The sequence below is a fragment of the Apium graveolens genome, chromosome 7, assembly GCF_009905375.1.
Source record: "Apium graveolens cultivar Ventura chromosome 7, ASM990537v1, whole genome shotgun sequence".
In the NCBI taxonomy this organism is placed as follows: domain Eukaryota; kingdom Viridiplantae; phylum Streptophyta; class Magnoliopsida; order Apiales; family Apiaceae; genus Apium; species Apium graveolens.
This window is the reverse complement of record NC_133653.1, coordinates 250,561,091-250,633,179: the sequence shown is the minus strand read 5'-3', so window position 1 is coordinate 250,633,179 and position 72,089 is coordinate 250,561,091. Positions and strand designations below refer to the sequence as shown.

General features: G+C 35.6%; 4 protein-coding genes and 1 non-coding gene across 5 annotated transcripts; 2 read left to right on the top strand and 3 right to left on the bottom strand.

Moving 5' to 3' along the window:
* Nucleotides 1-26,549: 26,549 nt before the first annotated feature.
* LOC141671930 (uncharacterized) lies at nucleotides 26,550-36,440 on the bottom strand. The gene is made up of 12 exons (XM_074478379.1): nucleotides 36,241-36,440; nucleotides 36,062-36,149; nucleotides 35,380-35,479; nucleotides 35,217-35,290; nucleotides 34,997-35,068; nucleotides 33,999-34,076; nucleotides 32,576-32,697; nucleotides 29,831-29,903; nucleotides 29,250-29,311; nucleotides 28,792-29,172; nucleotides 27,827-27,929; nucleotides 26,550-27,242 (listed from the first exon to the last, which is right to left on the bottom strand). The coding sequence occupies exons 1-12, from the start codon at nucleotides 36,327-36,329 to the stop codon at nucleotides 27,036-27,038; spliced, it is 1,449 nt and encodes a 482-aa protein (XP_074334480.1). The 5' UTR covers nucleotides 36,330-36,440; the 3' UTR covers nucleotides 26,550-27,035.
* A 1,643-nt stretch (nucleotides 36,441-38,083) lies between these two features.
* On the top strand, nucleotides 38,084-39,067 carry LOC141674639 (uncharacterized). Its single transcript, XM_074481350.1, has 2 exons — nucleotides 38,084-38,471; nucleotides 38,634-39,067. The coding sequence occupies exons 1-2, from the start codon at nucleotides 38,084-38,086 to the stop codon at nucleotides 39,065-39,067; spliced, it is 822 nt and encodes a 273-aa protein (XP_074337451.1).
* A 2,812-nt stretch (nucleotides 39,068-41,879) lies between these two features.
* Nucleotides 41,880-42,811, top strand: LOC141674638 (secreted RxLR effector protein 161-like). Its single transcript, XM_074481349.1, has 2 exons — nucleotides 41,880-42,240; nucleotides 42,753-42,811. The coding sequence occupies exons 1-2, from the start codon at nucleotides 41,880-41,882 to the stop codon at nucleotides 42,809-42,811; spliced, it is 420 nt and encodes a 139-aa protein (XP_074337450.1).
* A 651-nt stretch (nucleotides 42,812-43,462) lies between these two features.
* Nucleotides 43,463-46,332, bottom strand: LOC141670438 (acetyltransferase At1g77540-like). The gene is made up of 2 exons (XM_074476278.1): nucleotides 46,001-46,332; nucleotides 43,463-43,775 (listed from the first exon to the last, which is right to left on the bottom strand). The coding sequence occupies exons 1-2, from the start codon at nucleotides 46,229-46,231 to the stop codon at nucleotides 43,704-43,706; spliced, it is 303 nt and encodes a 100-aa protein (XP_074332379.1). The 5' UTR covers nucleotides 46,232-46,332; the 3' UTR covers nucleotides 43,463-43,703.
* A 3,709-nt stretch (nucleotides 46,333-50,041) lies between these two features.
* LOC141676294 (small nucleolar RNA R71) lies at nucleotides 50,042-50,148 on the bottom strand. The gene has a single exon (XR_012556892.1). It is a non-coding gene; the product is annotated as a small nucleolar RNA R71 (small nucleolar RNA).
* Nucleotides 50,149-72,089: the final 21,941 nt, after the last annotated feature.

Below are 72,089 nucleotides of genomic sequence, written 5' to 3'. Positions count from 1 at the left end.
TCTATCAGAATTTTAGAACATGGAATAAAATCTGATTCATTCCACTTCTTGGTCCCCTCGACACCTCTGTGAGTATCCTCCCAAGGAATAGGTGCTTCCTTTCAACAAATTTCTTCACCAATTCTTCCTTTCCCAGAGTAGGTACTGGAGTCTCAACAGAAACACTGTCATCAGAACTTGAGGAAGATTCATTCTGTTCTGATAGCTCAACAGTGTGTGAAGCAACTGAAGATTCAGGAATAACATCATCTAATTCTGATTAGCAAAATTTATCTCCAGAGCTGGTGTCTTTGATGTAGATGGAGCTTCCAGATACAGAACTTTAGGTATATTCAAATTGTGAATATCTATTTCAGAATTATCAGTTTGTTCTTTAGCATCATCTGTAGCTTTAATAGGAGAGACATGAGGAGTAACAACTGTGTCATTAGCAGTGTCTTTGGCTTGAGCTGGAAGGGCTTCAATGATAATTGGTTCTTGTGAGATCAGAGATTCCTGATCCCCTTCCTCAGCTTCTTCAGTATCTTCTGATATAGCCTTAGCCAAATACCTCATAGCCTTCATTTTCTTCAATCTCCTTGCCAATGAAGGAGTTGCTTCAGCAGCATCAGAATTTACAGATGTCATTTCCAAAGTATTAGAACTTTGAGCTGCTTTATCTTTCTGAGAAGTAACTTTCTCAGCTTCTACTATCACAGGTTCAGATGCATGAACTCGTGCTTCAATAATTTCCTCTTCACTCTCAGACTCATCTCTGAGAATCATCTTCCTTCTCTTTTGTGGAGGTTGAGGAACAGACTTTGTCCTCTTAGAAGGTTTAAAAGATGAAGGTCTGGTTGTGTGTGCTGTTGGTTGAGAAGTCTGAGGTGTTTGTGTAGAGGAGGTAGGTGCTGATGGTTGAGGTTCTGATGGTTGGACATCAGGATATAGTGCAGTGTATTTAACTGGATCATAGATTATTAAGGCTTGTTTAACAGATAAAGGAACTCGGAGGGGTCTTAACACATCCTTCTTATTATCAGTAGATAATAAGTCATTAAAAGCTCTTTTAGCTAGTCTGAATGATGGAATTAATTCAGTAGCTGATTGAGGCTTATCATCACAACAAAAACTGAATATAAGCTGACAGAATCTAGCAAAATAAACAGTATTTCTGTCTTCTGTCATCCTATCCCCAATGAAACCTAAGACAGCATGTGCATAATCAAAATCAGTTTGATTAATGAGAGCATACCCGATTTGTTGCCTGAATATGGGGATTTCGTCGAAGTTAGAACATTTGTTAGCAAAAGCCTTGGTAATGCGGTCAAAGAAGAAACTCCATTCCCTCCTTATGTAAGGTCTCTTCAATTGACCCAGCTTTGCCAATGTCTTTTCATACCCTAGACTGACCATCATATTTTGAAGAACTGGCTCCTCAACAGTAGAGTAAATGCAGTTCTCAGGCAGCTGCAGTGCTTGTCGAACCGTGGTCAATATCACGACATGCTCATCCTCCCTTGATGAAAAGATAATACTTGGGGACCGTTGAGCACCCCCATCATCATATACTCTACTTCTCCAGAACTCCAGCACTTGAGTTCTAGAGACTGCATGTAACACCCCCAAATCCGGGGTCGGGGATCCAGGTTATCACGAGTTCCATTTCCCTTATCAATACTTAATCTTAACAGTCAACCAACTACTGCGTACTGTGAGCCCACAATATACACACACACCACAAGTTATAGTCTCAGAGATGAATACCAAAAAATAACATAAGTCATTTTATTCCACAATTATAAACCATTTCACCTTAAAAGGGTTTCTGAATGAATTTACATATTCTTTGCCATTATTACGATTCATAAATATACATAAGTCTGGTATAACAAAAGTTGAAAGCCTAGCCTATTGGTAGTTCCTACCTCAGCTACAACGGCATCAACGCCTACAGGAAACTGCAGAATGTTTCCTAACCGCTCACGAATTGGGAGCTTGATCATGTTCATCTTGTCTATCTGTTGTTGTGTGATGAAAGAAGAAAGCAAGGGTTAGCAACAAGCCCACCGAAATAATATGTATTATTTTTTAATAATATATGAGCATTCTCATAGTACTCATGAAAGTCTGGTCAAGAAGAAATGAACCAAGTTGATATCTTAACGCTACAAGTCACAAAATATTTAGTATATATATACATATATACTACTCAAAATCTTTGAAATCCTCTGACATGTATAATGTACACAGAGTTCCAGTTTATAACTGTATAAAAATATCGTTGCAAGGTGATCTCATATATCTAACCTTGTCTCAACGTTTTTGTGAAAATCTTTGTCATGCATAAGATAATCATTGAACAGATATAAGTCGAAAAGATGAAGTTACAAGATACTCCAATATACTTATATCTTTTCCGAATACCACTTGAACTACCACCGTTCAAGTTATAATTAGTTTCAAAATTTCATCACATAGATGAGAATACAAGATAAGACTTGAATAGATTCAATCTTTGAAATATCATTGAATGAAATGAAGTTACGAGATACTTCATTAAGTCCCAATATATATATATATATTCATATATATCTCCCATACATTTCCTGAAAACCTCTGTCATGTAAAGTATGAACAGAGTTGCAATAGCCAATGAATTTGGAAAGAAAAGAATTTTGGCATAAACCCGATATCTTGCTGATCAGGCAAAGATACCAATAAGTAACCTTTTCTACTGTAGATGGATGAATTCCTCGCCGGTCATCACCCTGGCCGCATTCGGACCTCGCGCTAGACCGTTACCCGGCCACTCACGCGTGGATGGACTGTCACCCAGCCTCTTACACCTTCATAGACCGTACCCCGGCCTGTCGCTTATGCGTACTCAATTAGATGGACTTACTTCTCGAACATTGGGCAAGTAATCAATTTGTTTTCTCAAAACAGCAACCATGTTGCGAATATAAAACACACCACAGAGCCGGATCCCTCAGCTGTTGAGCGAGTATTTAAATCCCCTTTGAAAGGAAGATCTTAAATATATAAAAAAATGAGTTTTGGGATTCGCTCTAACTTTTAAAATCATTTTGAAGACTCGAAAACATTTTTAAGAATGTTTGGAAAAATGCTGATTTAATGAAATAAATCAGTCCCGATATATTAGAAAATATCTGAATATTATTATTTAAATAATATTCCCATAAAGAATAATCTTTAAAAATAATTGAAGTAAAAATTTTAAAACTCATACTTGAAATGAATATTAATAACCAAAGATATACTTATACGAAAGTATGATCTTTATTTGAATAATCGAAAATAAGTTTGATTATCGAAACATTATTCTTTAATAAAATAAAGAATATTATTTAATAAATAAGCGGATTCATAAGTTCTCAAATGAATATTCAAAATAATATTCATTAAATAAAATAAACCAAGTCATAAGTTCTCGAATGAATATTCAAAGTAATATTCATTAATAAAATAAAGTTATCGAATAAACCTTATTCGATTAATAGTTTTGAAAACTATATCTATATATATATATAAATATATATATATTATACTCGGGAACATCGACTCCAGATTTAGAAAATGTTCACCTTCGGGTCCCCTATACTAAGGGTATACGCAATTACTGCTTATCTCTAGCATAGGTATTATGCAACTGAATCAACAGATATATGTATCAAGATTATGAAACAGGTATGCATATATACCATATCACATGCTCCAATATATCGCAAGAATTTGCTAATTAACCATCATGCATCTATCACAAGATAATGCATATACATATGTATACATCACAACAACAGTATAACGAGTAGAAAACTTGTCTGAGTGCTCCCGGATAGACTTAAGCTTAGAGTGGGTCCGATAACCTATGAACAACAACATAAGTCGTAATTAAACCCCGGTCGCTTAAAAAACTAGACTTTAACCAATTGAACCCTAACGTTTGCTTTAGCGCTTAACGATTCACTTAAGTCACTCGTGTACCCTCGGCTCCACCATTTTTAATAAATTAACCATTAAGAGTTTAAGGAGATTCTTTCGCGAGCAACTTACCAACTGCCTAATCCACTTTACATAAATGTTTCATACCCCAATTAGTCATTTAAAGTCCTTAACCAAGGTTTCAAAGTAAGGCGAGGGGTAATGGTTCGGTCGCGAAATGTCGTTACTTAAAACGGTCGTTTCTCCTAAACCGTACATCGGATTCATACGAACCACATATCAAAACGAAGCTGGTAACATGAACTATCTAATCATGGCAATGGTCAAAACCTAACAGTGAGTTCTCGGGTCCTGATGTTAAGAACAAAATAGTCTAAAGTAAATCGGACATTACGACGGCTATGTTTACGCGATTACCAAAGTTTATACCACTTCAATCAATCCACAATTCAACCCAAAATCAAAATTACAACCAAAATCCCTCCAAACCTCACCACATCAGTCCATTACTTCATGTTTTATCCAACTTATTCAATCACAACAAAAGCTACTAACCATACTAAGGTTCATTAACTAATAACCAAGATTCAACCATCAAAATCTCTACAAACTCAACCAAACTTTAAACAAACAAGCATCATGCTTCTCATATACTATATCAATCATAAACATTCCTAATTACTCAAAACTAAAGTTAGGGTTTGGAGTTTATACCATCTTGAAGCTTCTTAACACAACACAAGAGCTTTGAATGCCTAAAAGAACCTTGATCCTTGCTTGTATAACCTTAAACTTTCATAAAAATTCAAGAAAACTAAAGTTATTTTTGTGAAAGTTACTATTCACCATCTTCTTCCTTGAATTATTGGAAGAGATTGTGAAGGAAATTGAAGCTTAGATTCATGGGATAGTTATATCTATGTATAAGGAACCTTGGATAATTACCTCATGATTTAACAATGCTTGGATCTAGGATTTTGATTTTTTTTCTCCTTGAAAATGAAGGAAAGCCGAGAGCTTGATGTTCTTGAAAGTGAAAGTCAACTTGTGTTTTGTGTTTTTGGTTTGTTTTGTCTTGGTTGCTTTATTTTTGTGGTTAATTAACCTTTTACCATGGTAAAATTTGTGTGGCTTGAAATCAAGCAACAATACCTTCTCATTTGGTCATGCTTATATCATCCACTTATGTCATCTTCCCACACTTATCTTCTTCTTATTGGTGTGATGACATCATCATCATTAACCTCTTTGATTAAATCCTAATTACTTGGCTAATGATCGCTGATCTGTTATACGGTTCGCTTAACTTTCGTTCTCGTTTATCGTTTGAGGGATCATACCCGGGATCTTATTACTTGGGTTCCCTTAACCTTTCTCAATACATTATATTCCTTTTTATGATCCCCTCTTATAATCCTTGAATTTAAATCCCTTTTATCCTGTTACCTTATACTCAATTCTTTCGGTATCTGGTGGATTTTCGGTAAAAATCAAAGTGTTCGAATTTGGATTCTGACGATCTTTACATACATTTATATCCCATATAAAGTACTAATAAGATCTCAGAATATCAATAGAAGAACCCCTACATAGTGTGGCATGAAAAGTTTTCTTATTCAGCATAATCAGCAAAATCACTATTTATAAGGGTTTCAAAAAAATTCCAAAAATTGGGGTTATTACAGTCTCCCCTTCTTAAAAGGATTCCATCCCGGAATCAGATAGAAAATGAGTAGGGATACTTTCTTAGCATTGCACTTTCTAACTCTCGAGTAAATTTTCTCACATTGTGGTCCTACCACCAAACTCTTCCTAGTTTGATAACCCTTCTCCTAAGCACTTGTTCCTTTTCAATCTATAACCCTTCCTGGTTGCTCCATGTAGGTTACGTCGTGTTGCATGTCTATGCACTCATATGCCCCTATTTGTCTGGCATCCGAATTATACTTCCTTAATATTGATACATGGAACACGTTATGAACTTGCTACATGTTCGGGGGAAGGGCTAGCTCATATGCTAACTTCCCAATACGTCTTAATACCTCAAAGGGTCTAACAATTCCTGGGCTTAGCTTTCCTTTCTTTCCGAACCTCATCCATCCTTTCCAAGGGAATACCTATAACAGCACTAGGTTCCCTACTTCCTATTCCTTGTCCTTTCGTGTCAAATCAACATACTTTTATGTCCATCTTGGGCTACTACCAGCCGCCCTCTGATTAGATCTATTATATCCTTGGTCCTTTGGACCACTACTGGTCTGAGCATCTTGCGCTCTGTAACATCATCCTATCATAAGGGAGATCGACATTGCCTTCCCTCAAGGATCTCATAAGGCGATATCTCAATACTGACATATGATCTATTGTCGTAAGAAAACTCAATCCATGTTAAGTGACCATTTCAAATTCTTTCAAGTCTATTGCACAGACTCTCATCATAGCTTCTAGCATTATAGCTTTTGCTTCTCAGTACCCATTCTTTTCCAGTTCGTAGTCATTACTATCTTCCGTACATAATACTATACTGGTTATACTTTTGCTCGTTAGCATTCTATAACCTTTTGTTGGGTCCCAATGTGTTTGTAGAAGGGGGGGTTGAATACAAACAGCACCGAATAATCGAATTAAATGCGGAATAAAAAATGTGAAACAAAATTCAAGTTAAATAAAAATATTATTAAACTTGAAAGGTGTTACAACAACTGTATCGATTACAAGGTATTAATCTCAAATCAATTATCACAAATCTAGAATAAATTCGACATGAACTTTTTCTATTTTTGCAATAATTAGAATCAAATGCTAAACGCGATTTGAGATTAAGTTCTAGGGATTTTGATCCGCTAGATTGTTAAACAAGAACAAGAGAATGATTTCTAGTTGATTGGATTTAACTTTACAAGCTAGAAATTTGATCTTTGAATTAGCAGATAAGATGAAATATTTGGCTGCTTTTTTCTCTCTGTATGTTCTTGACTTCTTTTCTCTGGATGGATAATTGAACTGCTACTTGTCTGCTTCTTTTTAATCAACATAATAGAATTGAACTGGCAAGACAATCCTAAGCTCAGCAAGACAATCGGTAGGACAATGGATTGAACTAGCAAGACAATCTGAATGAACTAGCATGACAATCTGAATGAACTAGCATGACAATCAGAATGAACTAGCATGACAATCAGAATGAACTAGCAAGACAATCCTTCTCCTAGTGTAACTTTCGGTGAGACTATTGAAAATGGCCTAGCATGACAATCGGTATGACAATCCTGATTGTCATGCTAGTTCATTTTCAATTGTCTTGTTGATTTAATGCAGATTTTAATCCAATTTAAATTCTGAAAATTCCTAAAATTAATTCAGAATTAATTAATCAATTAATTCAATTAATAAATAAATTATTCTTCGCAGATATAATTTATTTTCTTAATTAAATTAGATGACTTAATTAATTAATAGAGAATTAATTCTAGTCTTCAACAGCACCCATCCTTCTGCAGATCTTCTGAAAATCACTGAAAATTATGAATCAATTCCACCACTTCAATGTTGACACTCGATGTACTGTCTGGTTCATGAGTGACTAACTTCCGTGACGTTTCTTCATGTCTTGACTTTGACACTTTGATTTTCTTCAGATTAAATCCTTGTAATTAATGATACTCTGACGAGATCTCTGTCACTTGATTAAATCCACGATCTTGATTTATATCACTGAGGCATGATCAACTTCTTGAACTTCTTCCAGTAAATTAACTCCTCAAGTCTGTAGATGAACCTTGTTCTGAATCCTTTGACAGATATTACTTTGCGAGATCTCTCTGACGGTCGATCCACTATTTACTTATTACATTCTTATTTGAGTTGAGTTGAATCCTCGAATATACAAATAGGCTATGACATATGACTTACACCTTTTAATAACCACGTCAACCTTAGTATCACGAATGTGTTAGATTCGGAATACCACCGCACTGATACTACTCATTTCTAGCTGCTTCTATCTTTGAAAGCTTGATCCATCATATAGAAGTAAAAAGAATTTATTGAGAGATCACTATGATCATGAACACTTGTTATATCGCATAGTTAGTACAGAAGGTGGCCAGCCTTTAGTACTTGACAAGCAATTAAACAACATGTGGTATCCTACTAGGCTTCTATCACACAGATAGATAGTCATTCGGCAATACCTCCCCTTCTGGAAGGGTTGTTCTTCTCAGCTTACATGAAATGAAAAGAAGATAAAAGAACGAATTGAAGAGAATTGTATATGAAAAAAATACTGCCACAAATATCTGGCTTGGAATCTACCTCTGAACTATAGAGGTTTGTCATAGGAGAATAAAACATATATGTATTTATATCAACATCAAGAATTATAGCATCGTATTTCACATGCCTAAATATTTTTGCTATTCCGTCCATCATTCTATGGACCCATGCTCTTCCTCGAGCTTATACACAATCACCTTTGAAACTCCCTTGACATCAAAAATCGAATCTGGGATCTCATTCTAGACATCATCATTACTAGAATTCTATGCTTGCACCGCAACCTTCCTCATATAGTAATATGACTCTCTTTTCATAAGAGGGAATAAATATTCAATAGGTAGATACTCTACTTAATTAGTCTATCAATGATAACTTATACACTACCACGACCCGATTAGTGGTACTCAATCTCAACATCCATTCCAATACAACTCTCACGGTTGTAATCAGCTCATTACTCGCAGAATCATTGCTGCATTACTATGGTCCACCACTGACATACTGTTGTCATTCACTTTCCATGAAATCTTAATATCTAACCATACAGAGTCCATACATGTCGTATAGAATTCTTCTAAGGAGTTAACATAATCACCGTTCATAATTCATGAAGAACACTCCAAATTCTGACGTACTTTCATGACATGAAGCAGATAAAATTGCAGAAGAGTTTCGATCAAAGCAACGATAGCAGGTTAATACCATTCTTAATCATATGCCTTAAATAGAAGACTTAACTCAAAGGTTCGTCTAGTCCTTTTTGAAACATGGTCCTGGCTTATCTCAAGATAGTACCTTCTGAGATAGATAGCCCGCTCATGGCGATTACACGAATTAAACCTTTTCCAACTACTATTACGGTTGGGTATTGCACAGTCATCAGAAGGAATGTCAATCTTCTAAACCATAATACAACCTTCACAACTTTAACCATCATCACTGTATTCCTTAGGCACAAGCGCCTATAATTATTCTCTTACCTTTAAAGTGTCGGCCACCTCTTTGGCCTTTCCTGATAGTAAAATTTCCTTACAGTCAATGTCATTTTAACCACATCCAAATAAATTTTCTACCTCATTTCAATCACTGCTTATGTGAAGATGTTTTCCTTAAAATCTGATGAGTAAAAAAAATATCACCATTTTTCCATAAGTTATTGCCTCAGTCTTTAAAGGTTAATCACTGTCACGACTGACTCTCAATCATACTTAGAACATCTTTTATCTTAGGTCCTAATTGCCCTGAACAATTTCGACCTTTACTGGTTCGATCCATAATTTCTCGTGGTTTAACACGTGCCCCACTTGGCATCATTATAATTACGTCATATTTCCTTTATCAACATTTCTATTCTTGAGAATTTTAAATATTACCTTTCTCCTTGTAAAACCTCTAAGGTTATCCTTGAATCGTTCCTCCTGTATTCCCTAGATAAAGGGCATATCAAGATACCATTTATTAATACCAGAATCATTGTCTATATACTTCTGAAAAATTTCTCCACTGATTCTTAAAGGTTGTTATTACCTTAATCCTTTCCAATTCATACTGTCAAAACTCATACTATCCCTATTAAGGGTGAAATGCCAACCTTTATGCATTCCCCTAGGATTCATTTTAAGTTACCGATGTTATACCCTTAATTCCACCTTTAAAAAGGTACATGCATCCTTCCATGGATAAATCAAGTCATATATCCCTGATAAGGGTGTCTAATTCCATCATTCCCACCTCGATAGTATATGCCTAATTTCACAATAACATCTGTATTCAAAATGAGGTCAATCAATATGGCCTCCAAAAGATAACAATGGTTATCCGCTTTTCTTGCCTAATTTGGTAACGATAACAAGGATGTTCCGGAAGATATTGGTCGTGTTCAATGTGAACTTCTTCTTAATAATTCCTTATTTACTTTTGTTGTTTATCTCAACAGTCATCTCAATATTGGGATATCTTTCATACCTGGTGTCTCCCTTTCTGGGTATCAAGCCACCGGTCTTACACTTCACATTCTTGAAGGTCACTTCCTTCATCCAATTTTCCTAATTTCTTACTTCCTTGTCTCCTCAATCTATCCGCGTCTCATTATTTATCCTTCGAACTATCTCAAGGTTTCCTCGAATCCTCCCAACTTATAGGGGATAAAATATATGTATCTCTTATTCCTTCAATCCATCAGCTTTAACTCATGGTGAATCACTCTTATCCTGATGATTACATACTTTTCTACTTCTATTGCTACGAGTCTTTAGGGATTCCTCATACCCAACTCCCTTATCATTCCTCGAACTCTATTGCCTTTATAATCCTTTCTATTACAATCATTTCATGAACCCACTAATCATTGACTTCAAACATCACGTCGTTCTGGGATTCTAGTCCTCAGAACAAATCTTGACAACTTTTACAACTTAGCTTCATAATTCATCATACATGTCCGCCTTTGCTCTGGCTCTAAAGCTTTTACACTATCTCCATAACCTTGGGAATTACTTTCTCGAAAACAATTGACTGAACTTTAATCAGTTTATCATAACCTCTGGCTCCGTGCCTTCCTTGGCCTTTTACCAGCGGGCGGCCTCTCTCTTAGGAGGGTAAGTGACAAAAACAGACTTTTGTGATTCGTCCATCATTTAGAATCTCAAATGATTCCTATATTTCCTTTAGCCAGGCTCTCTCCTCTACTGGGTTTGCTTGTTCCTTGGAACTCTGAGAGCTTAGCGACTTAAAGGTCCTGAAAGAATTTCCCACCGCACTGTCTCCTCAGGGTGGTGGTTGGGGATAATAGTCTAAGTTCTTTTTAGACAGGTCCATGAATTACCGTATAGGAGTACCGTCTCGGGTCTCCTTTCCTTACTCGACTTCCGTTTCCTTAGTCCGAACGTTCCCTCCTTCTCCCCATAATCGGGGTCCTCCTACATGTTTTAAATCCTCATTTTCCACTCCATTATGTTATGGGTTCCTTCTATCTTGATGGCGACCTCCCTGACTATCACGTTCAGGGTTTGCTCTAAATCTTATTCCTCAAACTAGCTTTCATCTAAGATCTCATCTTTAAGCTCTTGAACATTTGGAACCCAAATTCTGTAGGAATACCTCATTATTCCCTTATCATCTTTCTCAGGTATTAATCTCTTATCTATTTGTTGGCTCTCTGCCTTCATTCATCACTTTTCTGGCACAATATGTTCTTTTCCAATAATTCGGGATGTATTGCAATCTCAACAGCTTTTTGGTACCGGCTCCGGTTACCTTCACTTCTATTTCCATTTTCTCAAAATCTCTTATCAACTCTCCCAAAGATAGTTTCATCTTGAGTCTCTCTTTTATACTAAGGGCATTAGCCACCATTTTCGCTTTCCCTGGATGATAAAGAATCTCATAATCGCTATCCTCGATTAGCTCTATCCACCTCCTCTGGCGCATGTTAAGCTCTTTCTGCGTAAAAATGCACTAGAGCACTTATGGCTTGTGTAAATCTCGCACTTCTCTCCATACAAGTAGTGCCTCCAATCTTTAGGGCAAAATCGGTGCCCCGAGCCCAAGCTCATGGGTGGGGACATCGAATTTTATATCCCTTAATTGTCTTGACGCGTACACGATTACCTTGCTATGCTGTATAAGAAGCACCCTAATTCTTTATGCGAAGCATCATTACACATCACAAAATCTCCTTTTCCATCCGGCAACGCCAACATAGTAGCCGTCACCAACCTTTGCTTTAGTTCTTAAAAGTTGTTCTCGCATTTCCCAGTCCATTCGAACTTCTAAGTCTTACGAGTAAGTCGTGTTAAAGGGGCTACTATCTTTACAAACTTGAACGAACCTCCGGTAGTGACCAGCCAATCCTACCTCTGGTAATTCCCCTAACCATGGTCATCAATTCCTCAGTGGTCCTTTATTCATTCTTGTCAGGATCCTCCACGGGATTCTTCTCAGCAACAATCCCTTCTAGGACAATATCCTCAACAGTTACATCCTCCATATGAACATCATCCGGTCCCGCATTAGGACGCTCTATCGGATCCATAATCTGATCTCCAATAAGTAATAAAACATCATCGCGTTGTTGTTCCTCAACCTCAGGGTTCGGAGTCCCGCTACCATATACGATAACGAACTACGCTTCTATCACGATATTTATAAGGGTTCCCATAAGGGTTTTAACTGTCGGTACTACGTTAGGTAGTCCGACTATGAACTTGGCAAGAGTTCTTATTATCTTAGTGAACTTATTATTTTAACGTCATATCATCTCTGAGGTTTATAACGCTTAGCTCTGATACCACTTCTATAACACCCCCAAATCCGGGGTCGGGGATCCAGGTTGTCACGAGTTCCATTTCCCTTATCAATACTTAATCTTAACAGTCAACCAACTACTGCGTACTGTGACCCCACAATATACACACACACACCACAAGTTATAGTCTCAGAGATGAATTCCAAAAAATAACACAAGTCATTTTATTCCACAATTATAAACCATTTCACCTTAAAAGGGTTTCTGAATAAATTTACATATTCTTTGCCATTATTACAATTCATAAATATACATAAGTCTGGTACAACAAAAGTTGAAAGCCTAGCATATTGGTAGTTCCTACCTCAGCTACAACGGCATCAACGCCTACAGGAAACTGCGGAATATTTCCTAACCGCTCACGAATTGGGAGCTTGATCCTGTTCATCTTGTCTATCTGTTGTGTGATGAAAGAAGAAAGCAAGGGTGAGCAACAAGCCCACCGAAATAATATGTATTATAATTAACAATATATGAGCATTCTCATAGTACTCATGAAAGTCTTGGTCAAGAAGAAATGAACCAAGTTGATATCTTAACGCGACAAGTCGCAAAATATTTAGTATATATATACATATATACTGCTCAAAATCTTTGAAATCCTCTGACATGTATAATGTACACAGAGTTCCAGTTTATAACTGTATAAAAATATCGTTGCAAGGTGATCTCATATATCTAACCTTGTCTCAACATTTTTGTGAAAATCTTTGTCATGCATAAGATAATCATTAAACAGATATAAGTCGAAAAGATGAAGTTACAAGATACTCCAATATACTTATATCTTTTCCAAATACCACTTGAACTACCACCGTTCAAGTTATAATTAGTTTCAAAATTTCATCACATAGATGAGAATACAAGATAAGACTTGAATAGATTCAATCTTTGAAATATCATTGAATGAAATGAAGTTACGAGATACTTCATTAAGTCCCGATATATATATATATATATATATATATATATATATATATATATTCATATATATCTCCCATACATTTCCTGAAAACCTCTGTCATGTAAAATATGAACAGAGTTGCAATATCCAATGAATTTGGAAAGAAAAGAATTTTGGCATAAACCCGATATCTTGCTGATCAGGCAAAGATACCAATAAGTAACCTTTTCTACTTTAGATGGATGAATTCCTCGTCGGTCATCACCCTGGCCGCATTCGGACCTCGCGCTAGACCGTTACCCGGCCACTCACGCGTGGATGGACTTTCACCCAGCCTCTTACACCTTCATAGACCGTACCCCGGCCTGTCGCTTATGCCGACTCAATTAGATGGACTTACTTCCCGAACATTGGGCAAGTAATCAAATTGTTTTCTCAAAACAGCAACCACGTTGCGAATATAAAATACACCACAGAGCCGGATCCCTCAGGTGTTGAGCGAGTACTTAAATCCCCTTTGAAAGGAAGATCTTAACTATATATAAAAAAATGAGTTTTGGGATCCGCTCTAACTTTTAAAATCATTTTGAAGACTCGAAAACATTTTTAAGAATGTTTGGAGAAATGCTGATTTAATGAAATAAATCAGTCCCGATATATTAGAAAAAATCTGAATATTATTATTTAAATAATATTCCCATAAAGAATAATCTTTAAAAATAATTGAAGTAAAAGTTTTAAAACTCATACTTGAAATGAATATTAATAACCAAAGATATACTTATACGAAAGTATGATCTTTATTTGAATAATCGAAAATAAGTTCGATTATCGAAACATTATTCTTTAATAAAATAAAGAATATTATTTAATAAATAAGTGGAGTCATAAGTCCTCAAATGAATATTCAAAATAATATTCATTAAATAAAATAAACCGAGTCATAAGTCCTCGAATGAATATTCAAAGTAATATTCATTAATAAAATAAAGTTATCGAATAAACCTTATTCGATTAATAGTTTTGAAAACTATATCTATATCTATATATATATATAAATATATATATATATATATATTATACTCGGGAACATCGACTCCCGGTTTAGAAAATGTTCACCTTCGGGTCCCTTATACTAAGGGTATACGCAATTACTGCTTATCTCTAACATAGGTATTATGCAACTGAATCAACAGATATATGTATCAAGATTACAAAACAGGCATGCATATATACCATATCACATGCTCCAATATATCGCAAGAATTTGCTAATTAACCATCATGCATCTATCACAAGATAATGCATATACATATGTATACATCACAACAACAGTATAACGGGTAGAAAACTTGCCTGAGTGCTCCCGAATAGACTTAAGCTTAGAATTGGTCCGATAACCTATGAACAACAACATAAGTCGGAATTAAACCCCGGTCGTTTAAGAAACTAGACTTTAACCAATTGAACCCTGACGTTTGCTTTAGCGCTTAACGATTCACTTAAGTCGCTCGTGTACCCTCGACTCCACCATTTTTAATAAATTAACCATTAAGAGTTTTAAGGCGATTCTTTCGTGAGAAATTTACCAACTGCCTAATACACTTTACATAAATGTTTCATACCCCAATTAGTCATTTAAAGTCCTTAACCAAGGTTTCAAAGTAAGGCGAGGGGTAATGGTTCGGTCGCGAAACGCCATTACTTAAAACGGTCGTTTCTCCTAAGTCGTACATCGGATTCATACGAACCACATATCAAAACGAAGCTCGTAACATGAACTATCTAATCATGGAAATGGTCAAAACCTAACAGTGAGTTCTCGGGTCCTGATGTTAAGAACAAAACAGTCTAAAGTAAATCGGACATTACGACGGCTATGTTTACGCGATTACCAAAGTTTATACCACTTCAATCAATCCACAATTCAACCCACAATCAACATTACAACCAAAATCCCTCCAAACCTCACCACATCAGTCCATTACTTCATGTTTTATCCAACTTATTCAATCACAACAAAAGCTACTAACCATACTAAGGTTCATTAACTAATAACCAAGATTCAACCATCAAAATCTCTACAAACTCAACCAAACTTTAAACAAACAAGCATCATGCTTCTCATATACTATATCAATCATAACCATTCCTAATTACTTAACACTAAAGCTAGGGTTTGGAGTTTATACCTTCTTGAAGCTTCTTAACATAACACAAGAGCTTTGAATGCCTAAAAGAACCTTGATCCTTGCTTGTATAACCTTAAACTTTCATAAAAATTCAAGAAAACTAAAGTTATTTTTTTGAAAGTTACTATTCACCATCTTTTTCCTTGAAATATTGGAAGAGATTGTGAAGGAAATTGAAGCTTAGATTCATGGGATAGCTATATCTATGTATAAGGAACCTTGGATAATTACCTAATGATTTAACAATGCTTGGATCTTGGATTTTGATTTTTTTCTCCTTGAAAATGAAGGAAAGCCGAGAGCTTGATGTTCTTGAAAGTGAAAGTCAACTTGTGTTTTGTGTTTTTGGTTTGTTTTGTCTTGGTTGCTTTATTTTTGTTGTTAATTAACCTTTTACCATGGTAAAATTTGTGTGGCTTGAAATCAACCAACAATACCTTCTCATTTGGTCATGCTTATATCATCCACTTATGCCATCTTCCCATACTTATCTTCTTCTTGTTGGTGTGATGACATCATCATCATTAACCTCTTTGATTAACTCCTAATTACTTGGCTAATGATCGCTGATCTGTTATACGGTTCGCTTAACTTTCGTTCTCGTTTATCGTTTGAGGGATCATACCCGGGATCTTATTACTTGGGTTCCCTTAACCTTTCTCAATACATTATATTCCTTTTTATGATCCCCTCTTATAATCCTTGAATTTAAATCCCTTTTATCCTGTTACCTTATACTCAATTCTTTCGGTATCTGGTGGATTTTCGGTAAATATCAAAGTGTTTGAATTTAGATTTTGACGATCTTTACAGACACTTATATCCCATCTAAAGTACTAATAAGATCTCAGAATATCAATAGAAGAACCCCTACATAGTGTGGCATGAAAAGTTTTCTTATTCAGCATAATCAGCAAAATCACTATTCATAAGGGTTTCAAAAAAATTCCAAAAATTGGGGTTATTACACTGCATCAGGTCGGGTCAGAGCGTACCTAATATCAGAATTAGCGAGAAAATCCTGAATGAAGTGAAGTTCCGATGGAGCTTCAGCCTTGCTACGAATGGCGGAGTAGTTGTTAGGAACAAACTTAGCTCCATTGAAAATTACGTCTTTTGCTGCAATCTCTATAAGAAATTAAGTAAAAAAGAGAGTGTTTGCAAAGTGTTTGTGAAAAGTCCTGAAAGAAAACACTTCAGAGAATATGAGAGTGAGAGAGAATAAGAGAGATGAAAAATAGAAAAGTAAGTAAAAGATTATAAAATCTGTTAACTCCTATATATATACTCTCTCCACTCAACAGTTATATTTTTGAAGCATAATTTACACTTTACACCTGGCACCGTATGAACAGTCAATAAACGGCTAGAGAGGAGTTAATGGGAACGTAAAATAAGCAATAATTACCGTGCACATGCAGTTTTTCAGGACATACAAGTTAACGACTAACCCATAATGATTATGACTGTTTTTATCTCACCCAAATTTATTCTAATTTAAATATGACTCTTTCAGATTTTACCACAAATAAGTCAAGTAAAGAAAAAACACCACGTAAGCATCAAAGATTCCATCAGGATTTATTATCAGAACTTAACTTATATCAGATTTTAACAGTCATCAGAACATGGCTTCTGATCTAGCAACTGGTGCAAATGTTTCATCATAATCAATATCCTCCTGTTGAGAGTAGCCTTTAGCAACCAGTCTTGCTTTATTCCTTGTAATTATGTCATCACTGTCAGTTTTGTTTTTGAACACCCATTTTATACCAACAATTGTTCTGTTCTTTGGTCTTGGCACTAGGGTCCAGACTTTATTTCTTTCAAATTCATTTAACTCTTCCTACATTACTTGCACCCAATCAACATCTTGAAGAGCTTCTTCCACTTTTTTTGGTTCAGTCTGAGATAGAAAAGAATGATAAAGACATTCATTTGAAGTTGCAGTTCTAGTTCTTACACCTGCTTCAGGATCTCCAATGATTAAATCAGGTGTATGTGCTTTAGTCCACTTCCTTGCAGATGAAAGTTGATATCTAGAACTGGATCCTCCCACATGATCCATGCTGTCTCCATCAGCATTTTCTGATGCCCCCCCTGTAGTTATGCTCTCTGAGACTTCAGAATTTGAATTTGATTTTTCAGGAGTTGAAGAATCAGAGCTTCCAGAATCATCAGAATTTGGCTCATCATAACTAAATGAGTCAGAACTTGAAGAGCCAGTGACAGGTTCTGATGCTTCTCGAGAGTCTTGAGATGTGGTAGGTTCTTCAGCTTGCTCCCCCTGGACAGGTGCATTTTCCTTTGGAGTTGTTACCACAGTTTCAATGACATCAGAACTTAATCCATCAGAACTTACAGGATCAGGATTTAAGTCATCAGAATTTAAATATTCATTCTCAAATCTCAGCTGATCATGATCATCGAAATCTTCAAGTCCATTAATCTTCTTATCATCAAAAGAGACATTGATAGATTCCATGACAACTCTTGTTCTTAAATTGTAGACTCTGAAGAGACATTGATCTTGGTAGAGGGGTTGTATTTATATTATATAATTGAAATGGATTATATTATGTTTGTTATTATTGTTATTGGTGACGTCAACTCCTGACCTCGGGGTTGAGGCCGACCCATCACGACTCGAATGATTTTGTATGGGCCTTCCCAAGGCGGGGAGAGTTTTGATATTTTAGAAAGCATTGAGATCGCAGCCTTATGAAGGATAAGGTCTCCAATGTTTAAGTTTTTTGCTTTGACTTTGGAGTTGAAATACTGGGTTGTCTTCTCTTGGTATTTGATGACCTTGAGGTGTGCCATGTCTCGAAGCTCTTCTATGAGATTGATGTTTAAATGTAGACCCTCCGCTGAGTGTTGGAGTGTTAGGGAGCCTATGCTTATCTCTATGGGGAGAATAGCTTCGAAACCATAAGCCATTTTGAAGGGTGTTTGTCCTGTCGAGGTTCTCGGGGTTATTCTGCAGCTCCAAAGAACGTTGGGGAGTTCAACGACCCAAATTCCGTCAGCCTTCGCTAGCCTTTTTTTAATTCCTTGTAAAATTGTCTTGTTTGTTATTTCCACATGTCCATTACACTGTGGGTAAGCCACTGATGTCGTAATGTGTTTGATTTTGAGTTGATCAAAAGTTGTTTCTATCTCGCTTCCTACAAATTGTGTTCCATTGTCTATGACGACGATGCGTGGAACTCCCAATCGACACATAATGTTTTCCATGAAGAAGTTGATGATATCGGTTTCTCTGATTCTGGCCAGGGGTTTGGCTTCAACCCATTTGGTGTGATAGTCGATGGCCACAATGATGAACTTCTTTTGGCCTACACTTTGACACATGGGACCCACGAGGTCTATACCCCACATGAAGAAGGGACAAGGCGAGGAGACTGAGGAGAGTTTGGAGGATGGCCTTCGACCCACGGGGCCATATAGCTGGCATGGGTTGCATCTTTTGGTGAAGTTTTCGCAATCTTGACGCATGGAGGGCCAGTAGAAGCCATATCTCATTATTTTTAAGGCTAAGTTTGTCCGTCCAAGTGTTCTCCAAGGAATACATGTGTGGATCTCTATCATTGCAAGTTCTGCTTCATTTTTTCCTACACACTGGAGCAAAGGTTATGTCAAAGACCTTCAATAGAGCTGATTGTTTTCAAGGCAATAGTTTCGTACTTTATAGGTTATCTTTCACTTGTCATTCTCATTCATTTATGGTAGATTCCCTTGTATATACTGAATTAATGGGGTCCGCAATCTTGCGGTGGTGTGATGCAGTTGACATTTGTTGGAGATATTGTGATTGATGAGTTTTCGAGGACTTTGGTGTAGACGGGATTGGGAGGTGCATTAGTATTTGAGGTTGCGAGCTTAGATAAGGCATCAACTCAATGATTCACCGACCTGTCGATGCAATTTAGAGTCCATGAGAAGAAGGAATGTAGTAGGCCTTTAACAATTATTGCATAAGCTGCCATTCTATCATTGATGATCTTGTATTCTCCCAAAATTTGTTTAATGACAAGCTGATAGTGCCCGTAGATCTCGATGATGCGAACCTCGAGGTGTTGAGCCAATTGGATACCTGCTATGAGCGCTTCATACTCTGCTTCATTATTGGTGATGTTGAAATAGAACTTAATAGCCTATTAAATTTTGAAGCCTTCGGGGTTTGTTAGAATGACTCATGCTCCTCCTACATTCACCACTGAAGACCCGTCTGTAAAAAGGGACCATGATTTCTTGCCTTGTTCTAGGCAAACCTCGCCTTCTTCGAGGTCTGTGAAGTTACATTTGACGATGAAGTCGGAAAGAGCTTGCGACCTTGTCGACGTCCTTGAGACGAACTCGATATTAAACTGGCTTAACTCAATAGTCCACGCAGCGAGTCTATCGGACATATCTGGTCGATGTAATATTTTTCGAAGGGGCTGGTTAGTCATAAAACTAATCATGCGACCTTCAAAGTAGTATTGAAGTTTTCTTCTTACAATGATGAGAGTGAAGATAATTTTTTCGATTTTTGAGTACCTTGTCTCGTCATCCTTTAACGCATGGCTTACGTAGTAGACTGGTCATTGCTCAGAAGAATTTTCTTTGATTAAAACAGAGGCTACCGTGGCGTTTGAGGCTGACAAGTAAATCTTGAGTGGTTCACAATGTGTGGCTTTGGCCAAGATAGGTGGTGATGTTTGATGTCTTGGAGACTTTTTTCACATTCGTTAACCCAAACGAACTTGCTTGCCTTCGAGGCTTTTTTGATAGTCTCGAACATAGGTAAGCATCTTTTAGAGAATTAGGGAATGAAACATCGAAGCGCGGTGATCAACCCGGTGAGGCTTTGGAGATCCCTTAGTGATTTTGGAGATGGTAAGTTTTTTATGGCTTTTATCTGCACTGGGTCTGCCTCAATTCCTCGCTTTGTTAATAGATATCCTAAAAAATTTCCCCCTGTTAGTCCAAAGGAGCATTTTGCGGGATTAAGACGCATCTTGTGGTCTCTGATTCTGGTGAATGTCTCTATGAGGTCATCGACGTGGTTTGAAGTTTCCATGGATTTGACAATCATGTCATCGACGTAGATTTTAATGTTACGGCCAATCTGCGGGGCGAAGATGGTGTCCATTGTCTTCTGAAATGTTGCACCCGTGTTGAAGAGACCAAATGGTACAACTTTATACCCAAAGACTCCCCGATGAGTGATGAAGGCCGTGTTATCTTGATCTTCTCGAGCTAATTTAATTTGATTGTAGCCCGCAAAAGTGTCCATAAAGAACAACATTTCGTGACCTGGTGTTGAGTCAATAAGTTGATCGATGTTTGGCAGAGGGTAAAAATCTTTCGGACAAGCTCTATTTAGATCTGAGTAGTCAATGCACATTCGCCATTTGCCGTTACCCTTTTTGACAAGTATAGTGTTAGCTATCCACTTCGAAAATTGTACCTATTTGATGAAATCTGCCGCGAGGAGCCTGTCAATTTCGATGTCTATGGCTTTTTGCTCTTCCGGAGAAAAGACCCTCTTTTTCTATTTGATGGCATGAGACCCTGAGGATATATTAAGTTGATGTAGCGTGATCTCCTCGGGGATCACTAGCATGTCCTTGGGGTCCCATGCAAAGATGTCTGTGAAGCCACATAGTGTGGATACCAATTGTTCCTTAACAAGAGGATGTAATTTTGCTCCTATTTAAACGGTTTTCCCTTTGGAATCCTCGTAGAGCTCGATCTCTTCCACATCCTCGTTTGGCTTGCAGTTTTTTGGTTTTGGGACCTCTATTATTTCTCTTGGATCGATTTGTATTATTTGGTTTACCCCTGTGTTTTGCAGATTACGTTTTTTTGGAATTGAATTGCCAATATAACATTATCGAGAAGCTCGTGATCACCACATACCTCACCTACTCCAAACTCAGTTGGGAATTTCATTTTAAGATGAGAAATGGAGGTGATCACTCTGAGTGGACCAATGGTGGTTCTGGCAATGATAGCGTTGAAACTTGATAGTGCATTTGTTGGGGTATATACTGAACTATTCGTTTGAAGTACATAATAATATTTTGAGAATGTTGATTGCATGTTTTCATAATATTTGTATATTATATATAGTAGACAATCTAGTATCAAATGGGATAACAGAAGGTTAGATTGTCAGACTCCTTATATAATGTAGTAAAAGGTTCACAGTCTAAGTGGTGTTAGACAAACCACTGGAAGGACTGAAGTATTATTTGGAAATAGTTTATCTTGACTATTAAATAACAATTTATGCATATTGAACAGGATCGAAATAGTAGAATAGTTCTTTTATTCTGACAATAAAGAAGAATTAAGATTCTATTATATTATTATTGCTTAGGTTCTTAATCCGGATATAGTGATCGACACATGTGTTTAATGCACATTCCTTGATTCATACATTAAGTGATTAATTTTAAATCATGAATTTATGTATTGGGCAATGACATTATATATAGATTGGGATATTGACTATAAAAGGAAACCAAGTCCGAAGAACAGTTTCGGGTGATGATGTCCTTTTAAAAGCTCATAAAGATACTTGTGCTTTTAGTCCTGTAGGCAGATTTGTTCTTGCACAATTATAAGGTTGAGTGGATTATCAAGGATAAAAGATATTGATTAAATTGATTGTCAGAAATTAATTTAATCAATGGATATGCGATATCTTAAACCTGGGGAATTTAATAAGCAAATAATATGAGAGATGAATTAAATATTTAATTTACGGAATTAGGAAAGGTAGTGCAAATATTATTTCTTTAGTGGATTGAATTAATATTTAATAACATAGGGCTTGGCCCAGAATGTCATTGGGAGGCCCGACCTAATTATCTATGATCCCTACTATAGCCTATAAATATTCTAATTCTCCTGAAGCTGAAAATAATACGGACGTGTGCGTGCATGTATGTGCGATAACACAAAAAATAACATCCAAGGGTTTGAGAGAGGCAAATATTTTTCTCAAGGAGCCAGCTAGGGTTTTGGATTTTCGGAGCTATCAGGAAAGGTAAACCTTAGGAGATCGAAGCCCACACTTCGTCCAAGAAGAATCGAGGAATACAGTAGAAGACGTGGATTTGAATCGCTTGCGCCGTAGCGATTAAGGTTAACGTTCTGTTCGAACTCTCTATAGAAAAATTCATATCATAAAACGCAAGGTCGAGATCCTGTTGTCCCAACAACATTGACTACATGAAACTTGACTACTCTCCAAACTTGGCATGATGGAGAACCGAAGAGGACAGGGAGATTAATGATGCCCACGAGCTTGACCTCGTTTCCTGTGAATCCATATAGAGGTGTTCATTTTATTGTGTCGAGTTTCCTATCCCCCAAGTCCATTCTAGAAAATGCACTGTAGTACAAAATATCTATTGAGCTTTCATTGTCCACTAAGATCTTTTTTACTGTGTTTGTTCTGATTTTAGTTTTGATGACGAAGGTATCTTGATGATCTTCAATGATGTCATCTGTGTAATCCTCATCTAAGAAAAAGATTATTGGGGTTGGATTCTTTCGTGGCCTCTTGGACTCAATCCTGCAAATATCTCGAGTATATAGTTTCTTAGAATTATTTGAGAATCCTCCAGCCGAATAACCTCCTGATATGACATCAATCACCCTGTCCGAGTCGTGACGCTGGGGTCTATGGTGTTGGATACCATCTACTTAATGGGCTAACTTTCCATCACGTACCTTCTATTCTATGAGGTTTGTCAATTGAAAGAATCTTTATGTTTCGTGACCAGTATCTTCATGATAGTCACAATATTTGCTGCTCGGCGGTCTATTCGGGTTCATTGGCCTGGGGGCATGTAAGAGGGATCCGTTTTGAGAATAACCAAGCTTTATCGGTGTTCAACTTTATAGATTCTTGATAATAATTACTCTTTGAAGTTGGTTGTTTGGCTCCATGGTGTGCCGACTCTTCCGTAAAGCGGGATCTGTGATAGTCACGAGGCGTTGGTGAGGATTGAGATTGTCGTGAGCCACGGGGTCTCTCTTGCTGCTGTTGCCTCGTGTTATCTCTTTTTTCATAGTCACGGGGTCTCTTTTGTATGGTATTCTAATGATTCGTAGTCTTCTGACACTTCAGAGAGCTCTTTGTGAGACGCAGAATCTCCTTTTTACGTCTAATCTTTTATGTTATCAACTTACGTTCTCTTTCGAGTAGCAGTAGCTCCTCGTCATCCTCATCCGAAATTGTTGTTTCATCATCCTCGACGTCTTTACTTTTGTCTCGCTATTTCTTATCAAGATGTAGATGCATATCACTGGACAATACTTTCTGTCTGGTAGAAGCTTCGACGAGAGTTCTGTCACAGCCTTTTGGTCATTTTTTCGATCAACTGGATTTGATTGGGTTGGCCTCTCGCCAGAGACCTCATCTTCAGGATTAAACAACAAAGTTTTGGGTTGAAGCATAACTTTTGGCTTTAGATCTGCCTTTTGTAGTATGCTCTTAACCTCCCTCATAGCCGGGGCTTGAGCTTTAGCTTGTTTTAATAGAGTTTCTCGGTGATGTGAGCTATCATCTTCCATTGAACCAGAGAGTGTTCCCCTCCTTCTAGCGCTACTGTTGGACCCAAGCCCCAATATTATAAATAGCCAACCCTCTTCAATGAATAGATTCTCTCCTATATATAGCCAAATATCTGGGCCTAATAATACAATAGTGGGCCTCATTATACGAATGGCCTAACAATACTTATCTGTAATGTCAAAATTTAATTAGATATGAATTAAAAATTTGTTAACCGGAAATTTGACCGAAAATTATTTGAAATACTAGTTCTAGGCGGAAATTGATTAAAATCAAAAAATAAATTATTTGAATCAAATATGACTGAAATATGATATTTGATATATATTTGAATTTAAAAATTAATAAATTAAGTTTTAATTTAGTCGTTATATTTTTAACGAATCATAAGCATATATATTAAACTACTTTTAAGTTAATAAATTCTCATATTTTTAAGCACAATTTATATTTAGGATAATGTGTTGTTAATACTAACTTAAGTAATTAATCAAATTTTATACATTTTTATTTTCAAGTTGCTATATTTAATATAAGACATTTTTTAAATTCTCATAAATTTAGAAAATAATTGAGTAATGAACGGAAAAGATTCGAATCGATTTAAATCGAACAAAAATTAATCCGATCTTAATTCAAATTTCATCTAATTTTTGATCTTGAATTAAAATCGAAACGAACCAAATATGATCTGGTCTGAACTGTATCCAATTATATGATAACCAAATGTTGATCTGAGTCTAAGATTTATTCATAGAAATTAATTTTATTTAAAAAGTAGTTATTTCAATTATACATGCACAAATATATATATATATAATTAAAATAAATATAACTTAAAATTTGCCTGGAATTTTTTTAAAAAGTTCATGATTTAAGTATCTAAATCAAAAATATAAATTATGTATACGAGAATAATTTTTTCTTGGTTTTTATTCTTATTTCTCTCTCTCTCTCATTTTCAATCATATTCCTAATATATTGATAATTTTTTCATAAATTTTTTATTGATTTATCCAATTTCCAAGTGACTAAATTGATTTATACCTAGAATAAACTTCTTTTGTTAAAAACTAACTTCTTGACTCGATTTCAATATAATTGGTAAACCAGATCCAATCAACCAACCAAATAAATACAGCAAATACTGCATAATACAATGTTTGGAAAGTATAAAATATAAGCTGTCTTATCCTTACTAAAAAAATGAACAAAAATATAAAGAAAATTGTTAAAGTTAAATCCAGAGCACAAAGTTTAGTTCCAAAGCAAAACTATTCTAAAATCATTAAAGTTGCTTTGAAATTAAAAATGTTGCTATGAATTTAACAAATTCCAACCTAAATGATCGAATTTTAAAACATTGCAATAAACAAACACATAACATGTCTCACATGTCTAGAGATCTGTCTCAGTTGGGGAGAAATGCCAAAAATATCAATTGACGTGCGCCCAAAATATCCACGGAACACGCATTTGAGAAATGTGTATTAAAAAATTAATAAAGGAGACGCATGTTGAACATGCGTATTTATTTTTAGTTTTTTGTGTACACGCATGTTAAATATGTGTATTTTTTATAAAAGCAAAAGTGAATACGTATATATAAAATGCGTATTTTTATTAAATTTTGAAAGATTAAATACGCATTCCTAAAATACGTATTTCATGGGTATTTTGGATAGTCCGTGCGTATTTGAGTATTTTGGGTAGTTGAAGGCCAAAAATGGTATACTTTGGACATTCTTTCGTCTCAATTCACACATTCCAAATTATATTGTTACCGGAATTATTATTCTTTTCTTCTTTATAGTATTTCAATTTTGATAAAAGTATAAAATTGTGTAGAACACTTTAAAATCAGGTATATATTATATTCTATTGCAATAATAATAATGAAAATAATAATCATCTCGATGCTAAGACCTACATAATTTAAAGGGTCAATTGTTTCATTTTGGCCCATTTACTCTGCTCTAATGACATTGGTATTGTTCATTTAGGAAGATAGATAGCCCACCGTGAAAGAAGATTAAAATCTTCGGCATCTCTTCCACAACTTGACACTGAGTACATCGATTTGTAGTGTCAGCCTTAACAAATTTTTTATCCTCACAAATGAGGAATCAGTGATTCACGTTATAAATGTAGCAAAAGATCTAAGAATATACAAGCTTAATATAGTTCTTTTCTATAGGTACATACACACTTTTTTTTTGCTGAAATATAATGCTTCAGTTTCCATTCTCACAAATATCAAAACACATAGATAAATGTTGCAACTAAATATATGGATTTAGTTTTGAAAATTCCGACCAAAAATTACACATAGCAAAAGACAGCATATGAGAAAAAAGACAGTGTCATTGTTATGATGATTAGCTCTGACAACAGTCTGCTTCTTTGCTTTAAAAAATATATACATAAACTAGTAGGTAAACAACATTTACACACTATTAAAAATAATTACATACATATAATCTGTTAAATAGTTGCATGTTGAAATATGTTACATCGGGTTCATATTTACAAAGTATACCCGAGCATAATTTGATTCCCCTCTTTGCATATTGACTAAGAGCCCCTTGATCATTATCTGTCAGTGTTGAACGTAAGGGTTTCATAGAAGGAAAGGTTGACACATTAATCCACAAAGGAGAACCCCTCTATCATCGGTTGACTACGATCTAAATTAAATCTTGTTATTTGGTTTGCATCTCATCAAGATTATTATTCTGTCTGTTGCAAAATAACATATGGACAATAGGTTTCACTATTAAGGACGGTGCACTATAGATATATACTTGCGGAATACAATGCTAAAGCACGGAGTTACTTTTTGTACTTTGTTGCATCAATAATCATGGCTCGAGTCCAGTGCTCAACATCCTCTATTTCTGATGGAGGAGGAGGAAAAGTTGGATGCTCCACGAGATCCCATCCTTCAATGAGGTTCTCGCCCTTTCCACTGTCAGACAGAGCGGCAGAATAAAGGAAACTGTTGGCAGAACTGGGGGGAGTTTTGTCAAACATGTTTTTCTGCAAAGTAGAATATCAAGAAACTGAGATTATTTCTTCTTTACGAAATATTCAGAAATCGGTCATCTAAATTTTATAAGTAATGCACATTTAAGTCTGTAGATTTCATTTTATCAAGCAATGGTCAGAGGATGGGGCTTTGATTAACTTGTACAAACATAGAACTGTCTGCGGAAAGTGAACCAGTGGTCAGTATAGGATATTAAAATTAACTCACACGTAGACGGATTTATATAATTATGAAGCACAAACCAATAAAAAAAATTAAAATGTTCTTCAAACATGTAAATGGATAAAATAGTACAGGTGAGTCAAATGAATCCACATTTAAAAATGTTGATGCATAGATCAAATGTAACAAGATTACAATGTTCTTCAAACTTTTAACTGGAAACAATTGTCAAGGCAGGTCCAATGGATTCGGAAATATAATTGCATTTAACCAGTTGAGTACACAGAAAATAGAACAGATAGATAATAAAGGCAACTTTAACATAATTTTTATCCATATCAGCAGTGGCCATTAAGGTACACAAATGTGTAAAGCAGTAATATATGGAGGAAGCTAGTAAATAATCACATACAGATCTGGGAAGAATATATGTGCTGTCCAATAAAGTGCTTGATGAAACAGGGGTATTAACATTCCATACAGATTTATTCAGTTGCTGGACTTGCTTGTGAGACCTGCAAGTGTCAACACCAAATGTAACGTGCAGTTAGTATAACTGCGAGTCCATTTGATGACAAATATGCAAGTAGAAGTGAAAATAACCATAAGCCACAACGGTATTCAGATATTTCTAAAGTGAGGGGGGCAAAAGCAGGTTGAGAAGGAGATTGATGAAGTAGGAGACGGGGTTCAAACTACAAACATACAAAGCAAAGAACACCACATACAGGCTTTAACTAAAAAGAAATCCATATCATGTGTTAAATGTACCATTATAGAACTACTCCTGCCTATCAGCCACGGGCATATATTTAAGACTTCTATTAAAGACACCTGGCTCAGTGTATATCTATCCATGTTATTAAGACTTTTATTAAAGACACCTGGCTCAGTGTATAACTATCCTTGTTACCCCCACTCTTCTATTTTTCTTAAGTATCCGTGTCGGATACTCAACACATGGACATGGGTATGGAGTATGGACACTCGGACACCTACTTTAGGCCAAAATTATGTAAAATTTTCCAAAATATTGCCGAGTCCGACGCTTGGACGTATCCATGTTGGACACTTTTAGCTGTGTCTGGGTAATATAGATAACTATTTATCACAGCAATCTTCTTAACTATTCCTCACTTTTTAATTTCATACATGAACAATGCAATAACTCATTATAAAACCTGTTGAATAATACTGTTACTTAAATTAAGGAAGATGTCGCAGGTACATGTCAGAATTTTAAATTTACTGAAGATAATCAGGAATCCTTTTCTTACATCTTTTTACAATGTATTCATTACAAATCATCAATACATTGTCTTTAAAGTTTAAAGTGTAAACTAAGCTAAAAATGAGGGAATGAAAATAAACAAATACCTTGAGCCAGCCATCTTCATGGAAAAGGCTGATCGGACTTCCTTAGAAGAAGAAAGTGTGGCTAACAACTTCGCAAATGCTTCAAAAGTTGATGCATCTGCAGGAACTTCCAGAGATAATGTATTATAACAATATGCTGTCACGCATGCCACACTCTTCTTGAGTAGTGAAATTCCTTTCTGTAAATCCATGTGGGATTCGACTGAATGTGGTGAAGCAGAAGAATAATTGAAGCTATTTCTACCCGGAGAATCTAGACTATGCTTCTGCTCAGACTCCATTGAAGCTACACCAAAGTTACTCGAGCTTCTGTCTGACCATGAAGTTTCCCCACCAGTAGAACAAAAATTCTGGCGCGGTATAAATAATGGATATTCATTGCTGTAAAAGATGATTAAATTAATATTCAATAAACCAATATATATCAAATATCCAGTCATGAATCAAAAAAGCAATACCTTCTGGACGATGGACGAGCATTCCAATATGAATCGCGTTGCCATATCCTAGAACTTGAACCCTGCAGCAAGATCGTATAATGGTAAACAAAAAAATAATGAACTTATGAGGTGATACGAGCTTTCTGCATAATGCAGGAAGGTCATTCAACGACGAAAAGCCCTCAAGAGTAAAGAGAATGTGTAGCCCCTTCTAAAGCAGTGCAGGTTAGCCAGCTTCTGGACTGAAATAAGTAAATTAAAGAGATCCAAGTCCCTAGATATTGCAGTTTTAAGATTGTAACTGTACTACATACTTTCAATCCCAGTTTTTCAATTTTGATTTACATGTTTCAAACCTCATCTTTACTTCTAGTTCATGTCAAAAATATTTAGTGTGATATACTGTGATAATCTTCAGGTGAAACCCTAAATTCAACATTATTACCCTTTATCAAGACTAGAACAGAAGGTAATATACTTGATAAGAATCCCTAACATATCAAGATCTATTAATAAATATAGATCCCCGGTGGACTATAGCTAGGTTCGAAAACAGATTATATAACAATTAACAAGTACATTACAAGGAGACCACTTACTGCGAAACCCGAGTTGTGAAGCGCTGGAGCCCCAACATTGTGAATGACAAGATTAAGAAGTTGCACCATGTATCTGCTTTTCAGGAAATTAAATATTACAGTTTATACTGAAATATATGCATCTATAGTTCTATACATATATAAACACATACCAGACCATCAAATATAAATTAAATGCAAAGAAATATATGTTAAACAGTGTTAAAATGTATGAACCATCTTTTACGAATTTGTTGTAAGAATCAAACTTCACAGAGAGCAAACTAGAAAATTCTGAAGTAATGTTGAGCAGAAAGTAGGATATATATAGAACACCTCGATTAGGGAGTGTCGGAAGAGTGTCACTGTTTTATGGTGTAGCTCTCTTGGGTTTCCTACGGGAGCTAAAGGGATGCTCAAAGAACCAACAAAAGTTGCCACCTTTGGCAGCCTTCCAAAATGATTCAAACATGTATAGTGATTGGAAGTCATGCATCACCATTTTATTACAGAGTATAATCTAATAATAGTTACATAGGAAGTAATATGTGGGACCATATAGACAAGTTTTAGAGTTGCTAACTATTGATGCATTCTCTTAGTAAGCCAAAATTGATATATAGAGAGCACAATATCCATGCAGATTCGGCAATTTTTAGCACCCACAGTGAGTGCTTCCACTTCTGAAACTTATCCTAATTCTCTGAAGATTCACCTAAGAAACTTCTGAAATTTAAGTAACTTAGGAGGCTATACAGTAATCATTGACAAACAGAAAAGTGCAGGATTTTTACCAAATTTTAGTAATCCACATTCTTTCTTTTTTTTTGCTAAGTTAAGTATTTGGGAGTATTTCAGTTTTAAAGCCTTACCCTTGGTATTTGTATTTAGTACTTTAATGATAGCTATTTGCGATCATGGAGGTTGAAGGAAAATCAGGCTGCTCCCCAGTTTGAAAAATGACTGTCTCAACATTTTGACAGACTAAAAAGTTATAAAAGTTTAACTTGGTGCAGATCCTATTTAGAGGATACCTGTACTTCATCTAGCCGCTCTGCCACTACTACATGTTGCTGCTTCAACAGACAAACATTCTCACAGACTGAAGTATATTATCTCCCTTTAATATTTGCTTCAGTGTATAGTGTCTGGTTTAGCATTGAGGTCAGAGTGTGTTGGTTAAAGAGTATATTGCTTCCCAAGTTTTAAGGCTGGCCTCTGAGGATAGAAAATACTCGGAAATAAGCAAAGTAATAAAATAGACACCAGAAGAAGGATGAGATAAGATGAATTAGAAATGGGCCTTAAATGACTGATGTAGGACAAGAAATTAAAAAAAACTATAAAAAAAATGTTCTTGGGTGGATTGTGTGGGAAAATTTACTAACCAAGGCCAAGAACTAGGATGATTCAACTATAGTCGCTACCCTAAGGATTTGTTTGGATGGGGGGTTGGGCTGGGAACACAATTAGGAGGAAGGGTTGAATTTTGATGGGTTGGCGGGGGTTGTCATCTAACTAAGAAGGGAGGGTTTTCTAACACCTCAATTCCGGTTGTTGTGGAAGGTTGATTGTCTGTCCGTCTCGTTACTGCAGTTACCATTCTAATTAGTGCACAGTCGCTATTGCATTTTAATTAAAGAGCCTTTGGGACAAACATGACCAGCTTTTTTTATCTAAATTTTCATTTTAAGCACATTTGTAAGATTAACTAATTATAGTGGTAACTGATATAACTAATTTTTAAGTGCATATATACAAAAAATAAATTATACACTCTTTTGCTTGTACAGTATTAATTGGTAATAATAAATCACACTCATATAACTGTACATTTTGTACTTATTTTATTTCAGAAAAACTAAAAATAATAATAATAAACTTAGATACCCAACCTTCCATCCTAACCCTTTATCTAAACAAGAATTGAGCCCCTCCTTACTCAACCCTTTCATCGAAACAAGGTAAAGGTTCAAACTCCCAAGTCCCAATCCAACCCTTTACCTCTGTAACCCCCAATCCAAACACACCCTAGGGTTCTCCAAATGTGGAAGGGACTAAGGAGAAAATATGATGGATCACAACAAGAAAGAAGAGAGATATTATTTCTCAAATCAACCAATCATTAAACTCTAGAAATAAAATAACATACATATCCTTCTATAGGAGGATAGCCCTGAAACAAATCCTAAAAAAATTGAACTACTCATAATCAATATCAAAGACTTTTGTTAATCCAATACCATAATCTAGAAAATTTCTAATATTATACTCATCTACTACACTTTACAATACGTATACTAAATTGAAATGACCTTTTATTTTTCTAATAAGTTAATAACACAAAAAATATAATTTATTCAAATTAAACTTTAAATTTCTTACTCCAAATCAAGGATTGCGACATGCTATAAGATGAAGTGCTTCTGGTAAATCCTTTGGGGGAAAGGTAATATTGGTCCTTTAGGCCTTTAACATGAAAGAATGAGGAAGGGATGTCACCTGCTTAAGTTTCTCATCTTCTTCTCTCTAAAGATACAAGTCCATCTCTACTACTTCCCACTTAATTTACGAACAATCCTCAAATTATTACGAACAATCTTCAAATTGTTAATCATGTTAACATGTAACACCAGAAAAATATAAGAAAATTGTACTCCAAATATATATAGGGGTGTGTGTGTGTGTGGAACTGGATAAATCATTATCATCAATAGCACAAGCACAATGATATGTTAGGAGAAAAGCATGTAAAAAGAAAATTACCCTAAAGAGGCAGCAAGGTCATCAGATCGGACTGAATGGGGGTCAAGACCCCTTGGCAAGAGTGCACTGCAAATTTGATCACACTGCCCAGTAGCCCCATCTTTTCTCTCTCCTTCTAGCACCTGCAAAGGAACAACAATAACAATCGTACATCCAATTAGGGAAAAGCCACTTGCCTAAATTAATGCAAGACAACACAAGTATCTTCAAAATAATACTGTTACGATGCAAGGAAATGTCAGGGTTATTTTTACGTTACTAATAAGAGAAATTCTCTATCAACAAATAGTAGATGGGGAAAAAAATTAAAAGGAATGAAATTCCATTGTTAATTAATGGAATGCCAATAATTTATTGAAATTCAAACAGAAAACACTATAGATATATTAATTTTTGCACTCATCTGTCTCAAATGAAAAACAACTTCAGCACATTCCTAGCAGGGACCTGCTATTCTGGATTTAAAAAGAAAGTCAATATATCTCTAATATAGCAAGCCAAGGAGTTTGATCCTTAAAAAATGTTCTCAAAGAAACTCTATTTGAATGCTAACAAGAAGAGCACGTAACTTTGTTGCTTATTAGAAATATCAAAATTAAGTATCCTTCTTGAAGATTAATGTTAGTACACAACAACTTTGACGTAATTATGCCCGCAGAAAAAGTAGTTTAAGCCTTTAAGGAACACATCAAAATGTCTTTAGTCAAACTCAGCAAAAAAAAACATGCCTTTAACAAGGAGAAACAGATAGCATTTTATAGAAAAGCACAAGACAAAAAATGAGGAATAAATTATATAATTGGCATGGCATGGGTTATATATGTCAAACCTGCAATTAAATGTAAATTAATAATGATGAAAACTTCATATGTAGGAATATAAAATGATCTGCAAATAACAATTTTTGATAACATCATCTTGTTGCTAATGCATTTCATAATGAACATGATATTCACAAATAAAATAAGGAAAAAAAATTCAATGGTTGACTCCTTCAGTAAGTCAAAAGCATAAAATAACATCACAAATTACACGAATTATGTAATGTATCTGTTACTATAAGTTCCGAGACAATTTTGAATTTTTCCAATTAAAAAAAATATATATTGTGCCTCCAGTGCAGTAGACACGTGACATAGCAAAAACAAGATGTGCATTTAAATCTTACTTTGTTCCAAATATATAAGCACATACCTAAATGTCAGGTTAAGATTGTAAGAATAGAACAAGTAATATGGAATTCTGGAAATAATGATATTCTCATGCCACCATTGACACGTGTAGTTTAGGGTTATATTTCAAATTTATTATTTAGCCTACACGTCATTAATTAAAATCGTATTTCTACTTGTTTAAGTAAGGAGCGCTAAAAGATGAAGAGAAGGTAGTTTGGAAGGGTGATAATTAAAATCTTAAAGCTTACCCTTCGTTGAGGAAACAGCTTGCAAATCTGTTTTACAACCACTGACTGCTTATGAAGACGCTCAGAAGAAATTGCCATCTGCAGTTCAAGTTTATTATCCACAGTAAGAAAAACTGAGAACATTTTTAGAAATAAATGACATAAATGCAGTGTATCATAGTGCAGTCTTGGAAGAAAAGAGATTGATGATGACTGGACATTACAAATGCAGGACAACTTTCTTGATTTCTACTCATAAAAAACAATTTTTAACAATATTTTAAAATGTGATTGTGGTACTTCTTCAAAATATAAAAAGTTATTTATCTTAGAAACAGCTAGACATTCCATTTTAGATAACAGGAAAGACTTGGGGAGAGAAATCACATATGAGCGACAAGGAGAGAGGAAGAGAACATGTAAAATCGTAATGTAATAAGAAAGAGAACACGTGTAAAGGGGAGAACAAGATAAGATATACAATTGCCTGGTAAAGAGTGTGGTATGTAGTGATTTTCTTAGCAATAATAATGTTATTTTCAATAGCTTAAGTGAAAAATCACCCAGTATGTCATGTAGGAAATGTTTTCCATGTATCTACATAGTGCAAAATAGGTGTGTAAATGAGCTGAGCCAAATATTGTCAGGCTCACGCTTGAGTTCAGCTCGAAAGCTCGAATTAACTCGAATATGATAAGGCCAATTCCAGATCGACAAGATTAGATTTGTAAAATACAAGTTAATTTTAAATATTCATAAAAACTAAAAAAAGGGTAAACTCCAGATCGGTTGATTAAATTCGCAAACTACGTTTAGGCTTGCGAGCCATACGAGTCAAGTAATTTGAAACCTCAAGCTTGGTCAGTAAAGTATAGCTCGAGCTTGGCTCAAATAGCGACTCATTTACACCCCTAGTAGGATATGGGAATATATACAATTGTGCCCGGTAAATGGCAATTGTTACTAAGATGTGGTGAAATGTGCACTTTGCTAAGAAGATTCAACGCTAGCATACTTACAAGGCCCAAACTCTGAGTGCATATAAGATTGGGAAAATACTTCTCCAATTGTTCCTTGCGATTTTTTTCCAACTGTGACAAGTAAAGACAATTTATTAACAAAGCTAGTATAGAAATTTGATAACTAGGCAGGGCATATAATGATTAAATGAAGGACTTGACAAGTAATTACCGCTAATAAAGGGAAAGAGATTTATTAAGCTGAAGGAATGGAAATTACCGTACTCATGGCTAATTCGAGCACCTCGTATTTCACTTTTAAATCATATGTCATCTTCTTAACATCGGTCTTCCCTATCAAAATTGTTTGGACATTTAAAAAGCTATCCAAGTATCACAAATTTGACCAACAAAAACAAAGTGGCTGCCATGTACCAACTAACCCTTCAGAAGTTTTTCTTTACGGTGATGAAGCTTCTGTCTGAGTGTTGCAAGCTTTTCATGTTGATGGACTCTCCAGCTAAGCTGATCATCTGCCTTTCCCTGGTAAATAATTAACACTTTAAAACTTAGAATACTAAATTAACTAATGCTTTTCAAAAATCAACTAACTAGTTGAAGAGATACATAGTTTCAAGGCTAAAACATAGCTACAAAAAATAACAAACATATACAAGAGGAAGAACGCATAACGCATAACGCATAACGCATAACGAGAGTCTACAACAAACAATTTTGGCCAAAAAATTCTAAATCCTCCACTATTCACTAAATAAACATCTAGATATACACAATATGTTTACCATATTATCTAAACATAAAAGTTGATTGCAAGTATTACAATTCACCAAAATATAAATAGAATCCATAACAACCGACACACAAAATAACCTACTAAAATGCAAAAAAATACGTATATGATTCAAAGTTGCACACTTTGTATCCCAAAATGTTTCCTTTTGAACACAAGTCTATACATACATTTGCACACGTATTTCTTCCAAATGATCTCAAACTAACAATACATAAGAATTTACACAAACGAAGCAATAAAACATAGTCTTTCCAAAAAAAGCAATTAAACACGCAAATTCCACATAAACACAAATTACAAACGAATAAAACCTTGGCGACAAGCAATTGAGTCAATCTGGAATACAACTGATCGCGGCGAGCCTTCAAAGCTTTCAAACTAGTGTAATTCTCATTCAATCTGAAACAATCAAACACAATAAAAACAAAATCACACTATAAAATAACGCAATTAAACAACACAATTACATAATATTGATTAAAATTAATACCTGTAGTTAACGCAAGTAGAGCAAATAGAAGGAACGTTAGAGTTGTCACATAGCGCGCAGCAATAAGACGAGTTTTTTCTGTTCATCATCAAATTTAATAATTTAAAATTGAATTGAATGATTAAGAATTTCCCCCAATTCAATGTGTATTGTATTTGTATGTATATATGCAGGGGAAGGAGATGAAAGTTGTGTAGTATACTAGTATTGTGTTGATCGGACCTAAATTAAAATTAAAAATGGGAGAAAACGGAGTCATAATAAAAAAATTAGTCGATTTTTTTAAAAATTTAATAAAAATATTATTCTGAAAAAAAATTTCAATTTTATCAGTTGTCAGTTGAATAACAAAACAATTTGTATAAAATATTCCACGTTGGATATTTCATATATAGGATAGTTCAGGATATCTCATATAAATAAAGTGAATACTTTATTGTACGGATTATTTTTTATTTTTTTTAAAAAAATAGGCTAAACTTGTACTTTAATCTCATTTTTCCCAAGTCATAATAATATTTATTTTTTATTTTCTATTTTCAATAACTAATTACAAATAATACTAATTCATTATATATTAACTTTTCTATTTTTATTAAGTTAGGGTGAATTTTGATTTTAGTTTGGTAATTGTATTGGTGAAACAAGTTAAAAAAAAAGTGATTTATAGTGAAAATATTTGTTTTCATTAAAACAAAAAGTCAATTTTTTATTAACAAATTAAAATTAATTTTATCATTCTTATGTAAATTTGAAAAATAACTCATACCTTACCTTTAGGCTTTTAACAATAAATTAAAATGATGACTAGTTCCTTTTTAATCTCTCTACTTGTAAGTTGCATGCTGACAAACCAATAATTCGGATACAGATAGGCATATCCGTATTCGCATTCGTAGTTATCGAATCCAAATATAGATAGTATTCGTTTTATTTTGATTATCTGTTTTTTCTCGTATAGGATTGCAGATATTTTGGACGGAAATCGGATTTTTTAAATTTTTTGATGGTTCAATCGTATTGACGATGATTTTAGAATATTTTTTTAGAATTAAATTTTAAATGATTGTTGTGAATTGATTTGCCATGTGGTCAAATATTGTAATAGTAGGGCTAAACTTTAGGAGTAGAAATTTTGATAATACATTGATTGCTTTTGTTCTTCACCTTGGCTATAAATACATGGCCTTGGTGAATGTAAAACTTGCACCAAACATCCTAATACATGCTTTATATCTCTCTCTGATTCATTCTTTCCCTCTTAAATTTAGTAACCCCTTCTAATATTATTAAAACTAGTATATTACAACACGTTATCAGCACGAAGTCCTGCCGAAACCGAGAAGGTATAATTTTAATTTAAATATACATATATATAAGTAGACGTGGTTACACCGTCTACATATAATTCAAATATATATAACCGGAGTAGACGTGATTACACCCTCTACTAATAATTTAAATATATATGGCCGGAGCACCGCCTATTAAAATTATTTTACGGTACCATTTAATTTTGGTAATACCGAAGTATAGTGGGAACCTTAATTTATAAATTGCATACGTATCGGATAATAATTTTTTTTGCCCCTAACTAACTTATGCAGGATTGTCCACTTTAATTTATTATTGGTCGGAGATAACCTGCATACGCAGACGTCCGTATGGCGGGTGAAAATCCATTTATTATTTTATATATAGATCTGTTTATAATATCAATGATAATAATGATATATACATTGATTATTGCGTACTTGTTAACGCACCCGATTAACTAGGATTTTATGTAAATTTACATTGATGAATTAAAATTTAATAATTTTCATGTTAATTCAGATTTAGTATGACAAATATTACAAGCTTGTCGTTTGTTGCCTTGGACATTTCTGGCGATAATTATTTATCATGGGTACAAGATGTAAAGTTGCACTTGGGTTCAAAGAAATTAAGCGATACAATAAAGGCAGAAAATAAATCCACAGCCGAAGAAAACTTTACCTCTATAATTTTTCTCCGACACCACATGCATGAAGATTTAAAATCTGAGTACTTAGAAGTCGAGGATCCCTTTATTTTATGGGAAAATCTAAAGGATAGGTACGATCACCAGAAAATAGTTTATCTACCTGCAGCTGAAAATGATTGGGCTAATTTAAGACTTCAGGATTTTAAGAGTGTCCGAGCATATAGCTCTGCTTTGTTCAAAATAAGTTATAGGCTTATTATGTGTGGTGAGAAAGTTACGGAAAAAAGAAAAATCGATAAAACACTATCAACTTTTCAACCCAATAATATCAACTTAGCAGAGATGTAAAGGGAGCGCAAATTTACTAAATTCGGGGATCTTCTATCAACTCTCCTCGTTGCTGAATAACATCAATCCCGTCCAACAGGATCTGCCCCATTACCTGAAATAAATAACATGTCATTCCAGCAGAATGTACGTGGAAAAGGGAATAGAGGTGGACGGAGCCAAGGGCGGTACCGTGGACGAGGTCGGAGCCACGGGCATTTTCGTCCGTATAACAACTCTAGTCACCGGAAGTGGCAATCTGAATCACAGAGTAAAAGAAAGGCACCACGAGGAGGAAAAATTGAAAATGTTTGCTATAGGTGCGGCATGGATGGGCACTGGACACGTAATTGTCATGCCCCAGATCATCTTGTTAAGCTATACCAATCTTCACAAAAATTAAAAGAGAAAATGGTAGAAACAAATTTCGCCAACAATAACATAGATGATTTCCCGAGAATCACAACTAGAGGAATAAGCATTAATGGTCCGAATGAACCTAACGAAACTCCCATATGGGAGGCTGAAGATTAGTTTCATATAATTACTATAGTAGTGTGTATTGTGTGCTTTATTTTGTTTGAACTATGTAGTGTGTTATGTTCTTATCAAATAAATTTTGTTTCTTAATTATATACAGAATGGATTTTGAAGATATATGCATTGCTGATTGTGGTACAACTCATACGATTCTACAGAACCGAAAATATTTTACCCAAATATCCAAAACCGAAGCTCAAGTCGGAACGATTTTCGGCGTATCTAATATAATCGAAGGTTTTGGAAAAGTTAGTTTTATCCTCCCTAATGGTACTCACATACACATTCCAGATGCATTATATTCTAGTAAGTCTACAAGATATCTTCTTAGTTTTAAAGATATCCGACTCAATGATTTTCACATCGAAACTACCTCTAAGGCTGATAGAGAATATCTTCTTATTACTTCCGCTAATTCTACAAACAAGAAAATCTTAGAAAAGTTTCACTCACTTTCCTCAGGATTATATATGATGAAATTTAGAACTATTGAGTCACACAATGTCATTGCTTCCAACTCATATATCCAAAATCTTTTACACTTTGGCATGATAGATTAGGTCATCCTGGTGTCTCTATGATGCGTCGTATTATAGAGAATTCTACTGGTCATCCTCTTAAAGATTTTAAAGTTCTTTCCAACAATGACATTCCATGTTCAGCATGTTATTTAGGAAAATTGATTACTCGACCATCCCCTACTAAAGTTCAGCTTGAAAACTCAACTTTTCTAGAAAGGATCCAAGGCGACATATGTGGACCTATACACCCATCATCTGGCCCATTTAGGTACTTCATGGTATTAATCGATGCCTCAACTAGATGGTCTCATATTTGTTTTCTCTCAACTCGCAATGATGCTTTTGCAAAATTACTTGCCCAAATAATCAAATTACGAGCTCAATTCCCAGATCATTGCATTAAGTCAATTCGTTTAGATAATGCCGGCGAATTCACATCTACAACTTTTGTCGACTATTGCATGTCTGTAGGAATCTCAGTTGAACACCCAGTTCCTCATGTACATACACAAAATGGGTTAGCCGAGTCCTTTATCAAAAGACTCCAACTTATTGCAAGACCGCTGTTGATGAAAGCAAAATTACCTAAATTTATTTGAGGTCATGCAATACTTCATGCTGCTAATATTATTAGGATTAGACCAACTTCCTACAACCAACATTCTTCGCTATAACTGGTACTTGGTCAAGTTCCTAATATTTCTCACTTCAAAATTTTCGGAAGTGCTGTATATGTACCAATTTCTCCACCACAAAGATCGAAGATGGGAGCTCAAAGAAGAGTGGGTATCTACGTTGGTTTTGATTCCACATCTATAATTAGATATCTGGAGCCTCTAACCGGAGACTTATTTACCGCAAGATATGCAGATTGTCATTTTGACGAGTCTATGTTTCCCCCCTTAGGGGGAGATAAACATTCAAATAAAGTTAATCCTGACATAACATGTAATGCATCAGGATTATATTTTCTAGATCCACATACCGGTCAATGCAAACTTGAAGTTAAAAGAATTATTCATATGCAAAATATCGCAAATCAAATGCCTGATGCATTTAACGATTCTATAAATATAACTAAATCTCATATACCTGCAGTAAATACTCTAGCTAGAATAGATATACTAATTCAAAAATCAGTTACAAAAGAATTGGTTACAGAATTAAAGCCATGCCTGAAGCGTGGTAGACCGGTCGGTGCAAAAGATGTTGCACCACGAAAAAGAAAAATAAAGAAAACTGCCCCTGAAGTGGCACATACTCCAGAAGAAGCAAATACCCCTGAAGTGGTATTATCTCCTGAAGAGATTCCAGTCCCTGAAGATACGGGGTTAAACAATCACGAAATTTCAATAAATTATGTGCATGATATGAAATTATGGGATCGAAGTAAAGCCATAATCGATGATGTATTTGTGTATTCCGCAGCATTGGATGTAGACATAAATTCTGATCCTGAACCACAAAGTGTGGATGAATGTCGTCGAAGAAAAGACTGGCCAAAATGGAAAGACGCAATCCAAATAGAATTAAATTCATTGCATAAAATAGAAGTATTTGGGCCTGTTGTCCAAACACCAATCGGTGTGAACCCTGTTGGGAATAAATGGGTATTCATAAGAAAACGAAATGAAAAGAATGAAATTATGAGATATAAAGCCCGACTTGTAGCACAGGGGTTTTCTCAAAGGCCTGGAATTGATTATCAAGAGACATACTCGCCAGTGATGGATGGAATTACTTTTCGTTTTATATTAGGTATGGCATCTAAAGAAAAATTGGAAACACGTCTTATGGACGTCGTTACTGCATACCTATATGGTTCACTTGATAGTGAAATTTTTATGAAAATCCCAGAAGGGTTAAAAATGGATGAGTTCAAGAAACCTCGTCATATATACTCCATTAAACTTCAACGATCATTGTATGGGCTGAAACAATCTGGTCGTATGTGGTATAACAGACTAAGTCGTTATTTACAAAAGAATGGGTATATTAGTAACCAAATTTCTCCATGTGTTTTTATCAAAAAATCACAATCTGGTTTTGTGATTATTGTTGTATATGTGGATGATTTAAATCTTGTAGGAACAGCTACGGAGGTTAATAATGCTGTCATATACTTAAAAACAGAGTTTGAAATGAAAGATCTTGGAAGGATAAAATATTGTCTTGGGATACAAGTCGAGCACTTGTCAACAGGAATTTTCCTCCACCAATCCACATATACAGAAAAGGTTTTGAACAGATTTTACATGGATAAATCTCATCCATTAATTACTCCAATGGTGGTTAGATCTTTAGAGCCTGATAAAGATCCATTTCGACCACGAGAAGACGATGAAGAGGTTCTTGGTCCTGAAATCCCATATCTAGGTGCAATTGGTGTACTTATGTATCTTGCAAATAATACAAGGCCAGATATTGCATTTGCTGTGAATTTATTGGCTAGATTTAGCTCTGCTCCGATGTACAGACATTGGAATGAGATCAAACATATATTTCGTTATCTTCGTGGAACAACAGACTTTGGATTATTCTTCCCGAAAAAATCAACATCTCAGTTGATTGGATATGCAGACGCTGGATATTTGTCAGATCCTCATTTTGGTAAATCACAAATTGGATATGTATTTACATATTGCGGTACAGCCATTTCCTGGAAATCCACGAAGCAAACTACGGTGGCAACCTCAACAAATCACTCAGAACTCATTGCAATTCATGAAGCCAGTAGAGAATATGTTTGTTTGCGATCTATCATCAAGAATATTCGGGAATCATGTGGATTACCAGACATCACTAGAAGTCCTACCATTATGTTTGAGGATAACACTGCATGCATTGATCAACTCAAGGAAGGATATATCAAAGGAGACAGGACGAAGCACATTTCACCAAAATTCTTCTACACTCATGAGCTTCAAAAGAATGGTGAAATTGATGTACAACAAATTCGGTCATGTGACAACCTTGCTGATTTATTCACGAAATCATTACCGAATTCAACCTTTGAGAAATTACGACAGAACATTGGAATGCGTCGACTCAAAAATTTGTTTCAACAAAATTCAGAGAATGATTAGTTTTTCCAAGGGGATATTGTACTCTTTTTCCTTCATCAAAGTTTTTATCCCACTGAGTTTTTCTTTGACAAGATTTTAACGAGGCAGTCTATGATCCATACCACAATGACAATCAAAGGGGAGTGTTGTGAATTGATTTGCCATGTGGTCAAATATTGTAATAGTAGGGTTAAACTTTAGGAGTAGAAATTTTGATAATACATTGATTGCTTTTGTTCTTCACCTTGGCTATAAATACATGGCCTTGGTGAATGTAAAACTTGCACCAAGCATCCTAATACATGCTTTATATCTCTCTCCGATTCATTCTTTCCCTCTTAGATTTAGTAGCCCTTCTAATATTATTAAAGCTAGTATATTACAACAACGATATATTTATATATGTATAAAGTATGTGTACAATCATGTAAAATTTGTATATATTTAATGCATATACACACACTATAAACTAATAGAATAAATCTTAAATTATATATAATTATATATTTCTATAATTTAAATATTATATATATACTTGATTTCGGAATCGGTTATTTTATTTAGAATACGAATAATATTCATTTTTTTCTCAAATACGAATGCGGATTTTTCGAACGTATATCGGATTCTTCAAATTTATTTAACAGCCCTGTGTTTTGGCATCTCCAGTATTATAATTTGAGAAACACGTACACCAATATTTGTATTTGTGATAGCATCAGGTATGGCAAAATTTTGGCAGTGGAATTTTTGTTTTTTATCAGAAATTGAGAAACTTTTAGAATTTACAAATAGAAAAAAAATGAAAAGGTACCATTAAATTCATTCAACTATATCATTAACGTAAAACAAACCAAGCAACTTAATTTTAATCCCAACATTTTAAATACTACAGCAATATCCACAAAAGATACAGACATCTGCAAAGGGATCTTGCCATATGCATATTTTTAAAATTACAAAGAACTCATAAGAGAGTTTACTCATGTTTGAAACTGCAAAGACAATTGTGAAAGAACAATGAATGCCCTCAGCTTTTCAGCTTCACATGTTTGATTTGGTGTCCGCCTTGTACACAAGATGGTTCCAAGATGGATTTCGAGGAAGAAAAGTGTCCTGCAATGACTTGGATTGTTATACAAGAGCAAGAACACATTCCTGTATCAAACTTTGTAGCATAATTGATTGTCATGCCACAGAGGACTACAATCTACTGCCAGAAGGAATAAATATGGCATTCCTAGTGACAGGAAGTAATAATGTAATAACTAAAGCCAAAATACTAATTCCAAACGATTGATCAGCAGTAATTTACTGATGCTCTTTCATGCTTCCGTAAATTTGGCTAGTTTTAGACAGGAAAAGGAAAACTGCAGGTCAAAATTCCCAAGTATACATTTACATAGTGATATAACAGATGTATAAACTCCTTAGCAATGCGCCGATACATTAACTTGAATTTTAAATCCAGATTTTTATAAGCTGATATACTTTTATTAACAGATCTTGATAAATTTGCAGACCTTGAGATTTTAAATCACAAAATTTGCCACTGCTCAAATAACTTAATCTTCTTTACATGACTAGTCCTAGACTTTAGCATCATTAGTTGCAACTGTAACTAATAAAGCAAGACTTTCTGAGACTGCTTCAACGTACGACCCGGTACATATCATCTTTTTTATCATACAAGTTCCAACCATGAGTGTTGTAAATGTTGAATCAAGTCATCCAAGTACTGGAGTATGTGATAGCCAGGAACCTAAATGCTTGGACACTAAGTTGACTAAATATTGTATATGATCTTTCACCTTCGCACTTGTAAAGAGATAAGTTATTAAGCAAACTATCAATCTATTTATATGCATCTGAGATAAAACACGACTTTAGTACATAGAAACAATTATGCCAATAATCTATGATAAAATAAGATGCCATCCTGAAAAGAGATATTACAGCAGAAGATAAAATCATATAGTACCAACTGCACAAGGCAAAATAGTGTACATGTAACATGGATTTAAAAAGCAAATTTGGGTGACTTGCATAATATATAGAGCTTAGGCTGTATAGTTATTGGTAGAAGGGATGATGCAATATAATAGTCCCACTTTAAAACATGAGATACCCTTTGATTGGAATATAAGCCGCAACTCTAATCCAAACTCACAAGTAAAAGTATAATATTTTGATTACCGTACTGGCCTAGTGGTCTTGTGGATGACTTAAATTTGTTGCATTTCTTGCACTTGGGTCATTTGTGACAAACCAAGTTAGATCCCGAGCTCCAGATCATATTAATTACTGAACACACCATAGCCTCTAAGTCACCCAGTTGGAAACTTATGTGTGGCTTTAAAGTCGAACTAGCAAAGGTGCTTGCAGTAAAGCTGTAGAGGGTATCACCAAGACAACCCTTGCCTTCTTCACAACCATGGATTCTACCAAGTATATGTTTGAAAGTTCTACCTCATCTTTATTATAATATCTTCTATGTAATAAACCTTGCTATTCCTCAGTGCAAACTTAACCCTCTTTGTGGTAATACATGAAATCTAATATTTAAAAAACTCAGAGTACCAAAACAACACTACATACTCTCAAAAACATATAATATAGGACATGTTTCATCGGATTGTGAAATGTGGTTGAAACTTTTTATAGAACCAAACCGTCTACATATATAATTCCTGCGGTGCTGACAATTTGACAATTACTATTGCACAATTCGACTAAAAACCTATCTATTACCAAATGAGCAACAAGAATGACAATTCCCGCCAACACAAACATGTTGTTTTAGCCTTAATAACCATGTTAAAAAAACAAAATCCAATAGTACATTTTGTCATTCGCAGATTTTCTACAATTACCAGTGTTCTAAAAGTCCGCGATCAATCGGTGTTCGGTAGGAAATCGAACTGATTAAGCGAAAATCGGGTCAAAATTCGTTTTTTACGAAAATCGGTCAAAAAAAGAAAAATCGGATTAATTGGTAAAAATCGGGTTAATCGGTCAAAAATCGGCCTCGTTGATAAAAATTTGAAAAAATATTTAGAAAAATAAAAAAATTAAAACATATATTAATTTGAAAAATTGAAAAGAACCCCTTTTGCTACATAGTTCATCAACAACATCACACAAAACCCTTCAACAAAACAACCCGTTTTTTTCTTGTGCTAATATTAGTCAGCTCAATTCATATTAATCTCGATAACTCGATACAAATATAAACATACATATATAACAAAAAATCAAGAACCGGGCACAACTAAATGATCAAACAAACAAAACCCACAACAACAAATACCAATTAGAGAGAAAGATTGATGGGGGCTTACAGAGACATAAGAGCAAGAGGGAATAACATATAAAGAATGAGATTGTGCATGATCAAAAGCTGAAACGCATAAGTGAGATGCGAGACCAAGTCCTCTTTTAGAAGGAGGGACAAAAGTATGGAGAATATCAATGACTTTGCCACCATTTGTAAGCTCATAAACTAAGTAGGCTTTTTTGTCTTCTGTCTCAAACTTGTTCTCTTTTGAGTTGTGTACTATCTTGGTTGACATCTTGATCTTGTCAGTTAGTCCCCCTGTTCCAGTTCTTGATTCTCTGTGTCTATAGGTGGTGTTGCATCGTGTGTACAGATTTATTTGTATTTCTTGGAATGAGGTCAAAAACTTTAATTTTCATGAAAATGCAGCGTCAAAAATTTATTTTATTTTTTTGGTCGCAAAATTTTGTTTTTATATTGTATTAAAAATATATATTAAATCTCATTTAAATCTGATATTTGATTTGAGAACTTAATTTTATGAGTTTTTGAAGGGGATACAAGTGTTATTTACCGACAATCAATATGGTAGTAATTTGTTGAAGGGGGTTTGAATACAAACTATGCTTTTTCAGCTCGAACAAATTCTATAAAAAGAATAAAAACACAAGACATCAAAATTTCAGGTGATTTATTTTTAATTTGCCACCAGAGTAATATATTGAAGTAACAATTTGTGTACATTACAAGAATTTCACAGTTGCGTTTTACAGTGTTTCTCTAAGAGATAGTGCTCTTGACTAAACTCTGTTGAAAAACCCTAGTTCTTATTTCTTAGAGACTACACTGCTACTACTTGGTTTACAAATATCACCAAGTAATAAATCTTACTAGATAATACATATCACAATCTTCGAGGTCAGGTCATGCAAGATTGCTTCTTCATTCTCTTTCGCGTGAGTCGTGACAAATTAGGTTAGGTTTTATCTTATTATGCTGCTTCGAATATCCCTCCAATTCGTCATTCATGGAAATTGAATGTTTCTTTTTCTTCACTATCTAAGATCACATGCTCGTTTTGTCTTGGGTCCCATTTTTTAAACTGAGATCTTCTACCAGCCCATATGCTCTGTCAGATTCGACATATGTGTCTGTTAGGTCACTATCAATTGCTATTTGCTACACTAGCCATTGACAGTGTACTTTCCTTAGCCATTGATGAGCTGATTCCTTAGCCATTGACAGTGTTATTTCTTAACCATCGATTATCTCACTTCATTTAAACAGAATCACATGACATTAAGTATTAACAATTCATCATCCTATTCTATGTATCCATTGAGTTGGAGATGACTATGAAAAAAACAGTTACAATATTGATTATCATATGAGATCTACATGAAAAATGCTACACATTTTTATCACAGATAAGTTACTCCACCGGTGGATATCGAACTATAACTTAGCCATTGGTAGCTACGCCTACTTAGTGAAATATTGTGTCATGTGTTTTGTTCATCATCAAAAGTGCACATGATTCCTAACAATTTCCCCCAATTTATGACTGATAGAATAACAGTCATAAATTACCTTCTTGATAATAACAAAATATATAATAAGTAAAATTACTTTGAATAGAGCACAACTACATTCATTAAGCTGCTGGATCTATTAAGGAACAAAAAAATACAAGTAAAATGATAGAAAATACTTTACTTTCTGAGCTGATCATTTTGCTTCTTTATGCCTTAACTGGTTGTAACCATGTTGCCTTTGAAGATAGCCATAAAATGCACTTTTATCTTAATTCTTAATATTTAACATTCCCACGAGGTATTCAAGATAATTATTACTAGTTGCTTTCAGCTGATCCTTGAGCCTGAAAAATCTTCTGCAACCGTCCTGATCTCAGAATTTCATCAAATGATCCGGTTGATGATGACTTCTCTTACAAGTGAAAGGAATAGATAGTTTTCTTTCCAGAGCATCTTTGTCATTCCAGTTATTTCTTTTCTGATTAATTCTGATGAGAACTATTCTCCTGGAAGTACGAGTAAATTGTTGAGTGGCATTTATGATACTTTATAATGCTCAAATAAGTTTTGAATTGATGCGTTTGTACTAAAGTTGTTAAGTGTTTTAACGTGTTTTCTAATATTTTTGCATTTCAGGCATTATCTAGGTAACCAGGTGAATTAGCATTGTTTTGGTGCTAATTTGGTGTCAAGGTGGTGTTGGAATAAAAGCTCGTGGAAAGCCGGATCGAAGCAGCAAGGAAAAAAGATGAAATCTGAGTTTTTCCCAGAAGGACAGCGCGCCCGCGCTGTGATAGCGCGCGGCCGCGCCGGTGCGAAAGTTTTGAATTCTGATTTTAATGCAATTCTAATTGAGAGACTTCCAGATTGATTAGGGCTGCTATATATATTCAAATAAGAACATTTTCATAGGAGAGACGTACCAGAGCGCAAGGAGAGCCGTAAGAAGACCGTTTTAGCACGATTCAACGAAGATGACGAAGATCTTATTTTTACTTGTGAATCTTTGTTTTAAGTTATAACTTGGATGCTAGTTTTCTTATTTCTGAACCTTTTTATTTATTCGTTATAAAGACTACGTTTGTTATACCATGCTTTCATCGGAACCCACGTAGATGATGAGTCAGATTATGGGCTAATCATTGTCGTGGGGTTCTAACGGATTTATTTATGGATTTTTTTAGTTAAATTGTTTCGATGCCTTAGTATGTGGTGATTGTATGATAACCTAGTATTGGTTGTGCGTATTCGTCTTATGAGCGTCGCGAACGTATAAGATAGGGTGTTAATTCTTAATGAAGCGAAAGTGAATTTAAGGATTTAGAACTTGCCATGCTAGCATAGGTTCATGTGTTCGTTATGCATAATTCGTAGGTAATTTTAACAATCTTACTTGCCCTATATAATCAAGATAGATAACTTGTGCTTAAACCTTTATGTTGTCAAATTCTACAGACATATAGGGTCTCAATATAATTGGTGTATATTCAGTTTATATCTCTTTTGTGGATGTCTGGTAGTAGGGTACTCGTGCAACGAAAGTTGGCGTTTATCAGTTTCATGTTGTCTGATTAGTGTCATCACCATTTCATGCTAAGGTTAAGAACAATAAGGCTATTAAATGAAGAATTTAAAGTAGTTAGAATCTCATGTTTGTCATATATATTAATTCAGTCAATCTTATTCTCTTAGTTATAATTGTTAGTTTAATTCTTAGTTATAAACAACCTCTATTTGTTATCGTCTTAGCATTGAATACTAACCATACATTGTTACTTAAGTGCATAGATTCATTAGTTAACCAAGCTAGTCTCTGTGGGAACGAACTAGAAAAGATTCTATACTACTTGCGAACTCGTATACTTGCGTGTATTATTAGCGCGTGTTTAGCGACAAACAAGTTTTTGGCGCCGCTGTCGGGGACTGCAGTTTAATTTATAGTTTATATGCTTTCCATCAGTGGTCGTTAAAGTTCATTGACTCGGACATTGTTACTTATTTGTTTCCTTGTCTTATTTCAGGTACTCTAGCGAGGGTGTATGCATACGCGTTCGCGTACTCGTAAGAGAACACTGGATAAAGCCGAGGAAGAACTTGTGGTGGTTCGAAAGGAAGTTTTTGAGGAAGAAAAGAAGGTAGAAGAAGAAGAAGAGAAAGTCGAGGAACCAGCTTTAGTAGAGATGGGAGATCAAGCAGAAATTCCTAAGGCTTTGATGGACTATTCTCAGCCTAAGATCAATGACATTCAGTCAAGCATCATCAGGCCAACCATCAGGGCTAACACTTTTGAAATTAAGTCAAGCATGATTCTGATGATACATAACTCAGTTCAGTTTGGGGGTTCTCCTACTGAAGACCCCAAAAAGCACATCAGAAAAATCATCGAGATCTGCGACACTTTCAAGTTCAATGATGTGACTGAAGATGCTATCAAGTTGCGCCTCTTTCCATTCTCTCTGAGGGACAAAGCTAAGTGCTGGTTAAATTCTCTACCAGCAGGATCTATCACCTCTTGGGAAGATCTTGCTCAAAAGTTTCTCACTAAATTCTTCCCTATGGCGAAGACTGCTGCAATCAAGAATGCTCTTACTCAGTTTGCTCAACAAACTGGATAATCTCTGTGTGAGGCTTGGGATCGATATAAGGAGATGCTAAGGAAGTGCCCACACCATGGCATGCATGATTGGATGATTATCAACTGCTTCTACAATGGATTGGGTGCTACTTCTAGACCCATGCTTGATGCAGTATCAGGAGGAGCCTTGTAGGATAAAAGCTACGATGAAGCTTATGAACTTATTGAACTGATGGCTGCTAATGAGTACCGGAATCCTTCCCAGAGACTGACTCAGGGAAAGGTAGCGGGAATTCTAGAGTTGGATGCAGCAACTGCTATAGCTGCCCAACTTAAAGCTTTGACGATGAAGGTGGACACTTTAGCTAATTATGGAGTTAATCAAATCGCTAGTGTCTGTGAGCTTTGTGCTGGTGCCCATGAGACTGATCAGTGCGCAATTTCTAGTGAATCAGCTCAGTTCGTGAGCAACTTTCAGCGCTCACAGCAACCTGTGCCAGCCACTTATCATTCCAACAACCGCCATCATCCTAATTTTCAGTTGGAGCAACACTCAGAATGCGGTTCAACAGCCTTATCAGCAGTATCCATCTAAGCAGTACACCCCCCCTGGTTTTCAGCAACCACAATATGCACCGAGACAATAACTCCAGATGCAACAAGCTAATGAAAAATCTGAACTAGAGGAGTTGAAGCTTATGTGCAAAAAGTCAATCTGTTTCTATCAAGACATTGGAAAATCAAATTAGGAAAATTGCCAATGCCTTGCTTAATCGTCAGCCTGGTACACTACCTAGTGACACTGAAGTTCCAGGAAAGAGGGAAGCTAAGGAGCAAGTAAAGGCAATCACTTTAAGGTCTGGAAAGGTTGTAATCCCGAACAAACTCAAGTATTGACTAAATAAGCTAAGGATGAGAAAGAAGTAGAGCAGCAGGAAGTAGTAGTGTAACCAAGGAAGAATACTGTTGAGCACACTCCTCCTGAAGGTAATACAGGGGAGAAACATATCTATCCTCCACCGCCTTTTCCTAAGCGGCTGCAGAAGAAAAAGCTGGACAAGCAATTTGAGAAGTTTCTGGAGGTGTTCAAGAAACTTCATATCAACATACCTTTCGTTGAGGCTCTTGAGAAGATGCCTAGTTATGCAAGGTTTATGAAAGGTATTCTCTCTCGGAAAGTGAAGCTATATAATTTAGAGACTGTCGCTCTCACGGAGGAATACAGTGCTGTGCTGCAACACAAGTTACCTCCGAAGCTTAAGGATCCAGGAAGCTTCACTATTCCGTGTACTATTGGAAAAGTGTCTTTTGGCAGATGCTTATGTGACTTGGGAGCTAGCATCAATCTGATGCCCTTGTCAATCTTCAAGCAATTGGACTTACCTGATCCAAAACAGACTTATATGACCTTGCAGTTGGACGACCGTTCGATTACATATCCGCGAGGTATTGTGGAGGATGTCTTGGTCAAGGTTGATAAACTCATCTTCCCTGCTGATTTCGTAATTCTTGATTTTGAGGAGGATAAGAAGATTTCCATAATCTTGGGAAGACCTTTCTTGGCAACTGGCCGAACCTTGATAGATGTGCAAAAAGATGAGCTCATAATGTGAGTGCTGGATCAGGATGTAACTTTTAATGTGTTCAACGCTATGAAGTTTCCTACGGAAAATGAGGAATGCCTAAAAGTGGAGTTGGTTGATTCTGTGGTTACTTCAGAACTTGATCAATTGCTAAGGTCTGAAGCCTTAGAGAAAGCCTTATTGGGAAATTCAGATAGTGAAGATGACGAAGGTGAAGAACAATTGCAGTATTTGAATACTTCTCCCTGGAAGAGGAAGATAGATATGCCTTTTAAATCTCTTGGAATGGAAGAATTGAAAAAAGCCCCTAAACGCCTCAAGCCATCTATTGAGGAAGTTCCCACTCTTGAGCTTAAGCCTTTACCCGAGCATTTGAGGTATGCATTTTTAGGTGATGCATCTACTTTGCCTGTTATTATTGCATCTGACCTTTCAGGTAGCGATGAGGAAAAGCTTCTGAGGATTCTGAGAGAGTTCAAATCGGCAATTGGCTGGACTATTGCAGATATCAAGGGAATCAACCCTTCTTATTGCATGCATAAAATTCTGCTAGAGGAAGGTAGCAAGCCTACGGTCGAGCAGCAAAGAAGACTTATTCTAATCATGAAGGAAGTAGTGAAGAAGGAAATTCTTAAGTGGCTAGATGCAGGGATAACCTACCCTATTTCTGACAGTTCATGGGTTAGCCCGGTTCAATGTATGCCAAAGAAAGGTGGTATTATTGTGGTAGCAAATGAGAAGAATGAGCTTATTCCTACACGAACAGTCACGGGGTGGAGAGTTTGAATGGACTACAGGAAGCTGAACAAAGCCACTAGGAAGGATCACTTCCCTTTGCCCTTCATTGACCAGATGCTTGATAGATTGGCTGGTCATGAGTACTACTGTCTGCTGGACGGCTATTCGGGTTACAATCAAATTTGTATCGCTCCAGAAGATCAGGAAAAAACTACCTTCACTTATTCATTTGGTACTTTCGCCTTTAGACGAGTTTTTTTTGTCTGTGTGGTGCACCAGCCATATTTCAGAGATGTATGATGGCCATCTTTTCTGATATGATTGGCCAAAATGTGGAGGTGTTCATAGATGACTTCTCTGTTTTTGGCGATTCTTTTGATGAATGCTTGAAAAATCTTGGTTACATTCTCAAGAGGTGTGTTGAGACCAATCTGGTTCTCAATTGGGAGAAATGTCACTTTATGGTGCGTCAGGGCATTATTCTCGGGCACAGGGTTTCTAGTAAGGGTCTAGAGGTGGACAAGGCCAAGGTGGGGGTCATTGAGAATCTTCCTCCACCTATTTCTGTTCAGGGAATTCGCAGTTTTCTTGGCCATGCGGGTTTCTATAGGCATTTCATCAAAGATTTCTCTAAGATTTCAAGGCCATTGTGCAGTTTTCTAGAGAAAGATGTTCCTTTCAAGTTTGATGACGAGTGCCTTGCAGTTTTTGAGACATTGAAGAAGAGTTTAATCACGACACCGGTCATAACTGCACCTGATTGGAATGAACCTTTTGAGATGATGTGTGATGCAAGTGACTATGCAGTTGAAGCAGTTCTTGGGCAGAGGAAGAACAATATATTTTATGTGGTCTACTACGCTAGTAAGACCCTAAATGGTGCTCAACTGAATTATACTACTATGGAGAAAGAACTTTTGGCTATTGTCTATGGTTTTGAGAAATTTCGATCTTATCTACTTGGGACTAAGGTGACAGTTTTCACTGATCACGCTACAATTCGTTATCTCGTCTCAAAGAAGGACTCAAAGCCTAGATTGATTAGATGGGTTCTTTTGCTTCAAGAATTTGAACTAGAGATCAAGGATAGAAAGGGGACTAAAAATCAAGTCGCTGATCATCTCTCGCATTTAGAGAATCCTAATGCTACTTCATTGGATAAGACATTGATAAATGAGTCTTTTCCCAAAGAGCAGTTGTTTGGAATGCAAGAAGAAGAACCGTGGTTTACAGACATTTTGAACTATCTTGTGAGTAATATCATGCCTCCCGACTTATCTTACGCTCAAAGGAAGAATTTTCTACATGAAGTAAAGTGGTATATGTGGGATGAGCCATTTTTTTTTTGACAAGGTTCTGACCAAATCATCAGGATATGTATTCCTTACAGCGAAACGGGGGGGATCTTGCGAGATTGCCACTCAACAGCTTATGGAGGACATTATGGTGGAGAAAAGACAACAACTCATGTTCTTCAAGCAGGTTTCTTTTGGTCGGCCTTGTTTAAAGATGCTCACCGGTTTGTTTTGAAATGTGATCGATGTAAACGTGTAGGTAATATGTCTAAGAGGGATGAGATGCCTCTTAATGTGCTTTTAGAGGTTAAGGTCTTCGATGTTTGGGGAATTGACTTCATGAGGCCATTTGTCTGATCTTGTAACAATCAGTATATCTTGTTGGCAGTTGATTATGTGTCAAAATGGGTTAAAGTTAAGGCGTTGCCATCGAACGATGCGAAAGTGGTGCTTAATTTTCTTCACAAGCAGATATTCACAAGGTTTGGAACTCCAAGAGTCATAATCAGTTATGAGGGGTCGCATTTTTACAATCGCAAGTTCACTGCTATGATGCGAAGGTATAATTTAAATCATCGCATTGCCACGGCTTATCATCCTCAGATAAATGGTCAAGCTGAGATGTCTAACAGAGAGATCAAGCGTATCTTAGAGAAAGTTGTGTGTCCGTCGAGGAAGGATTGGTCTTTGAAGCTTGATGAAGCTGCTTGGGCGTATATAACAATATATAAGACTCCATTGAGAATGTCTCCATTTCAGTTGGTCTATGGTAAAGGGTGTCATTTGCCTGTGGAGCTCGAGAATAAAGCATATCGGGCTTTGAAGAAATTGAATCTTGACTTGGATGCGGCTGGAAAGAAGAGGATACTTCAATTGAATGAACTCGACGAGTTTCGACTTCAAGCTTATGAGAAAAATAAAATGTACAAGGAGAAAGTCAAGAGGTGGCACGATCGGGTCTAGTGCTCAAATCATTTGTGTCGGGGCAACAAGTTCTTTTGTTCAACTCTCGTCTCCGTCTTTTTCCTGGAAAGTTGAAGTCATGGTGGTCAGGGCCCTTCATAATCAAAATTGTTTTTCCACATGGAGCGGTGGAAATTTTTGAGAATGATTCGGGCCCGACATTTAAGGTAAATGGTCATAGGTTGAAGCATTACTATGGTGACATGGAAAACCGCGAGGTGGTTAGTGCCATTCTATTGTCCATTTGAGTTCAAAGTTCTACGTCGAGCTAGCGACGTAAAAGAAGCGCTTCTTGGGAGGCAACCCAAGTTTTTTGTACATTAGTAGGTAGAAGAAGCAAGAAGAAAGGAGAAAAACACAAAAAAATCAGAAAAAGAAAAAAATTCAGGGCCAACTCCAGTGACCAAGCGCGCCCGCGCTGATCCAGCTCGCAGCTGCGCTGTTTTTCCAGAAGGTAACCGCGCCCGCGCTGATCTAGCGTGCGGTCGCGCCGGTTTTCCAGAGAGTGAGCGTGCCCGCGCTTGCGTCGGGTCCGTGTTTGAAAAAAAACAGAAGAACGAAGAAAAAATCGGTATATTTACTCAAAAATCAATTCCAACCCGATTTTTACTCTTCCACATTCCATAATTCCCTCTCCAAATCAAACCCATTATTCCCACAATTCCCACAATCAATTCCCACTTCTATTCCTTATCAAATTCTCACCTCTCCACCTATAAATACATACACTTATACACAACTTATCCACCACATCACAAATTCTCAAATACAAATCTCTCTCAAACACTTAACTTTTATTCTCTCTTATTCAATCCCAATGGCACCGAAGAGGCAAAGAACGCAAGTTAGCAGCAGCACCACCGATTCTTCATATGCGGGTGGTGTGAGGCCAAGGTTTTCTACTCCTGAGGCTGAAGAGGAGTACACGAGGCTTATGTCAAAGCCTATTGCTAAGGAGCGAGGTTTTCTGCCATCAGGGAAGGATGGTAAGCTGTTGAAGATGATTCTTGAGATGGGTTGGGTTCCTTTTAGTGAGGTTCCCACTGTTGTGCCCATGAGTGTTGTGCGGGAGTTTTACACTAACGCCAAGGCGGAGAAGAATGGCTTCACGGTGGTTCGAAGGAGGACTGTGGAGTATACTGTAGAGGCTATCCGGACGGTGATTGAGCAGCCCGCGAGGAAGGTGGGTCAGGACACTTAAATGATAAGACTCCCGAGGACTTCAACTTGGATCTGATGGTTGTGACTTTGTGTGTGCCTGAGACTCACTGGAAGTTCAAGAGGGGCACTACTGATTACTCCATGTTCCCTGCGTCATGCATGAACAGGTTTGCACGGGCTTGGAACTCGTTTATTTATGCTAACATCATGCCAGCTTAGCATGTGCATGAGATTACTGTGGAGCGTGCTCGTCTGCTGTGGGGGATTCTTCAGGGTGATTACATTGATTTGGGGATGGTGATTTATCATGGGATTTTGAGATTCTTGAGAGGAGGTACTACAGGTGTTATTCCATATGCGTCTGTGGTGACGAAGTTGTGCGTGGCAATTGGTGTTCATTGGCCCGCACATGAGCAGCTTCAGCTTCCCAGTGCTCCTATTGACAGTTCTACACTACACATCTTGGTTGAGTGGGGAGGAGGTAAGCCTGATCCCAAGGGGCTTGGGTATTCATATGATCATCTGCCAGGTGGTGTGCCCATGGATCAGGCTATTGTGGGAGGATCTCAGCATGCCCGTAGAGCAGCTTGGAGAGCTCAGTTAGGAGAGGATGCTGGTTCGTCGCAGCAGCAGCAAGAGGCAGCAGGAGCAGATATTAGAGCTGGTTTGAGTTCGACGCAGTATAGGCGTCTAGTTAGGAGGATGGATGCGATGCACGACATCCATAGCCGGTTTATACACGATCTCACCCATGCACTTGGGACAACTTTCAGAGCCACCGGTGTTGACATGCAGTGGCCAGTTTTTGGTGAGGATTCTGTGTATCCGCCTCCTGATACAGCTGACACTCCACCGTTGAGGGTGATGATTCTGATTCGCAGTAAGTATGCATGAATTCCTTACTATTACCTTCATTGAGGACAGTGAATATTTTAAGTTTGGGTGTAGTAGTTGAAGGAATATGTTTTTGTGTGAGTCACGTATAGTTGCATATTCATGATAGTTTAGTACATATAGTTTGCATATTTTGCCAAATACTTTTTTTATTTTTGATAGTTTAATATTAGTTTGTTCATATAGTTCATGCATTTGCATTATAACATGATCCATTAGATGATTTTTCCGATTAATGGGTGATATTGATGCTAGTGTAGTGATGTCGTATTTAGTGATTTTGAGTCTTATCGAATTAATTTGCATGCTAGAGACAATTGTATTTCACTAAGTCTTACAGGTTGCTAGAGTGCTAGATCATGGTCATGGTTTGTTTATTTGTCGAGGTTTAATCGCTTGTTTATATTTAGAATTTAGGATATTCTCTTAATAATAAAAGACATGGATATTTAAAAATTGGAGAAAATTGGATTTCATTGCTAGTTATGTGGCTAGGTGTCAAATGGCTAGTAGCCGACTCATATTTATATGAGTAGTCTAGGGTTAAATGAGATGGAGAGAAACACACTCATTCAGAAATTTGTAGAAAAAAAAGAAAAAAAAAGAATAACTATTATGTACAATTGATCACGAGTGGGCTCTTTAGTACTCGAGTTATTAAGTTCTTAGGGGACTTTGTGCCTAGTGACCTAAGGCTTTTATAGTCTCGGATCCGCTAACCTAACGCTCGCTACATGGGTACTATTGTATAAGTCTTTATTAGACCTCACTCATTGCACGATCAAATAAGCATGCTTGTGTTATTTTGTTGTGAATAAAAGCGTGAATCTATGTTAAACTCCTATATAAGAATTGAAGTGTTATAAATTATTTTGAGTCTAGATTTTTTTCTATTTATAAACTTGCGATTGTTTTGATAAGTAGTGAGTCAAGATTGTCGATCTAGTTGCGATAGTATCTCTGTAAGCAGTTGCACACATGCACTTATTTGATTTGTATGTTGATTTGTGATCTTTGATTGATCTTTATGCGGATAACTGCATTTGCTGAGGTGTTGCTTGTTGATTGATTTAGTTACTCTATGGGGATCGTTGCATTCATTTAGTTGCATTCATGCATATTTTTATTTCTTTTTGAGTAATTGGCAGTTTGTACCCTACTATTATTTTCATTTTTCCGATTTGGTCCTGTATTATTTTTCCTGTCAGTTTGCACCCTAAATAAATATTTTCGCTTCTTTTGCATCCCATGGTCGCTTTTCCATCCAACTGTGTGGTTAACGTTAACGGGAATAGGGGCATTTTAGTCAATCACTAATTAAAAACAAAAAAACAAAGTAAAACAAACCAAAACAGGAAACCGTAATTAAAAACAAAAGAAACTCCACATCAACGACTCTCTCATTTCCATCCCCAAATCGAAACCCCTAATTTGTGAACCCTAGGCATCTGTGAGAAAATGAGAGGCCGTATGCGAGTAGTAAGTGATGATAACTTGAGAACAATAAGTTGGAATGAAGTTCCAGAGGATTATTGGCTGCAAGTGTTGGACAAAGGAGTTGAAATCCCGGTGATTGAAGCACCAAGAATCGAAGATGATGCTGAAATACCAGAATATGGGGGTAAATTTCTATTCCAAGTCTGGTTATAGTGTTTGTATAGTGTCGATTAAACCCAATATGTTTGCATGCATGATTTTTAGGGTTTCTATTGTTTATTGAACAATTGGTGGTCCCTAAATACTTTGTCATCTAGTAATTTCAGTTATCAGTTATACAAGTGGGGTTATTTTGTCATCTGAGTTTTTAGGATTTTTTTTGTCCAATTCGTGTTCTTTTTTAACTGTGATAATATGCTTATGTTGCGGAGACAGAGAACAATGATTCTTGGGATTGGTTTATTGGTCTTCTGAAAGCTGACTTGCATATGGAGCATGAAGGAGCTTACACCTTCATCTGTGACAGACAAAAAGGCTTGGTCAATGCATTGGAGAAACAAGTTCCTATGGCAGAACATAGGTTATGTGTGATGCACTTCTACAGAAATCTTTGGAAAGAGCACAAGGGAATTGGAGTGAGGAAACTTCTATGGCTAGCTGCTAGATCAACTACAGACTATTTCTTCCAAAAAAACATGGCAGAATTGAAAAAGGTATTTTGACTTATTTTTAGACTGATTTTTAGACTGATTTTTAGACTAATTTTTACACTGATTTAGGACTGATTTTTAGACTGATGACTGATTTTAGACTTATTTTTAGACTGATATTTTGACTAATTTTTAGACTGATTTAGGACTGATTTTTCTTATTGTGTTTTTATATTATTATCAGATTGCACCCATGGCCCATGTTTGGTTGGCATCTAAGCCAAGGTCTCAGTGGAGTAGGTCTGGATTTAGAGATATCTCTAAATCAGACATTTTTGTTAATAACAACTGTGAATTATTCAATGATGCCATTAACAGATTCAGGGATATGGCCATTGTCACTATGTTCACCAAAATCCATAATACATGCATGGAGAGGATTGATAGAAGGAAACAGAAGATGGAGCAAATGAGGACTAAATTTTGTACTAAGCCTCTTAAGAAACTGCACAAGTATGTACTCAAACTCATATATGTACTTATATGCTAAGATATAAAACATATTGACTTACTTGCTAGATATTATTTTAAAATAGAGCAATGGAAATGGCTGGAACAGCAACACCTGTGTGGAATGGTGGTCACAAATACCTAGTTACTATGTCAGAAGGTGGCCACCAAGTTGTTGTTGACTTGAAGCACCATATTTATGCATGTAGAAAGTGGCAACTAACAGGTATACCGTGCTTCCACGCTTGTGCTTGTATATTTTTTCAAAAACAAAGCCCTTTAGAATACATGCATGAGTGTCACAACAAAGATTGGTACCTAAGGGTCTATAGCCATGTACTTGAACCACTAAATGGAGAGGAGTTTTGGGAGGAGACACATAAAACTCCCATATTTCCTCCAAAACTGAGAGTGGCACCTGGTCGACCTAAAAAAAAGAGAAACACAGCCATTGATGTTGTTGAGACAAGAGAAAATGACCCAACATTGTTAAAAAGGAGTGGCACAACAAATCAGTGTGCTTGGTGTAAGGCTTTGGGGCACAACACAAGAACATGTGAAGCTAAGGTATGTATCACTGTGCTTTTGGTTTATTTATACAAATGATCTGATTTTGGGACTAAATGGAGCTATTTCATTGCCAGAAATTTGATAAGGAGCGAAAGAATAAAGAAGAAGGTGTGGAAGAAAGTTCCTCAAAAGTTGCATCAAGATGTGGCAATTGCCAGGGCCATGGCCACAATAAAAGAACCTGCAAAAAGGTAATCTATTACAACTTAATTCATGTCTAAACACATCTAAAGTTAACAACTTATTTAATTGCATTACAGCCTTTTGTGGAGCCAAAGAAGAAGGTAAAGAAGAAGCCAACAGTGGAGGCAAAGAAGAACCCAGAAAAGGAGGCAATGAAGGACCAAGCTGTGAAGGGAAGGAAGGACGTCAGGAAGGAGTCAGATCTGGATCCAAGGAAGGAGGTGCAAAATACACCAAAGAAGGCTAGGACCAATACATATGCATCCAGTCATGGAGGAATTATCAAGCCCTTCAAGGCACCAGGCCCAAGTACTGGGAAGAAGAAGAATTTGGGTGTGCCGCCAGTCGAAGGTCGAAAGTTCACATCTTTGAAGAATTTGGAAGCAACAAGGCTTCATAAGAAGAAAAATTTGGGAAAGCAAAAGAAGTGAAGAACCAATGTTAGATGAACATGCACCTACTTTTGTGCTCTTTTGTTAAGACCAAACATTAACTCTAGGTCCATTTGTAGTTTTATATGGCTGCAGTTTGGTGCAATGTTTTAAATATTATTGGATTCGGTTGGTTTGAAGTTAATGTTAATGGTTTCAAGTTTGTTTTCCTTTTTATTGCATTGTCAATTCAGTTGCATCCTAACATACAATTTCCACAATATACAAAAAACAGCTAAAAACTTGACACTTAAGAATAATTTCATTACAAATGATCTGTCATGACAAATACATTTACTCCTTATCAGAACACAAATAAATGAAAATACATATCCATGTCAATATTAGAAAAGTCATGGTTTTGCTACACCATTTCCCCTTTCCTCCAATCTCCACAGCATTTTCATTTATCACTTCCAAATTCTTGATTTCTTCTTCGAGATTATTAATTCTTCAAATAAGTCTTGGAATGATAACTTGAGCACGGTGACACAAAGGGCCATCTACCCATCGGAAAAAATTACACCTGCGATCCGGACATGCAAAGAAACGTCGACCCATATTTGTCGTTGTCCAAGCCGTCTGTTGTGTTGCAAATTTTAGACAAGAACATCTTGTAGTCATTTCTTATGGCTGATTTGTTGAGAGTAAAGAGGTCAGGGCTGATTTGTTAAGAGAAGAAGAAGAACACAGATTGTACATAATGGAATAATGGAAAGGGGGTACATATATATATATATATACAGAAGAGATACACTGTAAAAGAGCCGTTCAAATACGTTTTTCCCATTTTACCCCTTATCCCGTTAACTTAACGTCACAGTTGGATGGAAAAGCGACCATGGGGTGCAAAAAGAAGCGAAAATAATTATTTAGGGTGCAAACTGGCAGGAAAAATAATATAGGACCAAATCGGAAAAATGAAAATAATAGTAGGGTACAAACTGCCAATTACTCTTTCTTTTTCTTTGAGTCTGTTTATGCTTGAGGACAAGTATCAATTCAAGTTTGGGGGTATGTTGAGTGGCATTTATGACACTTTATAATGCTCTAATAAGCTTTGAATTGATGCGTTTGTACTCAAATTGTTAAGTGTTTTAACTTGTTTTCTAGTGTTTTTGCATTTCAGGCATTATCTAGATAACCAGGTATATTAACATTATTTTAGTGCTAATTTGGTGTCAAGGTGGTGTTGGAATAAAAGCTCGTGGAAAGCCGGCTCGAAGCAGCAAGGAAAAAAGATGAAGTCTGAGTTTTTCCCAAAAGGACGGCGCGCCTGTGCTGTGATAGCACGCGGCCGTGCCAGGATTCTAGAATGACAGCGCGCCCGCAAAGTGATAGCGCGCGGCCGCGCCGGTGCGAAAGTTTTGAATTCTAATTCTAATGCAATTCTAATTGGGAGACTTCCGGATTGATTAGGGCTGCTATATATATTCAAATAAGAACGTTTTCATAGGAGAGACGTACCATAGCGCAAGGAGAGCTGTAAGAAGACCGTTTTAGCACGATTTAACGAAGACGAAGAAGATCTTGTTTTTAATTGTGAATCTTTGTTTTAAGTTGTAACTTGGATGCTAATTTTCTTATTTTTGAACCTTAATCTTGTTTTGTACTTGGTTTTATTTACCCGTTATAAAGACTATGTTTGTTATACCATGCTTTTATCGGAACCCACGTTGATGATGATTCCGATTATGGGCTAATCGATATCATGGGGTTCTAACAGATTTATTTATGGATTTCTTTAGTTAAATTGTTTCGATGCCTTAGTATGTGGTGATTGTATGATAACCTAGTATTGGTTGTGCGTATTCGTCTTATGAGCGTCGCGAACGTATAAGATAAGGTGTTAATTCTTAATGAAGCGAAAGTGAATTTAAGTATTTAGAACTTGCCATGCTAGTATTAGTTCATGTGTTCGTTATGCATGATTCGTAGGTAATTTTAACCATCTTACTTGCCCTATATAATCAAGATAGATAACTTGTGCTTAAACCTTTATGTTGTCAAATTCTATAGACATATAGGGTCTCAATATAATTGGTGTCTATTCAGCTTCTATCTCTTTTGTGGATGTCTGGTAGTAGGGTACTCGTGCAACGAAAGTTAGCGTTTATTAGTTTCGTGTTGTCTGATTAGTGTCATCACCATTGCATGCTAAGTTTAAGAACAAAAAGGCTATTGAATGAATAATTTAAAGAAGTTAGAATCCCATGTTTGTCATATATATTAATTCAGTCAATCTTATTCTCTTAGTTATAATTGTTAGTTTAATTCTTAGTTATAAACAACCTCTATTTGTTATCATCTTAGCATTAAATAATAACCATACATTGTTGCTTAAGTGCATAGATTAATTAGTTAACCAAGCCAGTCTCTGTGGGAATAAAATAGAAAAGATTTTATACTACTTGCGAACTCGTATACTTGCGTGTATTATTAGCGCGTGTTTAGCGACTAACATAAATCCACCAGTTATCTTCATGAATGCGAATACTTTCATTAGGGTCTTGTGCCCTTCCTTAAGAACATGTTCAAGGGGCCATGTTTTGCTAGAGCCTCCCTTGTAGATAATTATTAGTCCTTCAGGCAATTTAAAAGTAGCATCCAAGCCCTTGACCTCAAGGACCTCGTTCAGATTGAGATCGAGGTTTGATTTTTCCTCGATATGTGCAATGTAGATAAATGAGTCATTATCTTCAATATTCTTTCTTTGTACTGGAGCTGGTGGTTTTGGCAGTGGCTTCTTCATTCATTTTTTCTTTTGAGCTTCTTTTTGCAAAATAAACGTGGGCATCTTGACATTTTTTAACTCAATAGATTCCTCCTTTGGCAATATTAGTTCATCATGAAAGTAACTGGTAATGGAACTAATAGAGATCATGGATGCTCTTCTATCTCATTTCAAGGCTTTCTTACGACTGTATCAAACGAATAAAATCTTCACTCTCTCATGTAACATGATGAATAAACTACATAATATAGAAAAAAGTGATCTGGAAAAACCATTTGATATGAAATTGAGGGTGCACCTATAAGTACCGACTCGAATAAAGCTTCGGGCTCCGATGAGATATAAACGTTGGAAACTTAAAGCTACATGAAATTATGTAAAAAAGGACTTCAAAATTTCATTTGATGATTTTCACTCTAAGAGCACCATTCCGTCTAACTGTAATTATTCTTTTATCACCCTTATTCCCAAGGAAAAGGGGGCCTGCAAGCCAATTGATTTTAAATCAATAAGTTTGAGGAATTCTACAATGAAACTGCTGACAAAGGTATTAGCGAATAGGCTTAAGATCGTCTTACCATGCCTAATATATGAAACATAATATGTGTTTGTACAAGGAAGACAAATGTTAGATAGTATTCTTCTTACGGGTAAAGTATTTTCACTACTTAAAACTCAAAAAAGGGGAAGGGATGATATTCAAAATTGATTTCGAAAAGGCATTCGACTCAGTTATATGGGACTCTTTTTGATACTCTATCATGTATGAATTTTGATGTCAAATGGATAAGCTGGTTGAGAGTTATTTTTGAAATCTCAAGAATCTATGTCCTAGTGAATGGTGCTACAACCTCACATAGAGCACTATGCCAAGGTGATCTTTTATCACCGGTTATTTTCATCATCGTGGGCGAGATTTTAGCCAAGTTGATTGAGGCAACAATTAATACATGTTTGATAAAGGGAATTACTTTTCTTAATAGTGATATTATGTTGACTAATCTTCAATTTGCAGATGATTTTATACTTTTCTTGAATTGGAACACGGATTCAATTAAGGGTGCGAAGCTAATTCTCCAGTACTTCTATATTATCTCAGGTTTATAAATTAACTTTCATAAAAGCTCATTGCATGCAACCTCGGGTCATTCTTTGATGGTAAATGAATGGGCAGGCATCTTATGTTGTAAAGTTAAAACGGTCCTTTTAAGTACTTAAGTGCTCCTATAGGCTCCTCCTCAACACATGTTTCTTTCTAGAACCCCTTAGTAAATAAATTTAAAGAGAAGCTAGAATCATGGAGCACATATAAGTTATCAATGGCCGAGAGACTAGTGATCTTAAAAGCAATTCTAGATAGTCTTCCGATCTTTTGATTCAATCTATTTCCCATACAGTCACATTTTTTGATAAATTAGATATTTTAAGGAGGAATTTTATGTGGGGAGGAAAAATTGGAGAAGCTCGTAAGTTACACCTTACGAGCTGGGACAAGATCAATAAAGTGAAGCAAGAAGGCGAACTAGGTATAGTTCCTCTAAAATGGAGAAATAATATTATGTTATCCAAATGGTGGGTAAGATTTTATTGGGAAAGAAACAAATTATGGAATATGGTGTTGTGTCAAAAGTATAGCTGTAATCTTCTTCTCGGTTTTTATTCTATTTATTTGTGAAAGGATGGTTCATTTATGTTCAAAGGCATAGTTAACTTAAAAAGTACGGAAGAATGCCCTAGAGTACTTAACCAGCAGTGTTTCAAATGGAAGATTGAAAATGGCGAGTTGACCTATTTATGGGAAGATAATTGGCACGAGGTTGGTCTGTTGGGAAACTTCTTACCTTGGATGTACAGAATTTTAAATACCAAGTTTGTTTGCGTAAAATTTTTCTTTGGAAAATGGAGTCAAATTGATGATCGACCCTCTTTCTGGTCCAGACCTTTAAATTCAAGAGACTCCATGAATTTGGAGATATTATAGGAAATAATAGATACAATTAGGTTGTTACTTGGGAAAGACATGTTGTGGCGTATTATGCAAAAGGAGAATTTACGACCAAAAACTGTGTCAAAACCCCTCAATCTAATGCAACAAGTTCTAATGCAGAGGTTCGTATAAATCATGAGTCCATTGGGTCTAAGATTTGGTCCACTAAACTACCTCCAAAGGTGATAATTTTTCTGTGGAAGGTCAGGTGGGGTGTTCTTCGTACAAATCAATTTATTGGTAAGAGATTAACAATCATGGATATGAGATGCCCATGGTGTCAAGATCCTGATGATCAATAAAACCAGCTAAATGTGCTTGGTCATATGTGAGTAACTGGTGGAATTCTCTTAAATTACTACATAATGCATATTTTTCATTGGACTATTTTTTGTCATTCATGAGAAGGAACAAAGTGAAGAAAATCTAAAAAATTATTGTTGCGTTAGCATTATGGTCGATCTGGCTCGCAAGAAATGAGAATATTTTCATAGGTAAAAAAGGTGAGGCACAAGGAAATGGAAACTTTAATCTTCACTATAAAAAATAACTGGGGTATAGCCTTAAATTTGTTTGATTTTTATGGGTGATCCACTGTGGGCAATAAATCCAAAAGGTGCGTTAAAAGTTTATTTTCATAAGTTGTCATCTCAATATTGGAGCCACGAAATGGACAACTGTGATCTGGTTTATGAAGTGAATGGTGCATGGAAAAAATAAATGGATGAATATTGGAGCTATTGGTGGAAAGATTATGAACAAAAGGGAGGGGACGATTTACTCCTTCTCTTGTCCAATTGATGTGATGGATAATATAGAAGCAGAGGTTGATGCAATATTACATGCAATAAATATTATAAGAGATAAGAGTTTGAAGGAAGTATTAGTGTTAACCTGCTAATCCGTTCGGGCCGTAAGAAATATTTGCTTTTAAAGAAAAATGGAAAAATATAAGTACCCATTTTGGACATAAATTTCTTTTAAATTTTATCTCGAGAAAGTTAAATGACATAGCTGATGGGCCTGCCAAATAGGGGTTGGGCCGTTAGTATTTCTTCTACTGGTGGGCCGATAATAGTTTCCTTAAAGAATAATAGTACGATGGAAGTGTGTGTGTGTGTATCTATCTATCTATCTATCTATATATATATTCAAATATGTTATTGATTAAAAATGAACCAAAAATCGAACCGAACTAATTATATAAATATTCAAATAAATTTATAATATATATATAATTTATATGAAGTTAAAAGTTAGCTAATTATCACACATAATTTATCAATTCATTAATGACCTCAGATAAAGGAAGATGAGGAAGTAAAGTATGAATAAAGTTTTCAGTTCTTAAATTTTATGTATTCGGGTATTCATAGGAGTAAAATACTCCCAGGCCCTACAATACATAGCTTACTTACACTAAAGATATGCATTGCAGTTAGTGTAGATGAAAGGTGCACAAAATTTGTTATGCACTGGCCACTGTGATGTGCATATTTCATAGGGTTGTTCATCAAACCGCACAAACCACCCAAACCGCCCACCCCGCAGCGCTCCGCACCACCCCGCGTAGTTTAAATGTTCTATGATGTGGTCGTGGTTTGTGTTTTTCTCAAACCGCGCGGTGTGGTGGGGTTTGCTGGTTGGAACTTTACTTTCGCGATTCAAACCGCACCGCACCATATATTATTATTATAATATGTTATATATATATTATACATTATATATTTTTTCCTCATTAATTTATACTTCATACTTTATAATATTGATATATATTGGTAAGTTTTGGGGCACCCCACTTTACCACTAGTCGCTCTTTAAAGTTTAACCCTAATATCTAGTGTATCTTCCTCCGCCTCATAGTATCCGATATTTTGATTCTTTTTTCTACTTCTGGCTTTTGCATTCAGTTGGTGTTCTCTTAATTGTTTTTGTTAATAGTAAAGGTGATCAAATGTTATGAATGTATAGTATGTTCTGTTGATTACTTTCTTATTTTGTGTTTCTCATCTTATGCTTTCTTTTTTTTAGGATCGAACATGATTCACATTCTCCGTTAGTTGGAACTGAGACAACTCCGGTGAGCAAAAGTCAGACTGAGTTTCCTACTAAGGATTCAAATACGGTAGCAGGGTCTTCACAAAGTAAAAAAATAGATAGAATTATCTCTGATGTGTGGGATCATTTTATGAGATATACAGATAATCAAAATAATTCAAGGGCTACTTGAAATTATTTTGAAAATGATTATGTGGGTGGTACTACGCGACAAGGAACTAGTACTCTTAAAAACCATTTTATGATTCACTATCCAAAATATCCATAGAGGTTCGAGGATAAAAAAAAAATTATGTTTTAAAAAGACAAGTACTGTTGGATCTGAAAGTGGGGGAAGTAGTAATTTGGTGGATGTGGGATTAATCAAAGTGCTTGCAGGCTTGTGTTCACCAAAATGATTATTATCGATGAATTCTCTTTTAGATTTGTAGAGCAAGAGGGTTTTAAATTATTATGTAGTGTTGCATGTCCTAGATTTGTTATTCCCTCACGTATTACAGTTGCAAGAGATAATATGAAATTGTATTATGATGAGAAGAAATAATTAAGATATTATCTTGTGAAAAGTTCATAAAGAGTTTTATTAACTACCGATACTTGGACATCTATTCAGAATATTTGTTATATGGTATTGACATCACATTTTATAGATTGTGAGTGTAAAATGTAGAAAAGAATTTTAAATTTTATCTAAATTTCTAATCACAAAGGAGAGACAATAGAAAAAGCAATTGAGGCCTGCTTAAAAGATTGAGGTATTGATAAGTTGTTTACGATTACAGCGGATAATGCAGACTCTAATGGCCTGGCTATTTATAAAATAAAAAAGGTTACAGTTAGAAAACAGTTGTTTGTGATGGACATTTTTTTGCATATGAGGTGCTCTGCTCACATTCTTAATTTAGTTGTTAATGACGGGCTGAAAGAAGTAGATGATTCTATTGCAGCTATTTGAAATGTAATCAGATATGTCAGAGCATCTCCTTCTCGATTGGCAAGATTCCAAAGTTGTTTAAAAAACCTACTAAACAAGAAAATGTTCTTGTTTGTTTGGATGTGGCGACAAGGTGGAACTCCACCTTTTTGATGTTAGAATCTGCACTAAAGTTTGTTGAGGGTTTTAAATTGCTAGAGGAAGAAGATGGGTTTTATATGTAATACTTTCTTAACGAAGATAGAAACATAAAGAGCATAGAGGGGCCACCGATTCTATAGATTGAGATAAATGTATAAACTTTTGTAGGTTTTTAAGGGTATTTTATGAAGCCACTTTGAGATTCAGTGCATCTTTATTCATAATATCAAATGCATACTTTCATGAAGGGTGTGCAATACGTGGAAAATCGATAAAATGGTGTTCAAGTGATAAATTAGTTTTACAAGATATGGCTGTTAGAATGAAGCTAAAGTTTGACAAATATTGGGGTAATATTGAAAAACAAAACATGTTGCTCTATGTTACAGTCATTTTGGATCCTTGGTATAAGTTAAAATTTCACTCACGTGTTTGAATAAATTATATACCGAGAAAGAAATTGATGTCATGATTTCTTGTGTCAAAGATTGTTTGTCAAATCTTATTACACACTACTCTAGTGAGCAAAAGCTAAAAAATGCGGAAAGTATAAATCCTCAAAGTTGATTATCAAGTCAAGAGGCTGCTAAAATAAATGATTCGGATGATGATGACTCTAATATGTTTGAACCAGAATTTGACAGAGAGTGCGATAAAAATGATGCTTTGGATACAAAAAATAAGCCGGACATGTATTATCTTGAACGAAACGAGGATAGGAAAAACAAGGATTTTGATATTCTAGCATGCTGGAAAATGAATGCAAGCAAATATCTAATATTTTCACAGATGGCTCGTGCTATTCTTGCAATTCGGGTTTCAACTATGGCTTCAGAATCTGCTTTTAGTACCGAATGAAGGGTACTTGATTTTTTTCACAGTTCTCTGAGTCCTTCCATGGTACAAGCCCTTATATGCACTCAAAACCGGATAAACGCTTCATCTCTGCCACTAGATATGAGTTCTATTTTAGAGGATATAGAAACTTTTGAATCTATTAGTTCATGTTTGTATTTGTTTATTAATATGTTATCGTAATATGTATCATTACTTGTGTTTATCAAAAGTTAACTGTGTTTTACAATTTGCAGACACCTCTGGTATATCTGAAGTTGTGGATATGGACTTGCTTAAGTAATGCTACTATCCAACCTGTGATCATCATGTATGTACCAATTTAGTATTTTACATGCTACAGTTGTACATTTTTGTCTCTATTTTTTAATAAATAAAATTGAAGTATATGCACGAGTTGTGAACCATGTTTCAGAAGTACTACTTAATTAGTTACGACTAGAAAGATGCAGTAGCTTTTGGCTTCAGCATGAGAAGCTTGTTAATAGGGCTGAAGCTTTAGTGATTTATCTCTTTTGTAATTTATATCTGTAGTTGTAAACTTATATTAACAAATACTCATAGGCACAATTCGTTGTAGTATCTTCAAAAATTAGAAGCTTAACTATTTGTAAAATTTCCATAATCCATTATACAAATTTTGTATGTGCCACATTTGGTCCGTAAATTTATGATAGAAATCAATTTCTTATTATATTTGTTTATTTTAATTTATAGTTGATTTCCAAGTTTCAATTGTTTTGAAGTTTTAATCTAGTAAATTGACAGTACGCAACTACAGATTAATGGATATTGGATATCACTAAGCCTTATACAAATAATTTTTATTTTGGAATTAATTTGTAAGCTTTAATATATATTTCAGACTTTCAGGTTATACTTTGTGTTTTACAGGTGATAGAGGTCTTAAAATATATATTTTTTTGTTCCAACAATTGCATAGTTAGACCATATAGTTAATAATAATTTATTTCTTACTTGCAGGAAACATCATGGTCCCCTGCAAATATTTACTTGATGGCATCAAAGTATTGGGCTCTGCAAATGCTTCATGGTTGAAAATTGAAGCCACTGTTACCTTTTTTTGTCATACTAATATTGTTTGAAAATTAAAATTGTAATTGATGGTTCAGACTTCAGACTTAAATTGCAACTTTGTTCAAACTAAATTACAACTTGTTACTAGTTTAGTAAGTTTAAGTTATCTTAATGTAACACTATCAATTTGAAACTTATTTGTAAATTCATTTATTATTATTTTTGAAATATGTAAACCGTCTGCATATTTTGTGTGGTTAAAATGCTTCGCGGTACGGATGTGGTTTGTAAAATTATATAAGCCACATATGCGGGTTAGTTTGCGATTTTATGAAATAACCGCACCGCCCGCACCGCGAACACCCCTAATATTTTAGATATATTAGAGAGCTCGAATAGGGAATTACAGAAAGTTTAGAGGTTAGGTTACTTCGCTTCTTTTTGTTTATATATTGATTTTTATTTTTAATATTTACAGGTTTTCTAACCGAAACCGAGCCGATTATAACGGAATCAGGGTTTTTTTAAACCGAAACCAAATCTGAACCGAAGGTTGCGGTTTTTAATTTTAGAAACTGAAAATATATGGTCGCAGTTCCAATTTTTATACGAAAACCGAACCGGAATGACCCATGCTTTCCCCTACTTCTCTATGTGCATGCCTTATATACCCTTTGACTTCTATAGACATCTTATAAATAAATACATGTCCCCTCCTCTTTTCTATATATAAGATATGCTAGTTCCCCATAATCATTTTCTCATGATAAGTGAACAAATGAGATGTTTATCTGTCCATAGCTGTAATTATTTTGGGAATTCGAAAAGTGTTTTTCTCATAATCAAATGCATTTCAGTGATATATCTAATCAGACTGAATAGGATTTGAAGAGCTGTCACGATCATTCACATCAATTTCAGCAGGCAGGAAGGGCACGGAAGCTACCGTTCTAGAATGCATGTAGACTCATCGGGCAGGGATAATCACTCATTAGTTCGGGGTTTATATACATGAAGGGTTTTCATTCATCAGCATTTCTAAAAAGAAAACAAAGATTTCTCTCTTGCTCTCTTATCACTTTCTTCTCTATCTATATACATGGAACAGGCTTGGATGGTCCCGGATGAGGGATCTGCAAGAATCGACGTGCATTGTAGAGTATCAATAGAGGCCCTGTGTAATATCCGGGATATTGCGTGTAATTATTTTTATCAATGACTGATTTGTATGTGATTATTATGTGATTTTTGGTGAATTATCTGATGATGGGTGTGGATATGTGGATGCTTATATGTGGTAAAGTATAAATATGTTAATTTTAAATGACTAGAATAAAATATAGACAATTACGGTATTTTTCTGGTAATTTTTGGACTGTTATATATTGATTTATGAATTTATTAATTATTTTTTGAATAATTACAAAATTATTTTATAAAGTCGGGAATCGTCCAACTTCAACCGTTTTTATGTTCTTACAACCCGAAACTTTTCCGAAAACTCCTCCCTAACCTAATTTGGTAATTCCGGACATTTTCCATGTTTTGACTTTTTCGATCCGGATTACGGTTTAACCCGTGCCCGTCCCGGCGCACAATTTTTGATATGATAATCATTTCGATATATCAACAAAACCGTATTCTCGAAAGACGGGATATTATTACATTATTTTCGTATAAAGTGTTTTATAAGAAGCCCAGTTTGGATAATTATCCAATACGGGTATTAAATCGGATCGTTTTTCCAGTTATTTAGTGGCTAAATAACTAATTTATCGATCCAAAACGATCCAACACGAACCAATATTCCATAAATATATATAGCCCTTTTATTATTTCATTTTATTCATAAAATCATAATCGATCAGTAAACATATAAGA

Coding starts and splice junctions, on each gene's coding strand:
- LOC141671930 (XM_074478379.1), bottom strand. CDS start 36,329: ATGATGAACAGAAAAAACTCGTCTTATTGCTGCGCGCTATGTGACAAC. Junction 36,150..36,240: donor TCTACTTGCGTTAACTACAG/GTATTAATTTTA, acceptor TGATTGTTTCAG/ATTGAATGAGAATTACACTA. Junction 35,480..36,061: donor CTCAATTGCTTGTCGCCAAG/GTTTTATTCGTT, acceptor ATTATTTACCAG/GGAAAGGCAGATGATCAGCT.
- LOC141674639 (XM_074481350.1), top strand. CDS start 38,084: ATGACAAATATTACAAGCTTGTCGTTTGTTGCCTTGGACATTTCTGGC. Junction 38,472..38,633: donor TTATAGGCTTATTATGTGTG/GTGAGAAAGTTA, acceptor CCCGTCCAACAG/GATCTGCCCCATTACCTGAA.
- LOC141674638 (XM_074481349.1), top strand. CDS start 41,880: ATGGTGGTTAGATCTTTAGAGCCTGATAAAGATCCATTTCGACCACGA. Junction 42,241..42,752: donor ATATGTATTTACATATTGCG/GTACAGCCATTT, acceptor TTCTTTGACAAG/ATTTTAACGAGGCAGTCTAT.
- LOC141670438 (XM_074476278.1), bottom strand. CDS start 46,231: ATGTCAACCAAGATAGTACACAACTCAAAAGAGAACAAGTTTGAGACA. Junction 43,776..46,000: donor CCTCTTGCTCTTATGTCTCT/GTAAGCCCCCAT, acceptor AAGTCATTGCAG/GACACTTTTCTTCCTCGAAA.